Raw genomic sequence first — 71833 nt, forward strand, 5'->3', positions numbered from 1 at the left:
ATTGTGGTGTTGGATTGTTGAGATAGCGATCCATTAAAGCAAATCAATTCTTAGTAAAGTTCAAATCATTACTAAGTTAATTAGGAAAATGTTTCTTTTATTGAATAAGGGGGTAAAAGTGGAGGGAAGGAGTGAAGAGGAAAGGCATATAACTTGACGAGAGGTTTATCCTACAAAACTATAATAAGTGTATTTTAGAAATTGGTCTCAGATATTCACCCCAACTTGGAGGGGCATGACAAAATTAAGACATTAGAGAGGTATTAAATTACTTAAATACTGGCAATTACATAAAATTTTATTTTAATTACTAATAATTTTGTTGACTTAACTATCAATTTGCTTAATAATTGATATGTCCTCAAAATTGACATCAATTCTCACTTTACTTATGTGGAGGTGCACGAAGAATCATAGATATTTTTCATTCATATCTTGATGAAATGCTTCTATATTTCCGTACACACCTCCACATTAACAAAGTGAGAATCGATGTCACCATGAGGTCACTCCATCATTATTCTAATATTCATGTAGAAATTGGTGTCTCAAATATTCACCCTAACTTGGAGGAGCATGGCCAAATTAAGACACTAGAAGAGGGGGTTTTAAATTACTTGAATATTGGTTGCAAACTTTTTTATTTTAATTACTTGTAATTTTGTTGACTTAACCATCAATTTGCTTAGTGATTTTTTGTAATAATGGCATATTTATATATTTATATTATTTTTTGAATGATATTTAATGCATATAAACAAATTGAAATATTAATTTTCTTTGTCGCTTAAGTCTATCTAAACTCAGCCTAAAGCTTTAAACAACATTGTTATAAGGTGAGAAGGAAAAAGAATCAAACAACTAGTACATGGCGGAGTATCGAGGGACAAGCAATCTTTCATGCTAAATGACCTTGCGGATGGCTAAAGAAACTGCAAAGTACATGTGGGAAGGGTAAGGGTAAAAGCTCTTCAACCTCTAGACCTAATCACTTGATTTTGTTTTTTCCCCCAAAATCTTGGGAAATAAATTTTTTTTTTTTTTCCCCAATTCAAATTCGTCCTCAATCATTTTTCCAATTCGTCTTAACCTTTTGTAGGGAAAAAACCCCCCTCAATTTCATCATCTTCTACTTCTTAAAAAATTATGTCCTATTCTTGAGATTTAAAGGTTGAAACAGAGAGAATCATAAGGTTGAATATAACAAGCTTTGGGAAGAAATTTTAAATAATAAAAAAAAAAAAATTAGAGATTGAAGATGAGGGCATTTGGGTCATTTTACTTGGTCCTTAGAAACAAAAACCAAAAACCAAAAACAGAGCCAGGTCAAAACACAGGGTATTTCAAATTTTCATCAAAATTTGGAGGGGTACCTCAACATTTACCCACAAAAAACATACAATTATCAATGACAAAAAGAGATTACCCTGCACATCAACCCCAGTATTTGGTGGACTATTGATTCCACCACATATATTTTGAAAACATTACAGAAGCAGAACCAAGCTTTTGGTTCCTAATCTCTAGAAACTAGCAAAACCATCATCTCCAAAATGGTAACAATCCTTTGGCAACAAAATTGTGTTTAACATTTCTAGGTAAATGTGCACATGATTCAAAGTCTTGTGCCAACCAAGGATGTTTTGATCAACCAAGACTGGAAGACCAGAACAAAACATTTCAAGGTTTTTTATTGTCTCAGAATATTTTGGTATGTTTCAATTGAGACTTCCTACGATCATTTTGCTGATCAAAACGAGATTTCAAACCTTGCTTTCGCATGTATAAGAAAAGAGAATTAGTACAATCCCTTGTTCCTTCTTATATTTGCTTCTCTTTCCTTGAAAAGGAAATAAACTTTTTTTTATTTTTTTTTATAAAGAGGAAATAAACTTGAGCAAGGTCTACTAACTTGAGAGACAGCAAAAATTGTGTACTGAAGCAATATTGCAAATATTGTGGTAGCACAAGTCCAGTCATTACCGTCAGAAAAGATTACATATTAGAGAGATCCCAAATTTCATCGATCCCTTAGCACGACATAGCTGGATCCACCAGTCTTCTGTATCTTTGAAATTCTTCTCAGAATTTCTGCAAAAGCAGTTTTGTCCTGAAACAATGAATCTTAATGAGTTAAAAACAAGAATCACCTCCCATAAGACCAAGGCAAGAAAAAAATACTGTTAAAAACATTTTTATTTCATCTTTTACTGCAAAATATTAGGATTTTCTTGTCATTGTTCAATGACACTTTGGAACTATCAGAAAGTTTCAAAAAACAAAATTTTTTTGATGAAAATGTCATTAAACAATTACAACAATCCCTTGCCTTGTGCGCTTGAAAAAATATGAGTACTTTCTACGAGTATTGATGCAAGAAACATGCTAACATCCTCTCTGCTATAGTCCAGATTTGTTCCACTTGAGGAGAATCCAGAGATTTACAACTACAGCACCACAGTTTCTCTGAAAAGGGTAAACTTAAGCCCGACCATGAAACTGGGCAGACTCTAGCACCAGAGTTTTGGAGTACAATTTGGTTTAGTGATAGGAACACTTTAGTAGAATATCCTAAATCAAGCTGAATTGATGTAGATAAGCTTGTCGACACGTATCTCAATGCCTATGATCAATTTAACATGCGTCGAAGAAATCAACAAAATTGACTGAATCAAATCAACTCAGTTTGACCAACCGAGTCAACTCGGTCCAATATTTGACCGATCCGCAAGACTTGGTCCAACTTCTCTTGGGGACTCATTTTATTGAGTTTCTATTTTTTTTTCAAGTTGCTTAAGTAGTCCTACTAGTTTCTATTCCAATTTTAAAAAGTTTATTTTTCTTGTTAATTTTTATTTCAACTTTAGGAAGTTTCTAATTTGTTTTATGTTTCTATTATTTTCTAAATTCATTTTTAATCTTTGGGTTATGATTAGAATGATGATTTTCTAACCAAAAAGTCTTCACTCGGTCAATACTCAGCTGACGTAGCATGGACACGGAACCATAGATTATTTCCTCGAGATACACAACTGCACAGATTTTATGAGGATGTGCAGTTATGTTTCCTGAGGAAAAGAATCTATGGTCCCATGTCCGTGCCATGTCAGCCGAGTATTGACCGAGTGAATATTTTCTAGTAACTATTAGAAAATTTGGACTCTTATAATTAAAAATGCTTTTAGGTGTCCAAATTGAATTCTAATAGGATTAGAAGGTTAGTAATATGTTATAGTCTTATAGATAGATTAGAAAATTACTTTTTAGTATTTTAGAAGATTTCTAAATTGTCATGAGGGAGTTATCTATATAAAGCTCCAATAAACAAATTCAGCAGTTAGCTATTTTGAAAATTGATTTATAAAAGAAAAAGAAGAGACTTTTTCTCCCCTTTCTTTGTTTTTTTTGCGTAAGAACCCAATATTGGTTATTAATTTTAGTGTTTGTGATTGATTTCCATCAAAAGTTTCTCGTATGTTTTGCTTGACATAAAGATTCTTCATTACACTCGTAATTCTTGACATCCCACCCTAGAATTTGATTTTTAACATAAACTCTAGGTTTGTGTGTTCTACCATACATCATGAACCCACTAGGTAAAGATTGAGATAACTTAGCTTAATCTTCTGGCACACATATTAGTAATAGATCAATAGTCATAATCTAGTTTCATAAGGCTAGATAGTTGAATTCAAGGAGCATTGCAGTAATTTGCAGAAATCTGAAGCAAGATGTGTTGGCACATCACAATCTGAATATATATATATATATAACAGATAACCAGGAAGATGCAGACATGGGTTCAAATTGCAGGGCAAGATGGATGCAGTAGACAATGCAAAAGCACTTCAAAGAATGACAGTCACTAATGAATGATGTTTTACATTTAGGCTGCCTTTTGAGCCATGTATCATTTGAAATTAAAATAAATAAAAGGCTAATTTCAATAGGCCATTTTTGCACCGAAAAAATGTCCCCTAGCCAAAAATAAAATTTCAAGATGAAAATTATTTGGCTGACCATTTTCCTCAAAAAAAATTAATCCATTGGAAAACTTTTCTATGGCCAGAAGTCATGTTATATATATATCGGAGTTGTTTTCTAGTCAAAAAAGACTTTTTTTTTTTTCCATTTTGAAAGGAAAACTCTACACTTGTAATTCCCATCAATCATGTGGTGATGGGAGCCACCAAGGGACTAGAATATATTTTACATTAATAACAAATATCATTTCTTAAAAATACATCAAAACGTTTTTAGAAAAATGGAGTTCCAAATGGGACTTATTGTTATAATTACACAACAAATTCTAAGACTTTGATTAATATTTAATAAAAGATTGTTCTTTTAGTGTATTTCACGAAGTCCACACTCTTAGGAGAAATTTCAAGTGTTTCAGTTATAGTTGTACAAGATATAAATCCATTCAATCCCCATTGGAACATGATCATTATCGGAAACCATCCCTCACATATTTCTCAAATTCATCTTTTCATTTCTTTTGCTGTTTGCATTCTATTATTTCTATATTTGAGTTGTTGAAAGAATTTTTTGTTTTTTGATAGGTAAATGCTTGGTTAGTACAGGAATAATGTTTAATTGTTAATGGTTATAGTTAGCATAAGAAGTATGGGTTCAAGTGGTTTGAACCTAGGACCTGGGAACAACCTCCACAAGTCTTACCACTTAGCTAAGTGGTGCTTCTTGTTGAAAGAAGTACAAACTTCACCTTAATACCTCCAACTTATCCTATATGCCAACCTTAGCACCCTAATTTTTGCCAACATTGAAAATCCTCCCAAGTTATCAGAAAACCCCAAACAACAGTATGCAATCACAAAAAACGCCAAAATATACTCCAGAATGTTGACAAAAGTTTCCAAATCATCTCTTTCAATCTACTCTTTTTTTGGCTTTATTTCATTAGTTAAAGCAATAAACAGTATACAGCAATAATATTTCAATGCATAGCACTTCAGTCTCACTGCTGTCTGTTGTCATTCATTGCCCTGGTATGATACAGTAAATGTGGGTTGCTACAACAAGTGTTGGTATTACTATCAGAGCCTAGCATAACAATTTTATCTTTAGAAATGTCAGAACCTACTGATCTGCAACTAAAATCTAAGCAATTGCATGATTCAACTTTCAACTGGTTGAAGTGCAAGGAATTGAGCATATATTCTCTGTAGTGAATCAACTACTAGCACACAAAAACTAGAGCTTTTGCTGGAAGGACACTGTTAGTGACACTGACACAACCAAATCAATTTCACAGATGCGTTATTTGCAAATTGAAGCAAGAAACATTAATTGCTCTGGACTTGGCTAGACATTGAGATGAAACCCATAACCATACCTCTCGTGTCTTTAGCCTCGCCCTGAACTTAGCAACAAGATCCTGAGTTGTCACTGGAGCCATTTGCAACAAGACAGTCCTGATCTCATCCTCTCTGACCGGACCAGTAGATGGTGTTGACCCACTTTTTGTAGATGAAGATGATGGACCTTTTTGAGGCACACCACTACTCTTGGAAGTGGGTGCAGACCCATCTTTCGAAGAAGATTTTGATTCCTGGACCAAAAGAACAGAATCACATATAATCCAGTAAGAAAAAGACGATTGGCATTGACTGTGGTTATGCATGGCCCATGCATAACAAAATCAAAGGGTTGATTACAGTACCAAGGCAGTACTGGAGTACTGTCTAGAAAGCAATGGCTTACATTTTCAGTCTTCACCTTTTTCGCAGGTGCACCGTTAGTAACTTTTGTATCATCACCACCAGATTTCCTCTTTGCCTTGGATGACTTGGATGCAGATGGGGTTCCGCGCGCAGATCCTGTAGGCGTTGTTTTCAAGGGACTGTTGTCAGCAGGTTCTTCCTTTGGTGCATCCTTCTGTTTTGGAGCCAGCACTGGGGACATGCTGATGTCATCATCCATCTGAACATACCAAAATAGGGAAAATGAACAATAGAGAACAAACATGGAATTGTGCACAGCATAAAGGATGGTAATCCAGCACGTCTACAATTTATTCAAGTTCTAAATGCTCCCAGCATACAACCAAATGGAAACACAAGACACGTGAAAATGATCAACAAATGTTCTCATTTTGTGTCTTTCTAACTCGGCAGAATGCATGAATGTTGGATGAAAAAAGGACTTGGATTCATTTGAGTGGATTAGGGTGATTGGGTCAATTGGGTGGGACTCGGTGGATGATATCATGTTTAGGCTTGGAGGTGGGTTGATTTTGGTGATTTGGCAACGGGTTGGTGGTGACTTTGGGTGGCGAGGGAGACATTGTAACCTCTTTTTGGTCAATAAGATCTTGAATAGTATGACGAAGGTTTTTCATAGACTTCACCGATTTCAGAGATTTTTATTTCGTTGGACTTGAAATTTCATTTGGTGATGTCTACAATGCAAAAAAAACATTGTCAAAACTATTAGATGACGCCTTGGAAATAAAGGTCCCACAGGTCTAAAGACTAGTCTTTACAAAGCATAGATGTTCTTAATATATTAAGGCAAGCAATTGTGGATGGGCATCAGATGAGCTTACCTCGTCGTCATCATCATCATCTTCAGCATCTGAATCATTCAGCCCACCTGCTCGCCCAAGCAGCTTCTTTAACTCCTTTCCGGATTTGCTCAATCCTCCCTCCTCTTCATTAGTTTCATCTTCATCCTCTTCATCCTGCAAGTATGTGAAAAGCGAATAACCTTTTAAATAAATATCATTCTTACTGCACATTTTCACACCTATGAATGCTCTAATCTTTTCTGCAGCATACCATGGAAACTCAAATGTAGTTCCCATGAGCATCTATATCATATTGTGAAGTTGCTATTCTCTAAAAACATCTTATTTTATGCTCTTCAAAGCTTCTTTGACAATTCCCGGTATTCACATGTTATTGTTCCATGCCGTACTATACTTCTTACACTAGATCACCTTTATGGGCACAAATTATACATGATTTAACGCAGCAAGGATTTTTTCTTAAGCAATTTAAGGTCAATACATGAACACTGCACCTAAGCTAAAGGGAATACATTCTTATTCATTTAGAGAGCATCTAAGATGCCAAGGCTTCACTCCAACGGATCAAGTGTGATCAAAAGGAAACATAGCACCATAATCTATAGAACTCAAACCCTAAAACTAGCAAGTCAAAACTGTAATGGAAAATAACCTGCTTGATTTCTGGAGGAGCAGGAACTTCAGGAGCCAAATCTTCCCTTTCCTCGGGATCATTACCAACTGCTTCATCATCATCAGTGAAAATTTCTTCATGCTCCCAATCATCACCTTAAGAAGCATCAGCAGCTAAACAAATTAGAAATGCGATGCAACGTTCAAGATGAAATCTTTTCATACTATTGTCAAATTAATTAATAGATAACCTGCTCATAAAGTTTTAAATAACCACCAACATGATATTTTTATTGCACAGCATTGCAAGTTCAGGTATTCAAAATAATTAGGTAGGTCCAAAATTGAATGGATGATGCTTGTATACATCTTAGTTCAAATTTATTTAAAAGGCCTGCATTACAGGTTCAACAATATGGTAAATTCTTATAAGCCATAAAAGGTATGCACCTCAAAAAGAAAAACCAATAAGTAGGATGCCAAATACTACAGAAATTTAAGAGCGCGGAATTTAACAGGTAAGCCTAAAATAGAACAGTTCAGCATTCTATGCTGGTCCACGAAAACTTTATGAACATCCAAATACAGAACAACCTGAGTATGGGGGAAGAAAACTATGAACATGCATACATCAATTATGTGCAACTTCACTCTGGGTTTTGTTTGTTAGGAGCAATTACAAGAAGGAAATGATCATGAATAATATCTACCAAAGTAACTAAACTTAATCATCGAATTCAAACCCTTGTATTGGTGATTCTGGGAAACATGGTTCAAACTAATGAAGTGCAAGGCGATGGCTCTAAAAGAGAGTGAAGAAGACCAGAAGGAAGGTAGATTGAGGTAGTGAGAGCAGATAGGAACACACTGGAATTAACAGAATATGTGACTTCGGAGCTCGGACAGAATTGAGTGAAGGAATAGGATTCATTCAGAGAATTCCATTCTTTTAGGAACCCCTTTTTGCGGTGATAAGGGTTTGATGATGATGAGAACAACATTGGTTCAAACAAGTGAAGCCTGTTCTCAGTTTGATGTATCGGATGCCAAACACAAGGGACTTATCTTAAGAGTTAGAACTTAGGACTAGGAGCGGTGAAGTAACCATAAAGGTTGACAAGAACACAAGATCATCGCTGTAAACAATTTATGCTTTATGCGAAATATTGGAGTCAAACACATGAATTTATTTTCGTAAGAACACAATATCAATGCACAAATTTGCCAAATGCGAGGATAAGAGGTGCCTCGATAGGAAAAGAAAATACGGATACCGGCTCAAGTACATTTGAAAGACAAATGATATATCATGGTTACAAGCCAATAGTACAATCACTGGAAATGCATGTTGACAGAAGATTTAGAGCAATTTGATGCTCTTGCTCTCACGGGACTAAACAGGTAAATGCACTAACTTCCTCTTTTTTCCACTACTAATAAAGATAACGAGAATAATTGCAATGCAATGGAAGTATGGAAAGAAAATAAACGAAAAAAGTAACCCATGATTGAAATTAAATGTACTACAAAAAACAAGTATGACAACTGCTTACCTTTCTCTATATCGTCATCATCTAAATCATGATCACCTCCTCTTGGACCTTCTTCATCATCCTCACCACCTATTTTGTTCAGTCCAAGTCTATTTTTCCTTGCCGCTTCTTCTTCTTCATCTTCCTCTCCCCTATCTGAGACATTGCCTTCATCGTCATCAGCAGTTGTTTTTCTACGTCCCCTCCCACTGGCCCCGCCTGTATCCTTTTCATCTGGCTTCTCCACTTCACCAAAAGCAGCAGCTCCATTATTTGCAGCTTTCATCATCCATCTTTGATACCCATCTGCAGTCTTCCTCCTATTCTTCATCTTCTCTTCTGCTTCTTCCAAGGTAAGTTGCTTATATTGAGCAACTTTGTTAAAATTGTACCTAAAAAAGCAAATAAATTATAAGGCAACCATTACCACAGTAGTTAAAGATCATAATCTATGATTAATGGTAAATAATAAAATATAATGTGAATTTCAACTGGCTTAACCTACGCAGAACAATCTAAATGAAACAAGATCAAATATTGTGTGAAACAGTGTGCAAATGTTAAAGCTATTAATTAACAAACAAAAAGCCAGGGAAGTCTGTAAGACACATAAAGGAAAGGGGAAAAAACCATTATAAGATACTATCTTGCATAATTTGGTTATTCATACCAGGAACCAGCAGGAATGGCAACAAACTCCTTCCCTTGCATCATTAATAGATAATAAGTTGCAGATTGTGAACCCTCAAGCTGACCATTATACTGAGATTGGCCCGTCTCATCCTCCAAAAGCCAAGGCTTATTCTTGTATTTCTCCTATGGATGCATTTTCAGCATTGATGAAAATCAGTGCCTTGACAAATAAGAATATGGTACAATATCATATATATATATATATAAGAAATCAAGTTTTTCTTTTTTCTATTGTGCCAGTAAATGAAGCGGAAACAAGCAAAAAAAAGAAGAAGAAATAAACTAGAAGGATTTGTAATAATTCCCCTATTCCAAAGGGATCGTCTAGAAGCAAGTTGTTTTGGATGCATTCATACACAAAAGCAGACATAGATGTCATGGATCAAAAATAATTTATTAGTATCATTAAAAAAAAAAATTGATCGTTAGTATTATTAAAATTTTGAATTAAATATCCAAGTAAATCAAATCTGACAAACCATATAAAGCATTGGGTGTTATGTGTGTGTATTTTAGTCGAGTCCATAACTGATGCTTTATTTTATTTTTCCTTCATATCAACTTATCACTATTTCACATATCAAACAAAATAGAAATTGTCCTGCATTGCAGTTCTGCTCCATTCTTGGCTAACCTTAGAATTAAAAAAATGAGTATGCCTCATCCTAGTAAACAGGTTTGCAAATTCTACACGGATTTTTTTCATATATAAAGGGAACCGTAACACTATGCCCTTTTTGGAAAATGGTGTAGTTTACACGAATTGGACACATACACACTGTACATGGACTATTCAAGACCTGGGTTCAATGCTGCCATCACTGAGTTACTCATCTCATTAAAAACAGGCTTACCAATTTAAAACAAAATGAACAACTATAGAAATTTACAAAGTAAACAATGTTTATTACATTTAAATTTTATTTTTAATTCTTTTTTAACAATTTTTGAATGACTAACTCAAATTTAGACTCCAAAGTGTAGGAACCACAGAAGGAAATAAAATAAGTACCCTCAATGTATCAGTAACTTGGCGTCCTTGAAGTCCCTCTTTAAGGATAGACCATTTATTTTCAGCATTTTTCTTCCTCGAAAAATCTGGCAACCCTGTGACAAATCTACCGATGAAGTAAGACTTCTCGGTGCTAGAACTTGCTCGAACATTATACTCCTGCAAAAAAATAAAAAATCAAATCAAATCTAGGATCTGAATACGAAAGTGAAAACAGTTAAAACACAACGGGGATACACCAAGCATGAAGGACAGACGAAGTTTGAAATATATCAATTTGACCGTGACTGGAACAAATAAAAGCGGAACAAGGACTATAAACCCGAATCAGTATGGTGCGACACCGCAGAGATAGCAACCTGACTTGATTTTTGTTCAAACTTAAAACAACATAATATTGAATAAAAATCGGATCAAAAAAGAACCAAAACCCTAATTAAAAAATTTACTGGAATTTAGATCCGAAAAGAATACAAAATGCATTAAATTAAACAAAAAACAGGATCAAAGGAGAAATGAATAGTATCGAGCCCGAATCATTCGAGTAACACAGAGATATCAACCTGACTTGATTTTTGTTCAAACTTAAAAAGACATAAAACTGGATCAAAATAGAACAAAAACCCTAATTAAACAAAAAATTACTGGAATTTAGAACAGAAAAAATACGAAACGCATTAAATTGAACAAAAAAACAGGATCAATGGAGAGTAGCGAACCCGAATCAATCGCGTAACCGGAACGCCACACTCGAAGCACTTGCCACGATTCTCCGCCATCGTCTTCCCGCAAGTCAAGCAAAGGGTCAAGTGCTTGCAGTTGCTTCCGTAAAGATCCGTCGTCGATCCACAACCACTGCATGATGGCTTTAAATGCAGATCAATAGACATTTCTGATACCTGTTTCAATCCAAAACCCTAGAAATCAAGAAACAGGTGTGATTGAAAGAAGAGAATCAAGAGATTGATCGATCGTTTTATTTCTTACTTTGAGCCTTTGAGGATTTGGAGATAACACGAGGGTGGAGAGACTCGGGGTAAGGCGATTCAACAATTTATACACGTGGGGTCCACCAGAGTGCTAATAAAGGTCTAAGTTGGTTTGTCGAGTCATTGTGCAGGGAGAGTTGGTAAGCGATTCAGAGTTGAATCACTTTTTGAGGAACGAGTTGGGTTTGACTTGATCGTCAATTCGTAAATAAATTCATGACTTTCGATCGCCCAACTCGATTGAGTCAATTCCTGAGTTTTTTGGCAAACTTCACTCAACGGGCTTTCCAACTAAGTCAAGTTATCAAATTTGTTACTTTATAAATGTAATAGTGTTTACCAAATGTAATTTCCAACTTTTTTACGAAACAAACGCTTTCTTTTTAAAATATACTTTTCAAACTTACTCCTACTTTATATCCAAACGGGCACTCATGTGCTCCTGTATTCACATGGGCCCTAAGATTTTCTAATAGATTGTCTTCTAATTTATGCCAGTCCTTCAAATGTTAGATGGATTGAATTATTGCAATAAAATGTTTTTTAGGCCTCTTTTTAATTTTATTTTGCTTAGTAGACTTCTTCTTTTTAAGCCTTTCCCCCAATCAAAGTAACTATATAAAGATGATGATGGATTGGTTACCCCTTAAAATTAGTCACTATTTCAGAAACAATTAGAGAACCAATGAAAAGTTCATCCTTATCTAAAACATCCTGGTTCCTTTTTAAAATAAAAATAAGTTATAAAATAAAGATGAACTATTGGGAACGCCTAACCATGTGGAACCCCGAACATGTGAAGTAAATTTTTTTTTTTTTTTTTCACTTTCTTGACGAGTATTAATCCTCTATGTTAAACAATGATTGTAATAAAATATTGATTAGTCTAACAATTGAAAGACAATTATAATGTGGTAGTGAGAAATTAAATTATTCTTCAAATTAAAAAATTCATCTAAAACCATCAACGCATAATAATAATAATAATAACAGTGATCAACCATTATTTTGTGTGGCTGGTTAGAAGTTATAAGTTAAATAGCAACATTAGTGATACTAGTCAAGTTGGGACAAGACCCGGAAGAAATGCAACCAAACTACAAGCATGGAAGGAGTAAAAATAGAACTTGGCTAACACTTATGCTAAGTTGACGCTGGATTTACTGCAATTCTCACATTTCAGACGTTGAGGTGTGCACAAGCCATAGATGATTTTATATGTATCTTGAGGAAACACATCTATGATTAAGTGCGCGCCACACATAAGAAATGTGAAAATCACAGTAAATACCAATGTCACCTTAGCACGACTCTTTAGTTAAATAAAAAAATATATTATTTTTTTAAGTTGACAAATTCATATCGTAGAACATAATTATTTTTTTCATAAGGGATGATAACTGGTGATTTAGTAGGTAAAGTGAAAAGTTAGCAAAAACTAAGTTTGATTTTGCTGTTAATGAAAATGTATGTTAAGCTAATGAATCAATGGCATGATGACACTAGTATAAAGAAAAGGGTTGAAAGTAAAATCTTAGGAAAAATAACTTAAAGAACCCTCACAAGGGGGGACTTGTTTCAAAATAATCCCTAAGTTTTTTGCGGTCTCTTAATAGTGAATTTACTAAATTTTTATTTTCTTAACAGTCCCTAGACCACATCTCTCACATTTCTCACGATTGAATGCTCTAATCTTTCGAACTCATCCTTTTCATTAAAAAAAATGGATTTTGACATCTTAATGTATTAGAAATTCTATTCCGTTATAAAGAATTTAAGAAGGAAGAATAAATCATTTTCATGGATTTTTTTTCAAACATTTTGATGATATATGTAAAAACAAGGATTTATTCTCTTTTTTCTTCTTAGTTTTTGAATGTAAATCGTTAAAAAATGGTTCTTTTGGATTGAAATAATCTAAACAAGTAGTTATCTCAAGTTTTTAGTCGATATTTCATATATTTTAGTTGAAAAAACTCGAAAATTGAAAATAGGTGGGTTTCACTAGTGTCAAGTTCGACAAAAAATAAAAGGTGGTGAACTTGATACTAATTAAAAAGCTTTGAGTTCGACAGTAATAAAAAGTGGTGAGTTCGTCAATAATGAGAGACCATCTAGAAATACAAAATTTACTCATTGTGTTTGGATTAGGGGAAATGAAACAAACAAGAAACTAATTAAAAGAAAAGAAATTCCATTTCTCTCCACCTTGTTTGGTTTAACAATAGAAAAAAAATTTAAATTTGAAGAGAAAAAAAATGATAAAGCTGTAATATTTAGTGCTCTTTTTAGTGAGAAGAATCTCATTTCCCTCCATTTTTATTTGATTTGAAAAGAAAAAGAGAGGAAAAACTGACTTGTTTTTCTCTCCTCACTTGACAATCCAAATATGAGAAATGGAGAGAAAAGTGTAAATGTCCTATCTTAGTATTGCACAAAACTTAGGGACTACTTAGAAATGAATTTAGATCATATGCACCTAGGGCGGAGGATTGAAACCCTCCTCCCACACTCCAACACCTGCCACAATTAAGAAAAAAAAAAAAAAAAGATATTTTAAGCATTAAGTGAAAAGTCGTGATGAATGCATGCCGTCTTGATACGTGGCTAACATAACAAGGGCACAAAATCATAGATCTTTTCATCGAGATACGCAAGAAGAAGATGTAATATTATCTTCCCATGCCTCATTCACGTGCATTCATCATTATCCTTCACTGAATTATGTTTTACGTGGCATGTGGGATCCTCCACAATGGGTGCATACGATTCCTCTCTTTAGAAATATAATTGTCTCAGAGGAACAACATGGGAATTGACATCTTTTGGGACATTGGTGTGTGCACATAACCATAGATGCTTCTCACTCACATCTCGATGAAAAGCACCTATGAGTGATAGACACATCCACACCAGCAATGTCCAAACGATGCCAATTTCAGTTGTTACTTCAGCATTTTCCTTAGAAGTAAATCCCTCCACTAGCTCCTTTTAAGTAATTTTCCCAAAATCTTCTCCGCACTCAAGGTTTTGTTTTGTACACCGAGTTGTTTCGGAGAATTCGACTCGTTTAGGCTTAGACGAGCTTCGTTTCGACTCATCGAATTTTATAAACTTTGTTTTGGAGTGATGATCTTCGACACCATAATCGAACTCCATCAATCCACCGGACATAGAACTAGGGTTTCAAAACTTGTATGGTCGCACATTCTTCGAACTGGGGTTTCGAAGCCATGCTGAGGAGTTCCTGGTCTCGAGTTCTCCGCTCGCGTTTCCAAACAAATCGATGCATCTCGTCTAAATCTCAGCCATTTGATCCACCTCCCTTCATTCCTCAACGAAGAGTAGTCGTTACTGGTAATTTTCTATTTTTGTTTGGTTGATCGATTTTTAGTTTTTTTTTTTTCATTTAAAGGACGTGAACTCGATCGAGTTTGCAGGTTTGGGAATGGTCACTCCTCTAGGTTGCGGAGTAGAAACTACATGGAAGAGACTTATTGAGGGACGATCTGGAATTAGGGCACTGTCTCTCGAAGATTTGAAGATGAATGGATTTGATAGGGAAACTCTGTTGCATACATTCGAGCAATTGACATCGAAAGTTGCCGCTACCGTGCCATGCGGGACCAATACGGGAGAATTTGACGAGGAATTATGGCTGAATTCTAAGGTTTTTTCTTTTTCCTGAATTTCCAATTTTAGTCTTAATTTGTCGCAGATAAATGATAATCTGTAATACTGTATTTTTATCCAAAACCAGTTTAGAATACCTTCGTTCAGCTCTAATCGGTAGAAGTTAAACCGTGCTAATGAAATCAAATTCTCCATGTATGGAGTTCTAGGAATTCTAACAAATATTTGTTGATTTGAGTGATTAAAATTTAAAGCTGTAAGTATTATTTTTCACAAAACAGAGGATTGTAATAACACACTAGTTGGTGCTTTGGGGACGCTGGTAGAGAAAGTATAGTTGTATAAGAAGCGCCATTTTTCTCTCAAACAAGTGTTGTTTTAATTTTTGATTCCTTTTTTTGTTTTGTTGTGTTTTTGTATTTTATTTTAAATTTCCAAGTTGCCTCATATGTCATTGCTAGTATAAAGCTTTAGTTCCTTTAGACTTATGTAAAATGGACGTGAACATTGTCGGTGTCGACCCACTGATCACCCTTCCCCAACCTGGGTGACAAAAGTCATGATTTTTTGAAAAATTCACGAATAAATCACAATTTTATTAAAATCGTTGATTTATTCACGATATTATTTTTTTTGATCAGTTTATTCACGATATTATCAAACTCAGAAGATCACCAGTTTTTGCTAAAATTGCGATCTTATGTGATTTCTTTTTTGAAAAAAACTGCTAATTATGCTATTTTATATTTTCTAGCTTTTTTCAATGTTTATATAATGTACTGATTTTTTTCCCCAAGGTTTTCCCTTCATTTGCTGATTTTTTTCTTCTTTTTTCTGAAGCTTTCCCTTGGAATTATTCCTGGACCCTGAATTTTTCACTATGCCCTCAACCCAAAACTAGATTAGTCAACGTGCTTACAGTTGGGGGTGCAATGTGGATTAGCCCAACCCTATCATGATGGAATCAACCTGACCTTGGGCAAGGTTGGGGCCAATATTTATAGGCATTGATTGTGAAAATATGGGTCACTAAACCTAACTCGATCCCAACTTAGAAAACTAATAAAATATTATATTCTCTCTTTCGCTCTTCATATATTTGCATACAAAAAAGTACAACTTTTTTCTTGTATTATTGTTCTTTTGGTATGATTATGATTTTAAAACTTGGTATTTTTTCTCGTCTTGCCACCCACAGCTTATCTCCAACGAGATAAAACCTCTAACCTGATTGACAAATATTTTTTAATACATATTTATATGTAAATAATTATAATTTTCTTTTATAAAATAAGGTGGATTAAAAAATTATTAGTCACAAGATCATATTTTTATTTATAAAATAACATTTGTTTTAATAAAAAAAATACAAAAAACCCAGTTGATTTGGTTGAGATTTTCAAAATATCGCTTGAGTCCTCTCAGTTGTCAAATAAGATGTTGTGTGAGATGATTCACATGGAATATCTTACTTGTTCGTGGATGATACTAAGATGACTCGAGCGAGTCGTCGCAGTCTCGGATGGCATTAGAAACCATGGGTATGATTCACTCTTTTAATATGTTTTTTCTTACTTTTCCCCCTCTTTTTTTTTGGAAACTCACTTTTTATATTTCCTGATATTTGTTTGTCGTCATTGTCATTTATGCCTTATCCCAATAAATAGGGTCGACATCATAAATCTTATTCCGCCATTTATAGTATCAGGAACAAAATCTTTAGTCAAGTTTTGCTTTTCTCTTTTAGATCCCCTCGACTTGCATCCAAGTGCTCATTTTCAGTGATATTGTTATGACATTCTTTCACATACACAGACCATATCAAACAATTTCCCCTTTTTCTATCTCATATTGGAGTTATTTATAAATTTCTTCAAATGCACTCATATTTCTTATCATGTCTTTCTTAGTCTTACCGGTCATCCATCTCAACATCTTCATTCTACTCTAATTCATTATATAAATATGTTATTTATTGTTAGACCAACATTTGAATTCATAAAGCATAAGTAGTTATCTTGTATAAATTTTTTTCTTAAGGTTATTTTTATATGTAGATCACATAATGTAACTGTTAACCCCCCAACCACACACACAAAAGAAAAAGATAAAGAAATACACAAACACCCCATTTTTCAGTTTTAAGGTATTTTCATCATAATTTCTGCTGTCCTCAAGATTATTTCAATATCTATAGTTCACAGTGTGACAGTAGAGAATAGTACTTTCCATTGGGATATGAAGAACAGTGGATTGCTGGATTATTTTCTTCTGGTGGTGTGCATCTAATATAATTATTTTTTGACGTTTTATGATGCTAATGTTTACATGTTTCCATTCTGAGATATCTTTCTTGTTCAGGAGCATAGGTCCATGGCAAGGTTTATAGCCTATGCATTATGTTCCACTGATGAAGCTCTAAGAGATGCAAACTGGTTTCCAATTGAACAGGAAAAGAAGGAAAAGACGGTAATAATTCATTCTTCAGATGAGCTGCGAAAAATGTTTCCAGAGATCTTTGGTATTTATCTTATGTAACTTGAAATGCACCAGGGTGTTTCCATTGGCGGGGGAACTGGAAGCATCAGTGACATTTTGGATGCAGCACAATTGATTTGTGAGAAGGTTTGTTCTTTTGCAACCAGGCAATACATATAAGAACATTTTATGCATCAAACTCACTGTTTCTTGAAATGATGCATCTTTATCTCATGGTCTTAATTACAGGCATGTATTTGACCTACATGGCTCTGGCAACAATGTAATGTGGTTACTCTCTGCTTTTTGAACACAGCGTTTACGTCGGCTTAGTCCATTTTTCATCCCCCGGATATTGATCAACATGGCAGCAGGTCATGTGAGCATGAAATATGGATTCAAGGTGCTTGGATTACTTCTATAGCTACTATATATTTTACTAAGGAAATGCATGTTAAGCTCATTGAAGATGCTGAACCCTGCACCCATTTTTGTACAAAAACTCATGTCTTAAATGGTGAATATCCTCCAAATTAGACTACCCTGGTCGGTCCTAACTGTATAATCAGGAGCTAAATCGGTGGCTTGAAGGATCAGATCAAGCGTTGGGGAAAAAATTCCATACAAGCTATAATAGATGTATCTGAACGTTCATAGTTCGAGTTACACTGGTGCAAGGGGTGTTCCACCAATTCAATCGTTAGATTGATGAGTTGGTAACACTTATATACCACATTGGCTGCAGGATCATCATCCTCATGCCTATTATCCTTGATATGCCTATGGTTTATCAAATGTGTTATTTATTCTCAAATTTTTCTTAAAAGGTGTTACTTTGTATGTTCTTAAGGATAACATGTGCTTATTAATTTAACATTTTTGAGCCAAGGAATTGTTGCAAAGTCTTACACTTGAATCTAGGGCCCAAATCATGCTGCAGTAACAGCTTGTGCTACCGGGGCACATTCTATTGGGGATGCTGCAAGGATGATTCAGTTTGGAGATTCAGATGTTATGGTTGCTGGAGGAACAGAGTCTAGCATAGATGCTTTATCAATAGCAGGATTTTGTAGGTAATGATCCTCCCTTATTAATGAATATTAAAAGTTTTCAGTGTAAAAACTAACTTTCTGACTATCTTGCATCATCTAAACTATTTATAGCGCCTATGTTAGTTCTCTTGTTCTTGTGATTTCTTTTGCCAGCATTATGCTTTCTATGACCTCTTCTTCGATCTTTAACACCCCCCCCTCACACACACACACGAAAAAAAAAAAAAAACAAGAAAGAAAAGAAAAAAGGTATCATGTAGTTCTTTTGCATCAAGCATGAAAGTACTTTTTGTTAATAGGGTAATTTCTTCTTTTGATTATTAACATGGAATCACCCAATAAGAAAGCAAGATTAATAATGGGTATAAAACTAGAAGGGAGAATCAACACTTGGAAGGGGAATCTGATTCCCAACAACGATGAACATCACAATACATCTCAAAGGAGTCATTTCATGTTCTTCCTTATTCCATTATGATTTCATGTGCTTCTGTGCACCATCATCATCATTGTCATCTACAACTTATCCCAATTATTGGGGTCGGAAATTTAGATTCTACTTTTAACTCTAGCATGAATTCAAATGTATAAGGTGTAGAAGACTATGAAAGCCAAATTTTATCATCAACCATTTTTTAAATCAAGGCATGTTCCTTCATATCTTTCAGTGCCACCTCTATCCATGTCATTTTCGGCTTTCTTTGTTCCTGAGCCCTTGACATGTACCGAAGCTGTTCTTTTCAATGGTGCTGTTATCTTTGGGCTATCCTACCTTCTGCCATTTGTGGAAAGAGAGGAACATGAGGATTTTTCAAGAAAAAGAGCAGTCGATTAGAGAAGTACGTTTGGAAATTCTTGGTTTATTCTTTTTGTGCAAACTAAGTGAAGATTTTAAAGAGGTTTTCTTTGAGGATTTTAGTTTTAGATGGGTTGAGCTTTGCTCTTTGTAATCCGGCGAGGCGTGTTGTTTTTTGGCTTTCTTTCTCTTTGTTTTGGTTTGTATTCCGGTGGATTTCTCATCCTCCGGTTTGGTTGCTTTTTGGTTTGTTCAATAAATTTATACTTATTAAAAAAACAAAAAATCCTCAAATATACTCGTTTCTGATTTTTTTTCTTTCCTAGTCTTATCATTCACCCATATCAACATCCTCATAACTACTACGCTTATTCTATGAATGTGCTGTTTCTTCTAAATACGCAGGTCAAGGGCTTTGGCTACAAAGTATAACTCTGTCCCAAAAGAAGCTTCTCGACCCTTTGATTGTGGCCGGGATGGATTTGTGTATGCACATATTTCTGTTTTTAATATGTTCTCTTGTATTTTTCCTATCTATCTTTTTCCTACCCTTTAACATATTTTTAATTTACAGGATAGGTGAAGGTTCTGGTGTTATGGTTTTGGAGGTGAGTCTAGACATGTCTTTCTCCAGTTAGTTCAATGGAACCAGTCTTTCTTTTGTTTTAACATAATTTTGATCAATGTGTGTGCATTTTGTTCAATAGTGTCCAGGCCAAACATAGTGGCGATTTGTTTATAGCTTAAGAATATTTGTTTCACTCTTGGCTTGCATTATCTGAAGTTAAAGATACTAAATTTTCCTTCGAACAATCATATTATAGTCCTATTTCATGGGTTCTGTTTTTTTTCCCTCTTCCCTTTAATTAGTTTGTCTTTCTACTTGAATAATGCTTGTTCATAACTAGGTGTGATTCATGTCTTATTTAGCATCTCCATATTGTAGGTAGGTCGCCGCTTTGTGATAAGTTCACATGATAGTATCTTTCTTTTTTGATACATAGGAGCTTGAGCATGCACAAGAACGAGGAGCAAAAATTTATGCCGAGGTTCGAGGCTATGGGATGTCAGGTTTTCTTTTTTAGATTTGGATATGGTTATAATTATGCTATTATTTTTTGGATTGGTTTCTTACAAGACATCGTCATCTTTTTAGGTGATGCGCATCACATAACTCAGCCGCACTCTGATGGTAGAGGTGCTATTTTGGCCATGTCACGTGCAATAAAACAGGTTGGTTGACACGTGTCTTTGAAGTTTGAACTAGTTGCTTCTTATACCATGATTACTGTATTTAACACTATTTTGAATTCATTGTGCACACATTTACAAATAGTGTGCAAGGGAGGCTGCCTAATGTGTTTTGAGTTTTTAGTTTAGAGGGAAAATCTGAGGTACCTGTCCTGCAGACCCCAAGGATCATATATCATTGCGTACAGTTCCCTGTGGCTCATACGTAGGACATCTTCTATGCAAAATATTAATATGTTGATTATCTTGATCATCTGAGCTGCTGCATTCTTGTTAGAGAAAAGACAGGAAAAATAAAATATTAGGTTGACAGATTCTCACTAACTTACAATCACGGTGCAAAGTTTATTCCGTTTTCAAATTTTTTTCGGAGAAGCATTCCAGTTTTGGCCAAGACCAAAAGGAAATAGTGACCCTGAACATTCAATGTTTCGGACTGACCTAAACATTTCCTTGAAATGAGACTTTGAACCTTGTTCACAATTATTTCAATCGCATTTTCTTTTGCTCTAGTACTCATTCTAGGTTGGACTGGTTAAATGATATTATCCAACCCTGCATGTGTGCCAGGTATACTCCATATGCTATTGTTGGTTGATATATCATACTAAAAGGTTCCTTAGATTTCCTCTTCACCATTCACGCATGCCTTGTGAACTATTGATGATTTCATCCCAACCCACAGCCCCACCTTCTATTATTACTTATAACCTTATTAGTCTGCACCAATTAATTATATTTCTCTTACAAATAAATGTTCACTCTTCAGAAACATGGAAACATTCACACGAGGCTTTCATTTTTGGTTTATTAAAGCAATTTACCTTCATGTCTTGCAGTCTGGATTCACCCTAATCAAGTGGATTATCTCTTTACCCTGTTAGTCTGCACCAATTAATTTCATTTTTCCCATTCATATGTGTACTTTTTTTTTCTCATAAATATGGCAACATTTATACAAGTATTTCTTTTGGTTTGTTATAGCAGTTCACATTTTTCTGTCTTGTAGTCTGGCCTTCATCCTAATCAAGTGGATTATGTAAATGCCCATGCAACTTCAACCCCTCTGGGTAATTTTTTAGACACTTAAAAAATTATTATGATATGTTTCTATGGGCTAGTGTGTTACGAATTCTGGTGGATTTGCTTAAACTGTTCTGGTAGCCACCTGTTATTTCTGAAGAAGTCGAATTATGTAGGTGATGTAGTTGAAGCCAATGCTATCAAAGCCATATTTTCTGATCATGCAACATCAGGTGCTCTAGCCCTGTCATCAACAAAGGTAGATTTTGCAGTCTTTGATGATTAGGAGAGTTTTCTAAGAAACATATTAGGAAAGAGAATTACTACAAAATCTCCAGTGAATGGGATCACGGTAATTGGGATATGGTGTAGATAATGATGAATTTCTCATATACAAAATATGTTATTTACACCTTGGTTTGTTGAAGAGCAGTCAATAAACTTATTGGCACTTTGCAACCTATGCATAAAGGAGATCTCTATCTGTAATCTATACTAAAAAAATGTATCCGTCTTTGGCAAGCCTCCTTAGCATGCTTCTGTCTAAGATATCACACAAGAGGGGTTTTCTATTCGAAGGTCACTTCCATCACTAGGATTAATATATCTTTCAGAACTAGTTCTCCATCCAATAGCAAAGTCCAGGACGTTAATCCCACTCAAGCTATCTTGAACAGAAGCCGACTTGTTGAGCTTGTATTTTATGCTGTTGAGGAGAAATGGCTTGACGAATTTAGCTCATCTTGGGAAATATTACACTTCCCCACTCACCCTAGCAAACAGTAAAATGGATAAGCTTTTGCATGGTTTTCCCTCTTTGCTTCAAAAGCATACATTGCCCTACCCTGCACTTACATTTTTCATTTCGTTCGTTAGAGTACATTCCTTAACTGAAAAGGTAAAGAAAAAAAAAAAAAAACAGTCATGGAGTCTTCCAGACAGCCTGTACCAAAATTGCAATTCATGGAGGTCTGTGAGGCTCTCAGATCCATTGTTGGTTTTATCGATTTTTGGCGTAAAGTTTTTGAGGAGTTTAAGCAAATCTTATTTGAAGATTTTTTATTCAGATGGGAGTTGGTTTATCGTGTGTGGTGTGTCTGAGTGAGCGGTTTCATGTCCTTTTTTGCCTTTTTCTGTTTTATTTTGCTTTGTGTTTTGGTAGGTCACCTCATCCTCCGTCCTCTGTATCTTCCTCTCATTTTATAGGATCTCTTTTATCTATAAACCAATGAACTAGTGGTTAACTTGATCCTCCACTTCCTCAAGCTATAAGTTCTAAGATTACAAGGGGATTGTTCGAAAACATGACCCTTGATAGAGTGGAATGGAGGAACAGGATTCATGCAGCTAATCCCATATAAGGCTTTCCTTTGTTTGATTGAAAATTTGCTGATAGGCCTTCCCTTGATAGCTCACTTGTTGTAGCATTTATTTTTTTGAGGGCCATTCTTGAAAGGATGGCATGTGTGGTCTTTCAGTTTGCATTTAGAGGTTAATCTTATTTCAGGGTGCTACTGGCCATCTCCTTGGAGCAGCTGGAGCCGTGGAAGCAATCTTTGCAGTTTTAGCCATATACCATGTAAGGATATTTTCATTGGTGCTCATGTAACTGAATATAAATTTCTTATTTATTGTACTTCCCAAAAATCCCCTTTGCTTCATTATAAACAGTTATCTATCTAGTTTACATGTTTGAAATCACACTCGAATCCAATTCCTTATGTTGTAGTGTCTGGTATTTGGCACCAAGGCTGAAAAAGAAAATTGCCTGATAAAAAATTATGCTTTATTATGGTGTGGATATATGAGTATGAATCCTCAATTCTAGCTGTAGAGAAAATTTTTGTGGTTGCCTCCATGCTTCCATGTGGTGTTTATTCTAAAAGTCACATTCTGAGAAGTCTATAATCCAGGGATCTGGATGTACTAGAATATCATATAAAATGCATTTATTATTTCTAGTAGAATGCTCATATGTTTTTGTTCCCTTCTTTTTGGGAATCATGTTGTAGGGAATTGCGCCATTGACACTGAATCTCAATCAACCGGATCCTGTTTTTCATAATGGTTTCATGCCTTTGACTACCTCAAAGGAGATGTCAATTCGAGCGTCCATCTCGAATTCTTTTGGCTTTGGAGGAACGAATGCATCCCTGCTGTTTACTTCTGCCCCTTAATCAAAACAGGTTGGTTATTTTGTCTCTGAAATGAATTTTAAAGAGGCAAAGAAACGTGGGGGACTACCTTCACTGTGGAAGCAACTGAATTCTTCTGAGCTTTAGGAGATCAATTAAGGAGCGTTGTTGAACCAACGAAATGATCCCAAAAGCTGGACCTTGAACCCAATACCTCTGGCATTGCAATGTCTACCCAGCTATGGGTACAAGCCCAACCTTGACCTAATATTATTTATGGGGGCTTTAGCATTGGTCTCTATTAGCATGAATTGGCTTCATGATTAAAGGGGAGATGAGATGGGAAACTTGCTGTAAAAGAGTTCGAGTTAGTTTTTTCTTTTTCATTTTTGTTTTGAAGGAAGCTTCTCTCAACTATTGTTTTAAAATGAAAAACTACTTTCCTTACTAAGGAAAGTGTCCTGACCGCATCACCTTGTAGCATTGAAAAACATGATTTGATGACAATTATTTTAACATTGATATGTATTATTTTTATTTTCACAGTTGAATTTTAATTTTAAATTTGAGGGTTTTGTAACCAACCATTTTCAACACCTTGGATCAAGTTTAAAATGTGTTTTTTTAATCTGAATCTGAATTTTTTCATGAAATCTGGTGTTGGATTTTCAATATTATAGCGAGTGGTCATTCACTTAGACATAACAAATAATTAGTGAATAGAGCCATTTGTTATCTAAGAGAATGTCACTTTCTTTGTGTTGCTCTTCAAATTCTTTCGATCTTTGCGTTATTGTTCCCCCAATTTGGTCTTGTTTATTGCTTGTACAACCTTCTTTGACCAAAATTGTCCATCTCAGACTCCAAATGTAATGCGCCGTACAACAACCGTATTAACATAAGGCTATTATTTCAACAAGAAGATGGCAAAACTCTCTTATAATAATTTAGCTTAAAGTCTTGTTTTATAATAATCTTTCAATATTGATTTTGTTAATTTCTAAAATTGATTTTACTAAAAAATCATTACTACAGAAGTGTTTCTTCGAAATAATGTTATTAAATAAGTGAAAATAGTGTAGGACTTTACCTAAAAAAATATAATTAAGTCTAATTTTTATTATTAAAATAATAGTAAGTTTTCAACAGTTAGCAAATTAAAACAATTTAAAACATTAGACCGTCCAGCTTTTTTATGAAATCACTGGACTATCTAGGTTCATAACTTCCCATCTTTATCACAATTTACTTAAAGTTAAGACACTCAAGCGAATTATGTTGGATTATTTTAGAGAGCTGTTATTGCCACGCCAACTTTTACTAACGCCACACCAACTGTTATGTAAATCACCAAAGAATTACACAGTTGGTGGGGCATTAGGAAATGTTGGTGTGGCAATAGTAACTCGCTTATTTTAGATATGCAAAGAAAGAAAGGTGGAAGCTAAAACAACAAACTGTCGAGGTATTTTAGAAAGAGTCGTGCCGGAGTTACCTCAAGATTTACGTCATATAGCACATCACTTGTAAAAATCATAAATGCTTTTCATTTAATCTTTCAAGTCAGGATGTGCGATATGAGGTATAATCTTGAGGTCACTCAGCATTAAAAACATTGGACAATGACTCCTATCTCGATGAAAAGCCATTTTCCCAGTGCAGTGAGGATGTGTGTGATATGAGGTACAATCTTGAGGTCCTTTTAAAATTGCAAAATGATGGAACCGTTGTTGAAAGGGTAAGGGGCATGTTGAAAAACAAAGATCTCCAAAATACCTATTGGGTTGAACGCTGTAGAGCCAGCGGTCTATTTGCATAAAATTACAATATTTCCCGTTAAATAATGAATAACAAAAGCAACATTGTTTTGATAATTTTTGGAATTATGTTTTCCTTTTTGATTTCTTTCTTTGTCCCTCCCCAACCTTACTTGGTCCATTTCTTGCTGACAAAAATAGAGGTGGAATGCGAATTTGGCACAGAAAAGTGGGGTGAGATCATTGAATAAGCATTTAGTGACAGTTTCAATGATGATATTTGAATACGGATCTTAATATTAAGATTTGATAATAATATAAAAAAAAACACCCGATCTGATTTGATCCATATTGGATCGATACCAAGTAAACCTCCATCCAATCTGGACTAGATCCATTGATAGCCCTAACTAGATGTTGAATATGAGAGTATTTTGGTGGTTAAGATTGGTAATTTTCTTGATCACGTAAGATTGCTATAAAATTTGGGAGGCATCTCAAATATTTGAAAATTACCCCTTCTTTCTGAAAGGTAAAAAACAGTAGACAAGGATCAGTTTTGGTTAATATCTGAGATACCTATGCTCTTTTATGAAGATTAATAGAAAATGTCTAAAAATACTCTCATTTTCAACCTCCTACAAAAAAAAAAATGGTTGATTTTGGTGAGATGGCTAAGACCATGCCTTGGGAAGAAAATGTATTTAAATTACTTGGTGCATGTTGGGGGAGGGAATTGCACGTGTCCCAAGGATTGGCTGGATGCACTAAAAGATCTGGATACCTTGGCTAAAAAGAAAATTTTTGTGAAAGGGTAAAAATATTTATTTGAAATCTTAAAAAAATTTCTCCCCAAAACTCTGGACTTTCTCCTAAAGATCATTCCACATTTTCCCTCGATTTATTTGACAAAGTAATCTAAGATACAATTTTTTTTCTTCTTCTCATTGATTTCAGTAATAAAGAAAGATTTACTGAGCAGACCTATCTTTTGATTTCTACTACAAAAACTCCCTTACTTCATCAAGTTTGTTACTCAAGAAACCTCTCTTTCTAAAAAAAAAAAAAATATAGACTAGCTTTACTTACATAGTAAGATTTGAAATCTTACTAATTGTCATTGGGCTCACATGGATTATGAAATTGGCAATCCAACAATACAAAATTCTAGATCTCATGGAAAAATTCATATTCAAAAGAAAATAAAATCAAAGAATTGTTTTTTTGAGGTTGATTCATGGTGTTGAGCATGGATGACCACTGAATTCTCAAATTTAAAGTTGAAATCCAATGGTGAAAATTAATTAATTTTTTTTCAAAGTTCTTAAATTTTGTCCTTTATAACTTTATGGGATCAAATCATGTTTCTTGATGCCAAACAATTGATGCTGAAACTTACTTTGCCCCACATGGGTAAAATCCTTGCTCCGCCCCTGCCAATGCTGTTTGGATAAATAGCTCCAAAATTGAAGTAATTCACTTAGGAATCATTTGTGTTTTTTTTTTTTTCTTTTGAAGTACCATCAACACTACTTGTGTGTGGAACCACAAAACACTGTCAAGATGATTGAATTGAGATAAATTACCCAACATCTAACCTGAACTCAACCTAATTTTAGAAGATATAGCTCAGGTTGAGCTCGTGTTAGTGAGCTTAGGCCCGATGGTCGGATTGAGATGAACTTGAGTTGATGGTTCTACTATTTAGGTTTACCCTCCAACCTGCTTAGGTTGCAGCCCTAAAACAAATTAATCTGAGATTATGGGATCTAGAAGGTACTAGGCACTGTTCCCGTCCAATAATGTTGGTTTCTATTACAATTCATTTGGTTATTTATTTGGGTCAAAATGTGAAATCAAGGTCTGAGAACGATTTTGGATTGATTTGAATGTTCCAAAAATCAATGCCGTCTGCATTTCCAACAGGTTCTGGTTTGTTACTAATAGCACAAATAATTAGCATCAGATTTGGTGTGCTATTAGTAATACAGGCCAGAAATCAACAAGTTTCTAGTATGCCATTAGAAATATTGGAACATGGTTCCCACCTCCATGTTAGGATTTAATGCATGCATGCATTATGATGATGATGATGATGATACATGATGATGCAAAAGCATGGCAAAATATGATGGATGATACATTATATTAATTCATGGATTTAAATTAGTGGGATCCATTTTATTTCCTGTACACTTCATCCTCTATAAATTTTCTATATTTTCTCTTTAAGTCTTTCAACTCATTTTATTATTTTTCATTTTTTTACCTTTTTAATCTTATAAAATTTTAATAATATTCCTCTAATTTTAATTTTTACGTTTTTACTTTTTTAACCCGAAAGAGGATGTCCGTGTTACACGCACAATCAAACTTTAATTATTTTAATAAGTCAAGTTGAATCACTTTTGAGATCAACATTGCTTTTATTTTAACAAACCTCGAGCTCTTGTTTTACACGTTTTTTTTTTGATAACGAAGGGTATCCGGGCCAGCTTGCGCGCACCAGACTAGTCCCTACGCCCCGCACTCAGGCTATACCCCACTACGTGGAGCGGTGTGTGGCCACCAAGGTTTCTCACCATCTTTGTACGGAAAGGGTTTCTCTTTATTTTATATATAGATAGATTATACATCTCTATAAGACTTGCTTTTGCTTTATTTAGTTGTGTCTCTTCTAACACGATACATTCTATCTAAACTCTACCCCAGACTTTCGTCCACTGTGAAATTCAAGTTTGATAAGTGATTCCTAACCATACGATTCTAGCTGCTTTTTTTTGTCATCAAGGACTTGGGCTTTCCGCTTTAAATTTATGGGCCCCTTTCAACGATTAGGCTAGTGCTAGGTTTAGCTATGTTCAAAACAAAGATAATTTTTGAGATATAATTTATTAGTATTTTGGCACATATAAATTTTCAGTAAGGTGATCCCTAATTATAATAATACTTATTAGATAACATTAGAGAAACTTCGTAATTTACTATATGTAGACATGAAATGTTCGCCATGAACCTCAATGCTACTTTGTTTGGAGTCGCCACCATTCATTTTTGGAATTGGGTGTGAATGGGCACCCAAATTGATTTTTTGAAAACCATTTTTTCATGGCATTGTAGTGACTCTCATATGTTGGAAAAGGGCAAGGTCTACCTTAGATCTAGGTAAGGAGGTCCGATTAGAGAATGGGGAAGGTGTTAGGCACCCCATCCTCTCCATCAAAGGTGGTTATCTTGTTTGGCCATTTTATTTTGTAAAAACTTGAGAAAACAAATATTAGAGATGCATGAGAATGTATGACAATGGTGGTGTGTGCATTAAAGTGAAATGTCCCCTTTTCCAAAAGGGTTTTGATTTCAAAATGACATTAAGGGCATTCTATGGAAGAGAATGACCCATATAATCACATTAAATTTATGAAATGAATGTTGGTTTGAACTCTTAGAGAGATTCCATAATGGAGTTTCCTTGAAGTTACAACCTTGATGCATGTATGCATGGCTAGAAACTTTGTGTTTCACCCCATCAAGAGGGTAACACATTTCTTCATCATTGCCATGCATAGGTGAGTGTGTGCATTGTGTACAAGATGATGCATGAGATTGGGATGAAAAGGGCTTCAACTCCCATCCTTTCGATCGAACCTTAGTCCAATCTACCGGGGATGGGAGAGGGTATGCATTACATCCTAAGGCTTTCTAAAAATAAAATAAAGTAGAAGGTTAGAAGAAGAAGATGCAAGCTTTGAAATAGATAGACTACATGTTAAACCCTACCTTGTCCCTTGGTGGTTTTGAATGAACTTGATCTTGAGAAGTGAGCTTAAGAGTTGAGTGAGGTGATTGAAGGTTTAGTGAGTTGAAGTTTAGAATATAAGAGAGTGAGTAGAAATTTGGGTAGAGTTTTAGGTTGAGAGATGGGGGCTTGAGAGCATGAGTTGTTCATGGAAATTGAGGGTATTTATAGAGTTTTTGAAAGACTTTTGGGGATAAAGTGGTCCAACCCTAAAAATGAAGAAAATGGACATGAGATTTATGTTATTTCTTTTTGAATTTTTCATTTGTATGGGGGTAAAGATGACATTTGTGAAGAAATTCTAAAAGCATGCTTTGATCCTTGGTTTTTTGATAAATAGAGGTGAGAGAACAAAAGTACTTTTGGGAGGGTGAATGGGGGAGTGACATGTGTAAAGGTGGAGTGGTAGGTAAAAAGTAGATCTTGGTTTATTTGTAAATAACAAATAAAGTAAGGGTAAAAGTATAATTTTGAAATGGACCAATGGGAGAACTCCATGTATGTACTTGAAGATTCCCACCTTTTGAGGGTATAATGGGAAGTTCCCTCACCTTTATGGATTATTATCAAAGACCAAACAACCTTTTTGGTTTGACTAAACCTTTTGAGAAGGGCATTCTTGAGTTTTCACAAAGGAAAAGTTGACCCTCCAATTAGATGATGCATTGGGTATTGGGGGCTTATGAGGTATCAACATGTGTCATCATATAAGGGGTGAGAGAATGGACTTGGGTTTGGGTTTGGGATATGGAGTTGGATTTGGGCTTAGGATGGACTTGGTTTTGGGTTAGGGATGTGGACTTGGGTTTGGGCTTAGGATGGACTTGGTTTTGGGTTAGGACATGGACTTGGGTTTGGGCTTAGGACATGGACTTGGTTTTGGGTTAGGACATGGACTTGGATTTGGATTTGGATTTGGGATATGGATTTGGATTTGGGTTTGGGTGATGGGCATAGGTTTAAGTGGATTAGGGACAAGGCATGGGCATGCAATGATATGAGATGATGCATGTATGCATGAAAATGATGCAAAATAACAATGTGGGTCCGTCGAAGAACTTGAGTTCTAAATCGAAATTAATTCGAGAAAATTTGGATTTTCCTATGGGTTCGTGCAAATTGGGGTGTCTACACTATAGCTCCTTAATTTTGAGAATCGTCCAATTATTACTATTAGATGGGTAAGCCTATTTTTAATGAGTTCAGTAACTCGGTGTCGGCCGAGTCATCCAAGGGTCTTGTTAACCTGTGCCCTGAGGGCACACATTAGAGTGCTATATACTTTGGAAATTGAATTTTGTATCGAAAATGCCATTGAAAATTACTTCTTTTTTATTTATTTATCAAAATACCCTCAGATTAACAAAACCCATCGTCCAATTATTGTGTACAATTGGGTACAATTGCAATAAATATACTTTGGCAATTGGATTTTGTACCAAAAATGCCCTTAATTTTTTTTTAATTTTTTTACAAAAATACCTTCACTGCACTGTATTATGTTCGTGGAGTCCAACTTTGAAGCAAGCAGCCCGCTTCAAAATTTGAAGGAACCCTCATAATTATCAGACACGTGCATTAAATTTATTTCACACCCCTACATTTTTACCAAAATTTGAAATACATCATTGCAAATGCCACACACCACCTAACGAAGAGGGATAGACACAGAACTCTATGGCCGTAGTAGGCTTTGATTGACGTAGCCCCGTTGCTTGCTCAACCAGAGGATGTGAAACAGAGCTAGCTCGACCAACCCTTTCTCCTCACCCAAGGGAAGCGAAGGCGATCAGTCAGAGTACACTTACTAAACAAATAGGGGAGGCTGTGTAACAGAGAGAGGAGTTTGTTCCGATAGGCACCAAGGATATGCAATAGAAGAGAGGAGATGAAAATGTGTAAAAGAATGGAGTGGGTTTCTTCAAAATTTTGAAGTGAGCTGCCCGCTTCAAAGTTTTCTCCATGTACATGGGTATGCTTAAAATTAAAAATGCACGTTAAAAGAAACATAAACAATGTTGATCCAATATTCAGTTCAAGGAATGTTGAACATATTTTCTTTAAGATTATATTTGCATTCGTTGTGCAATAATTTACTCTTACTCTCTACACTTGTAGAGGAAAAAACTTTGAAGATGGCAGCCCACTTCAAAATTTTGAAGGAATCGTCTTTATTAGATTACTCATGACATTTCCATGGAAGTATTTCAAATTTTGGTGGAAATATATGTGTGAAATAAGTTCGAAATGCAATGTATCTTGTAACAGTAGGGTTCCATCAAATTTTAGAAGATGCACAAAACAGATAAATAGGAATGCACAAACTTCGAAATACGAAAAATTGGATTTAAAGCACAGTGGTGCACATTCCAAATACTTAAGAGTTGGAAATTATGTTTTATGGAGCTAAATGTTGTTCATGATAAATAGAAATGAATGTATTCATGATAAATTAAGGGAACGTCGCGATTTAAAACATCCACGGCAACTCATATTAGAATGAACATATATGGAAACACACAATAAGTCAAATCAACTTTATTAAAGCAATTCTTACTACCAATTGGGGATACTTTATGTTTTTCAATGGGTCTACTACACATGAGCTTCATTCAAAAGAGGACAAATTGCTTTTTTTTGTTTTTTTTTTGAAAAAGAGAAGTTCGGTTTAGTTGGATTTCAAAAGGTAGCAATTTCCTTTCCATCGAGATACACGACTGAAAAGTAATTATTGTGCCCACCTCCACACTAGCAAAGTGTGTAATGAGGTCATTGCAACAAGTCTCTACTTCATTTAGTCAAGTAGTTGTGCATCTTGAGAAATACATATCTACTGGTTTAGCACGTCACGTCAGGGGGAATCGATTGAGTATGCCAAGTGGGAGAGTCATTATCCCGATTCTACGGCAATATCCATATTCTAAAACACGGGCGAGTTTCCTCCTCAAAAACACTATAAAAAGGGAAGTTGGGTTTAGTTAGATTTCAAGTTAAAATTTAGTGTCTGTCTATCATCATGGAGTGGAGGAGGAGGTCTTCTCTCATGTTGTGTTGTTTGTGGGTTTTGGGGGCATTGGTTAAGTTTGAGGGTTTAGGGTGTTTGGGATGCTTAGAAAAAGAGAGGATCGCTTTACTGATGAATATCAAAGCCGCATTCAATAACCCAAATGGTTCTTATTTTACTTCATGGGAGAAAGAGAGTGATTGTTGTGTGTGGGAGAGAGTTAAATGTAACAACAACAGCATGAGGAGAGTCATCAGTCTTTCTCTTTGGGATATTAGGGGCTATCAGTCACCACGCTGGTATCTGAATGCCTCCTTGTTTCTTCCCTTTGAAGAACTCATTATACTCAACTTATCAAACAATTCGCTACTTGGTTGGATTGAAAACGAAGGCACACTCTCTCTCTCTCCTTCTCTCATTTTTCTAGTATTTTAAAAATAACCGCGTTATTGGGTTGTTTTACAATTCAAAAAGACTATTTTTTTTATTTAATGTCATTCTAACACTAATTTTCTCATTTAAAAAAAAATGTTTTTACCATTATCTAATTTAAAATTCATGAACATGGTTTAATATTATCTACAGTAAGGTTAACATCATGATTTCCACACATTGATGTAGTTATAGATTATAAACCTGACGGTTTTGCAATTCATGTATAATGATATTTTTATGGATTTTGATAATATGACACCCTTTTTCGTGCACGCTCCTTTCTCTTTCCTGCCCATAGTGAAAAAAAAAGAAAACTTTATGATCTGATCACCTTGTGACGTTTGAAAACATAATTTAATGCAATGAAGTTAGAAGACAAAATTATATGAACTTTAAAATAAATAAATAAAAACAGTTATTTACACCGTTGAATTTTATTTTTAAATTTGGGTGCTCGGTGGCCATCCATTTTCAATTCCTTGGATCAAGTTAGAAAAATATTTTTTTTAAATATATTTTTTTTATGAATATGTTCATGAAATCTAAAAGGCATGGTTGTTAGATTGTCAATCTGGGCCCAACGACCTATTTTAAGATTTGAAATCTAAAAAAATAAATATGTGGGCAAAGGATGTGTGAGTAAGAGACAAAAGAATTATCTCTATTGTTGATGTTATTTGTTCCACATGTCAAACGTTTGTTGGGTTGTGAGCAAACACGTCAGGGGCGTGTGTCAAAAAAGGCGTTACATTATCAGCGCTGTATTTTTTTAAAGAATTTTAGATAGATTATCAAGATTTGATGAGATTTTGAAGAAGGGAGATTATATTTCCATACCAACTTTTACTAACGCCAACCCCCTCCCCCCTTCCCAAGATGTATACTAAATCTTTCATGATTAATTTACTTATGAATTGGGGTGGCATTAGCAAAAGTAGGTGTGAAAATAAAATATCCTTTTTTTTTTTTTTTTAATATTAAGAATATCATTAGAAAATGACAAATAACACCCCTTACTACTATTATAATTAAAAAGATAATATTTTTTAGAGGTATTTTCGGGAAGATATGATTTATAAGTTTGCAAAAATTATATAACCAAGGGAATATGGATTAAAGTCTATGATATATATACATTGGAATAGTACATTAACATTGACAAAAACATGTATATGATCCTTGCGCATTCTCTCTTGTTTGTATACTAAGGTTTCGGTAGATTATCGAGAGTCAACCAATTACAAGTCCTTAGTCTGGATGGTAACTTCTTTACAAGTCTAACATCTTTGGGTGAACTTTCATCTCTTAAGGCTCTGTCTCTCAAGGATAATGAATTACAAGGAGCAATTCCAATTCAAGGTATGTTTAGGTCTTGATGCCCTAATAACATTTGTTTGTAGTTTTATCTCTCAATTTGGATTAGATAGTACCATTTTTTTTTTTCTTTTGTAGAATTCAATTCATTAAGGAAATTGGAGATTTTGAATCTGAGACATAATAATTTCAATGGTTTCCTACCAATTCAAGGTAATGAAGGTTTCCTAAGATGACATGGGCTTTTATTTATGTATTTTTTTCAAAACAATTAATTCATCTATTTTTCCTTCTTTTTTGTAGAGTTCACTACTTTGAGCAAATTGCGAATGTTGAACCTAGGTCATAATAATTTCAGTGGGAGTATTCCTTCGTTTATTGGGAATCTGACTTCTCTTCAGATGTTAGGTTTGTCAAGAAACAAACTCAACGGCTCCCTACCAACCCAAGGTCTCTCTCTCTCTCTCTCTCTCTCTCTCTCTCTCTATATATATATATATATATATATATATATGTGGTCAGGTTCAAGGGACATATGAGAAAACATATGTAAAAACAATGTAACATTAATAAAATTTCAAAGTATGGGTTAGAAATTTCGGATTGAGCTGATTTTTTGTGAGGATGATCTCTATGATGGGAAGATCATTCGAAAAAAAAAATCAGTCCAATCTGAAACTTCTAACCCTATTAAAAGTGATTTAGAATGTGGACTGTCGATTTTTTTGTCAACTTTTTTCAATAATTTGTAAATCACTTTTGATGGATTTAGAAATTTCAGATTGAGCTGATTTTTTGTGAGGATGATCTTCTCATCATAGTGACCATCCTGACAAAAAATCAGCTCAATCCAAAACCTCTAACCCGTATTTGGAAAAACCATTGTTTTTTCATATGTTTTTACATATGGCCCTTGAACCGCCCCTATATATATATATATATATGGGTCCCGTTCGCCACCCTTAGTTTTACCACACACTTTAACAAACGCGTTTTGTCTTACATGGGTTAGAAGTTTCGGAATGAGCTGATTTTTGGTGAGGATGATCTCTATGGTGAGGAGATCATCCTCACCAAAAATCAGCTCATTCCAAAACTTCTAACCCCATCAAAATTGATTTACAAAAAATGGACGGTCCACAATTTTTCAACGTGTAAACATGGGGCTAAACATTTCGGAATGGGCTGATTTTTGGGGAGGATGATCTTCTAATCATAGAGATCATCCTCACCAAAAATCAACTCATTCCAAAACTTCTAACCCATGTAGGACAAAAAACGTTTGTTAAAGTGTGTGGTAAAACTTAGGGTGCTGAACATTTCCCATATATATGGGAACGGATCAAGGGACATATGAAAAAACATATGAAAAAACATATGTAAAAACAATGTAACATTAATAAATTTTCAACATATGGGTTGGAAGTTTGGGATTGAGCTGATTTTTTGTGAGGATGATCTCTATGATTGGAAGATCATCCGAAAAAAAAATCAGTCCAATCTGAAACTTCTAACCCCATTAAAAGTGATTTAGAATGTAGATCATCGATTTTTTACTAATTTTTGCTAATAATTTGTAAATCACTTTTGATGAATTTAAAAGTTTCAGATTGAGCTGATTTTTTGTGAGGATGATCTTCTCATCATAGTGACCATCCTCACAAAAAATCAGCTCAATTCAAAACCTCTAACCAATATTTTGAAAAACCATTGTTTTTATATATGGCCCATGAACCGCCCCTATATATATATGGGTCAGGTTCAAGGGCCATATGAGAAAACATATGTAAAAACTTTTGTTTTTAATAAAATTTTAAAATATGGGTTAGAAATTTTGGATTGAGCTGATTTTTTGTGAGGATGATCTCTATGATGGGAAGATCATCCAAAAAAAAAAAAATCAGCCCAATCTGAATCTTCTAACCCCATTAAAAGTGATTTAGAATGTGGACCGTTGATTTTTTACCAATTTTTATCACTAATTTGTAAATCACTTTTGATGGATTTAGAAGTTTCTGATTGAACTAATTTTTTGTGAGGATGATCTTTTCATCATAGTGACCATCCTTGCAAAAAATCAGCTCAATCCAAAACCTCTAACTCTTATTTTGAAAAACGAAAGTTTTTTCATATGTTTTCTCATATGGCCCTTGAACCGCCCCATATATATATATATAGGGGTAACGTTCGGAGGCCCTAAAGGGAGTCGTTTGGATGATCTTTATGATGAGAAGATCACCCTCACAAAAAATCAACACATTCCGAAACTTCTAACCCCATCAAAAGTGATTTACAAAAATCGGACGGTCCACGATTCTTCAACTTGTAAACTAACATTAAAAGTTTTGGAATAAGCCGATTTTTTGCGAGACTGATCTCTTCACTATAGAGATCATCCTCACCAAAAATCAGCTCATTCCAAAACTTCTAACCCCTGTGTTGAAAAATGTTTGACTCTTTTTAGGGCATCCGAACGCTTCCCAAATATATATATATATATATATATATATATGGGAAATGTTCAGCAACAAACATTTTGACAAACATTTTGGCAAAACATTTTTGAAAATATGGGTTACAGGTTTTGGAATGGGCTGATTTTTGGTGAGGATGATCTCTACAGGGAATAGATCATCATCACCAAAAATCAGCCCATTCCAAAACTTCTAACCCATCAAAAATGGTTTACAAAAAATGGACGGTTCACAATTTTTCAACCTGTTAACATGGGGCTAGAAGTTTTGGAATGGGCTGATTTTTGATGAGGATGATCTCCTCACCATAGAGATCATCCTCACCAAAAATCAGCCCATTCCAAAACCTCTAACCCATGTTTTGAAAAATGTTTTGCCAAAATGTTTGTTGCTGAAAGGGACCCTATATATATATATATATATATATATATATATATATATATATAAGGGTGGAGTATGGAGGTCCTAAAGAATGTCAAACATTGTGCAAAACATTTTTTCAATGTATGGGTGTTAGAAGTTTCAGAATTGACTGATTTTTTGTGAGGATGATCTCTATGATAAGGAGATCATCCTCACCAAAAATCAACTTATTCCAAAACTTCTAAGCCCATCAAAAGTTGTTAACAAAATTGGACAATCCACGATTCTTCAAACTTCAACTAGGGTTAGAAGTTCCAGAATGCTGATTTTTGGTGAGGATGATCTCTTCATCATAGATATGATCCTCACAAAAAAGTCAGCCCATTCCGAAACTTTAACCCTATTTTGAAAAATGTCTGGTTTTATTTAGGGGCCTCCGAACACTTCCCATATATATATATATGAGTTATGATGAATGCACGTGGTCTTTGTATGCGGCTAATGTGGCAAGGGCGCATAACCATAGATTGTTTTCATCATGATACATAGGAAAAAAATGTGTGGTTTTGTGCATCAGCCGCGTACCAAGACCGCATGCATTTATCATTATTAAACAAACAAAAGACAAAATTTGTCCTATATGACTTAAATGTATTGGTTGGCTGACTTTTGTGAGGATGATCGGTGAGGAGAACATCTCACAAAATAATCAGTCCAATCTGAAACTTCTAACCCCATCAAAAGTGATTTACAGATTAATAGTAAAAATCGACAGTCCACAATTCTAATCCACGTTTGATAGGATTAGAAGTTTTAGATTCTGTTGATCTTTTGTGAGGATGATTTCTTCACCACATAAATCGTCCTCACAAAAAATTAGCCCATTCTAAAACTTCTAACCCATATAGGACAAATATGCTGGCTCTATGTTTTCTTTTGAATGGGACCTTATATTATATATATAGAATAATGTTACGTTAGTGATCTATAGACTATTTTTTTATATTATAAGTATATCTAAAAGTATATTTCTATTTTATCTTTTAGTATAAAACATGGGCTTTATTGTCATTCTGCAATAATATTTTTCTAATGAATAATGCCGAAGTGACCACAGGTTGGAACCTCACCTCGCACTTCTTGACTTGTAAGTGTATGAGAACTGTAGATACTTTTCATCGAGATACAAGTTAAAAAGCATCGATGGTTCCTATAAACTTTCACGTCAAGAAGTGCGATATGTGGTCAATCTAGCACGACACTTTTCTAATATCACTGAAACTCAAAAAAAAAAAAAATATTTACAAAAAATGGATTAAACTATGATATTACACTAGAATAGTGAAACATGTGGGCCTTATATGACTTGCGAACTTAATTTCTTACAAGTTACACCCAATGGTGGGATTCACATGAAGATCATGCTAGCTGTATAATCAAATCACAAATTGAAGAATGTTGAATTAAACTTATAATTCATTTGGATGATTCTAATATTTCAAATTCAAGTCAACTTATAATAGTTTAACAATGTCAAAATGTACTAAATTTTTGTATAACAGCTTTCACAAACGTTATTATGAGGTTGGAATTGTTGTTAAACCATTTTTACAATAGAAAATCAATAGGACCTTGTAACATGCTACTTCGAAAATGGGTTGAACCCATTGAGTCATTTTTCATGATTTACCTGATCTTGAATGAATTACGTATATAATGGGATCAAGTTTATGGACCATTAGGAAGATCAAAAAATGGTAGATCAAGGACAAGGAGGTCCTAGTTTAACCTAAGTCCACCAATGACCACAAAATCGAGAAGGAGATTTATTATGTGTCGTGCTATCCATGATATTAGATATGAGATCAGGGTTTCTCAATTACTTTAACTGCATCTTTATCATACAGTGTGTGCATCACACTAGCCCCCTTCACTAGTGTTTACTGTTTATATATATATATATATTCAACTAACACTTTCTTCATTTATTGCTCTAGGTTTGTGCAAATTGAAAAGCCTTCCAAGTGTTAAAACTCGGTCACAATGGACTCGAGGGAAATCTTCCAACTTGTCTCAGCAACTTGACATCCCTTCGTTACATGGATGTCTCTCATAACCAATTGGAAGGAGAGATTCCTTCATCTCTGATCCCTAGTCTCACATCGCTTCAGTATCTTGATCTTTCTCAAAATCGATTTGAGGGTCTACTATCATTTAGTTTATTTGCCAACAACTCTAAGCTCGAGTTCTTCAGTCTTGGTAATAGAAATAACCAACTTGAGGTGGAAACTGACAATCCACCTTGGATCCCTCAATTTCAACTTAAACTTCTTGTGTTATCAAATTGTAACCTAAGAAATCCAATTGGTTCCAGTCGCAGCTTTTTGTACAACCAATACGATTTGAGACAAGTTACTCTATCCTGGAATAACTTGAAAGGAAAGTTCCCATCATGGATATTGGAGAACAATACAAGGTTGGAAGCTTTAGATCTCAGCTATAACTCCTTCATAGGTCCTCTTGATTTGCCATCCAATTCCAACAACACTAACTTGCGTGTACTCGACATTTCCTCCAACCAAATTCACACAAAACTTCCTTTGAACATTGGTGAAATCCTTCCAAATTTGCATTTCTTAAACCTGGCTGAAAATTCTTTGCAAGGTAGTCTACCTCAGTCACTTGGTGACATGAGATGCTTGTCAATATTGGATCTATCGAAAAATAAATTGTCGGGTAAAGTTCCAAATTGGATTGGAAATTTGTTGAACTTGAGGTCACTTGACATGTCTAAAAATTATTTTGAAGGTCATATTCCAGTTGGTTTTTGCAAACTGAACAAACTTCACTTCCTAGACCTTTCTCAAAATAATCTTGATGGGACCATACCTTCTTTCACCAATTTGTCATCTTTGAAATACTTACATTTGCAAAAGAACGGTTTTATTGGACCACTATCAAATGTTTGGACCCTAAATTCCTCCATGTTGTCAATAGATATGAGAGAGAACAATTTGTTTGGTAGCATTCCGAATTGGATCAATACTCATTCAAATTTGAGAATTCTTCTCTTGAAAGGAAATCTTCTTCAAGGTCCCATTCCAGTTGAATTATGTCAACTAGTCAAGTTAAGTATTATGGACCTTTCTCAAAACAAACTTTCTGGATCAATACCTTCTTGCTTGAGCAACGTATCATTTGGTAAAGCAGGGCGTATAGATGATGTTTTTAGTCCGGATAACCATACAGAAACATCATATTCATCAAAACAGATGTTTCAAATTCGTGGCACTACTACACAACTCACTAATGAAGTTTCATATTCTGGCGTACAAGAAGATGTGGAGTTTATAACAAAAAGTAGGCCTGAATCTTACCATGGTAACATTCTTTACTTCATGTCAGGCATGGACCTATCATGGAATAGACTAACAGGTCATATTCCATCAGAAATTGGAAATTTAAGTGAGATTCATTCGTTGAATCTATCCCACAATTATTTAACAGGGTCAATTCCAGAATCATTTTCCAACCTGAAGCAAGTAGAGAGCCTAGATCTTTCTCACAACAGATTGAGTGGGACAATCCCTCCACAGTTGACAGATCTAACTTTTTTGTCAGTCTTCACAGTGGCTCACAACAATTTATCTGGTATGACACCAGGGACAAAGAATCAGTTTGGGACATTTAACGAAACTAGCTACGAAGGAAACTCTCTTCTTTGTGGACCTCCACTACAAAAAAGTTGCAACACTACTGGAACACAATCATTGGTGCCAACACCTTCAAAAGCAGGAGAAAATGACACAAGCAGCAATTTCTATATGAGTCTTGCAATATCGTATATTGTTGGGTTGCTGGGATACTTTGCACTTCTCTACTTCAATCCCCATTGGCGAGAAATGTGGTTTGGTTACATAGATGCATGTATTGCTTCCTTTCATCATCGTATTACATGATGTCGTTTGTACTTCGTAAACTACATGGCCATGTACTAAAATAACTTCAATGTTACTGCTACAATGTATTTTATTCTATATATTTTTGTTCCCTTCTTTGAATCAAAATCGAGGCAAGTATCCTCATCATATTTACATGAAATTTTGTCTTGCCTTCTAAAACACCAGTGGCCCACTAAAATTATTGGGAAGTTAGGGGCACAGGTTGATGACTTTAAGTAAATTATGTTGAGATCATATTTAATGAAAACATAGTTCTAGCCCATATAACTAATTTGTTGTGTGGAGAATGCTTCGATTGTTGTGATGCATGAAGTAATTTATAAATCAAATATTGATACAATATTAAAACATAGGCAAATGATAAAAATGAATTAAACTTATTATTGAAAATAATTGCATCACATCCCTTTATAGAGAGAATATAGAATCAGAAACATATTTTATGATAAGTTGTCAATGTGCATGTAGCCGAATTGCTTTTTCTAATTGAAAAGGGTCTCTCTCTCTCTCTCCCTCTCTCCCCATATATGGACTAGAACTTTCGGAATGGACTCTTTTTTTGTGAGGATGGTCACTATGTTGAGGAGATCACCCTCACAAAAAATCCAACCCATTCTGAAACTAATTACCACATCAAAAGTGATTTACAAATAATTGACAGTCCACAATTCTTAAATTTGTAAAATGTGGTTAGAAGTTTCAAAATGGGCTGATTTTTTGTGATAGACCATCCTCACAATAATCAGCCTTACCATATTGAGCCAATGACTATTCATGATTCCATATTGAATCAATGTCATACCGGTTCCAAACTAGAGGAATGTTATGGTAAAACTTCATTTAAAACGATGTGGTAGAAAGCAACGTGCGGCTTGAAGGACACGATCAGTCGTAGATTATTACATCTGCCATTTGATTATATATAATATAGGATATAGGATATAGGAATGAAGGTGCTCTTGGCTCGACATAATTTGTTCTGTTCTACTAGAATGTCCATTTTGTTGGGTTATAATGGAAATAGTACATGATGAAGCCTGAGCAAAAAGTATTATATATACACACACACACACAAATAGCTATATATATTATTGATTTTCCACCACTCAACATTTGTATTTGATAATAATGAAAAGACAATAGCATTTTTAACATTTCTTGTAAAAGTTAAATACAATTTATACATCCTCCCATAAAATTTAAAAAACAATGTCGAAATATTACCTTTTGAACTTTGTTAATAAACTCACTCAAGTTCATATTCCATTGCTTCCATTGATGTTCTTTAGTGTATGATTCTAACTCTTTTAAGACCTTCAAGTTGAATATTTCTTCTAACTGAGATTGTCATTAAATATTGCCAAACCATCTTAGTCAAACTACTTGTATATTTTTTTTCAAATGTGCTCATTTCAAATTTAATTTGTCCTATTATTTCCACTCATCTATTTTAAGGGGCAGTTGGTTCGGTTCTAGAATCTACTTCTTGCTCATAATCTGATGTTACATTTGGTTTGGATTATAAAAATGATTTTCCCCCATAATCAGGAATCAACTAAAATAGGAACAATATTGAGTTTGTTTATTGTGATTTTGGAATTTGTTTCTTGCTTGTGTTAAAGTAACATATATATATATATATATATATTTTTTTTTCGTTTGCATATCTAATATTTAATGTCACAATTGTAGAAACATGACCAATAGAATGAGGTTTGGAATCTAGATTCTGAAATCAATTTCAACAATTAGACTTTAAAATCAAAATCTAGCAAACTGAATCAATTTATTGAATTCCAATAGCTTAAACCATTATCATTTAACAAAATGGAAACTAATATGGGTTTTGGGAAACCAGTGAATCCCTATCTCTATCACGAGGAATAGTGAATTTTATGGCCATTATTTGTACACTCACATCTGCTGCCAAACGTTGTCATGATCGACAGTAAGTCAAAAATCGCGAAAAACGACTGCCCAAGTATGTTTTCATACACTTATGATTTCTAGTCTTCCCGCTCCTTACATTTTATCAAATTACAATCTTAGTTTGAGAGGTCAATAACCTTTGAAATCTAAACCCAATTTTATTCCCTCTTCCCTCTCAAGTCTCACACTTTTCGTAGTTATTCCCTCCCAATTGAGAAATGGAATTTTCCTCCTCCCATCTTCTTCCCTTCTCTTCTTCTCTTAAGATAAGAAAATAAAGTTTCTCAACACCAACATGAACAAGTTCTTGCAAATGGGGTTTTACTAAATACCCACCTATACCTCTCCTAAATCTAAACCCTAATGTTGTAATGTTTAACAAACAAATCAAAATATACATATATCTTCAGGTTCTTATCTCCACATCAATGGAAAAAAAATAAAAAAATAAACCCAAAGATAAGGAAAACTATCTTTAGAACTCCATTATTTCTAATGGATAAATTGATTGGGGGAGGGGGGGTTTTCTTTAAAATGTAAGAGTCAGAAAATAATGGATAACATAGATCAAAGCAACCCCCAACATGATCTGAAATTCTTCATTGCACCCTAAATGCACATCCCCAAGCACTGGATGCAACAATAGCCTTTAAAACTTGCAGAAGAGACTCAAAATTGGTGCTCCTCTGTTTGTTTTAAATCACTAGTTTCTCCTAATTTTCACTAAAATTTCCATTGTTTTTCTTTCATCCTTAAATCCAGCTCAAGAACACAAGAACATAATTAAAACAAGACAAACTTAGAAGCAATTTAAGAGCTTGAGACGCAAACCTGGTGAGGTTTCGTATGCTCTAAATATAGGGTTTTTTTTTTTATATTCCCAAATTCGATCGATTTCAATGTCCTTGAAGCTGTAGAGACACAGAATCGTTGCGGCCTTGAGATTGAAGACTCAACCACGGAAATCCAAGTTCAATGTGTTTAGTGGCACTATTACGAATGCACCAAATTCATCGATAAACTATGGATGAAAATATCCATTGGGAAAAAACGATAACCCAAAAATCGTCTCTTCACATGATAAAAAATAATAAACTTGTTACTGGCAACCCAACTCTACTTGTTACACCCCAATTTAAATAAAAATCCCCCAATGAAATACAGTGGAATAGAAAAATATAAATATATACATTTAAATTCATTTCATTTATTTCAACAAAAAAAAAGTGAATATTCATTATCAAACTTATTTTTTATTACAATTTTTGTCGAATTTGGTCGAACAATGGATTGAATCTGAGCTTTGCTCTTTGTAATCCGGCGAGGCGTGTTGTTTTTATCATTCATCCATATCAACATCCTCATATCTGCTACGCTCATTCTATGAATGTGTTGTTTCTTCTAAATACACTTGAAAACCTTCCGTACGGTATCTTCAAGCCTCTACAAGGCGGAGCAGAACCTCGTCCCTGCGTCGCGATAGGTGACTTTGTCTTGGATCTATCTGCGATGGCTTCTGCCGGTCTCTTCAATGGCACAATTCTCAAGAACTCTGATTGCTTTCACCAGGTTCTCCCAATTTATTTCTGTTCGTTTGGTTTGATTTCGATTTCGATCACGTTTTGTTGATTTTTTCTGAATTTTGTGTGAATTTGATTAAGTTTAGTAGAATGTAAACTGTTTTGTTGATGATCGGTTACTGCGTTTCGTGTTCTTGCAAGTTTTGTTAGAGAAAATGATTTTCCAACTGGCTTCAAACAGAGAGGTGTTTGAGCAAATCCTACCCAAGGCTTCAAATTGGCTTCTTCTTCATTTTGAAGACTCTGAAGTCCGAACCACTTTTGAACTCCAACTAGATTCATCTTTAAAACACTATTCATTCTCTCTAAACACTATTTACTCACCCACAAAAATAAAAGGGGAAAATAACATGTTGGGGAAAAAATGGTATTTAAAACGTGGTCCATTAGAAAAAGGGTTAAAATTGACATTTCTGAAAAAAAAATGGAGATATACTAGATATTTAAAAAAAAGGCAAAGAGTGATAGAGATTTGGCTTCAAAAATTCTCTATCGGCTCTATATATATTTGAAGACGTGAATAGTGATATAGGGTTGAAATCTTCATTTTGAAGACCAATTGGAGTTTGGTTTGGATTTCGGAATGCTCCATTTCTAAATATAGAGATTTGAAGACCAGTTGGAGTTGCTCTTAATTGTCTTGCTGGTGGCTGAGGCAATCCACTCTGTGGTGGCGTTTGGGTAAAAATTACTCTGAAAGGATCATACTGATACGAACCTAACCAATGCACCAAAAGCATCTAGATGTTAATGATGTGTAAGGTTAAGTCTTTATCTCTTAGGGTTCATAACATACCACAATACCCTGCAACCGATGGCCATGTTATCTCACTTGTTGCTGCTCTCAATCTGATACCCTTCATCCGGAGATCCCCAACCCCCAGTCCTTTCCCAAGGACTTTGAAGCTGCAGGCACTTGGTAGTCCTTTCTCCATGTTATTCCTTTCGAGTTTCAAACCTGAGACATGGTTTTGGCTCTTATAGTTACACAATTTGAAAAGAATCTAACCAATACAACTAAAGCACTTGAACGTTAACATATTTCTTTTGTATGAGTTTATGTATTTGTTAGCACATTTAGGGTTTGTTTGAATTGTCTTTTTGTGTCCATACTTTGCCCTCCACATAGACGTTTTTAGTTTTTATTTTTTGAATGATATGGTGAACTAATTCCTTTGATTTTGTTGCTAGATTAATCTTAACAAGTTTCTGGGAATGGGACAACCTGCTTGGAAGGAAGCTCGGGCAACAATTCAAAAGCTATTGTCGTGTACACTTATATTCACTTTTTGATCATTAACTAGATTCATCTGTTTCTGTTTTTGTTCTTTTTCATTAGTGAGGTTGATACTTGTTATAGGCAATTTTTTTTTGGAGAATTTGAGAAGCATTCTCACTTCTTGCAATATATTCTTTTACATAGTGAAGGAATAATTGCTCTTATGAAAGGCTCCTTGTGTGATTCTAATATAAACGAGTCACCAGAGTTATTTTTCAATGCAGCTGATGAGCCATTATTATGTGACAATGCAAATTTGAGGGAGAAATCACTTTTGCCAATGGTAAGGCATATTCATGATCTGGTTGAAACCTGCCTTCACCTACTGATAACCGACCACTAACCCATTTGCCCAGTAAAAAAGAAAACACTACTACTACCGTAGTTGTGTCTGTATTTGTTTGTAATAGGGATTTTTTTTGCCAAACAGAATAAGGTCGAAATGCTTCTCCCTACTTTAATAGGGGATTACACGGACTTCTATTCCTCTATGCATCATGCAAAGAATTGTGGAACCATATTTCAAGGTCCAGAGAATCCAATTCCATTAAACTGGTATGCTGATTTTGAAGTTTTTATATTAAAATATACCTAACAAGTTGACTAAAATGTTGGGGTTGTGTTGGATTACTATACTGTATTACCTACAAAATGACATTCATGAGTGCCATTTTGTATTTCTGCTAAATGCTAATGTCCTCAATCCATTGTTTTCATCATCCAGATAAGAATTTGATTCACTTTTCAGGTTTCACCTCCCTATTGCATATCATGGACAAGCATCATCAATTGTTATATCTGGGACTGAGATTATACGGCCAAGGTGAGCGAAATCCCTTCAACCTTTTTATATTTTTGTTTCTTAGATTACCTTGCACTCAAAGGTTTCAATGGGCACAAAGACCATTTTTTGACAATGTAACTAAGGAATTACTACGATCTTCAATGTTCCTCTAGTTGTCTGGACAAAGAGAAGACCATTACTGGTACTCGGATTCATAGTAGGATCCAGAGGATAATCATTAAATTCTCAGCCTCACAGTTTGCATTCTTGTGATAAGTTGATGCGTAGGGTTTTTACCCTTTTCAGTAAGTCAGCCTCCCAGTGATGAGTAAGCATAAATACTAAGTCCAAGGAAGAAAACTATGTTATTCAACTTCATTGTAGGCATTTGGGATGCCTTCACTTTTCAGTTTATTAATAACCTTTTTCTTACTTATCATTATTGTTTGGATTTTTTGTCTCCTATTATCCTTTCTACTGTTGGAAATAAATGTGGTTCACATCACTGCTGACTAGTTATTTATCTCATATTCTCCTAAGTTAAACTAAGCTGTTTTATTTTTATTTTTGCCAGAGGGCAAGGTCGTCCAGTTGGCAATTCTCCCCCATATTTCGGACCTTCGCAAAAGCTAGATTTTGAGCTAGAAATGGTTAGCCTTCAGTTGATTAGTTCTTTTTATATCTGCATATGTGATCATGCATTCCTTGAAAAATTAATGAACAACTAGAGTTATTTTCCATGCATTTTCTTACGTGGGTTTCCTATTATTGCTTCTAGGCTGCTGTAGTAGGTCCAGGAAATGAACTAGGAAAGCCAGTGGATGTGAATGAAGCAGCAGATTGTATCTTTGGACTTGTACTTATGAATGATTGGAGTGGTACACATGATTCTTGTTATATAAGTTGCAAATTTCTCTTCAGTTTTTCTTATGGATTTGCATTAATTAGTGGTTGGTTTTAACAGCTAGGGATACCCAATCATGGGAATGTGTGCCTCTTGGACCTTTTCTCGGGAAAAATTTCGGTGAGCATTCTATCTTTCACCGCTTGATGACATTGATCATGTTTGACAAAAAACAAGTGTTTAGGAAAATGTTATCGCATTACATCTGGTGGTGCTATTGTATTTTAAGTCTTACTTCTAGTTTTGGATGCTTTCAGGTACAACACTATCCCCTTGGATTGTGACACTACATGCTTTGGAACCTTTTGCTTGTGATGCTCCCAAACAGGTATCTCAACATTTAACTATTTCAGAACCTAAAGTCCTTATAGTTTATAATCTTCTTTTTTTCTTTGCATGAAACATATTTTATTATATGGTAAGACTCTATAAATTGCAGGAGCCTCAGCTATTGCCATATCTGACTGAAAAGAAATATGACATTTCTCTAGAGGTAGTGTATGGATGCTTTGGTTTTTTTTCTTAATGCATTATCATTTACATCAATTGTTTCTCCCTATATTTTTTTCCTCTTCATTTACAGCCTAATTATTACTTCTTAGTAATGCTTATTGTGTTCAGCATGACCTAGAGCATAGAATGATTAAATTTTAATTTATTCTTATGGTAATGCTAATAAATTGTCACTTACCCAAAAATATATATAAAATTATAATGATTGCGTATACTTCTGTTTGTGTATGCATATACTTATGTTTTTAATATGTTCTCTTGTATTTTCCCTGTCTATCTTTTTCCTACCCTTTAACATATTTTTTTTTAACAGGATAGGTGAAGGTTCTGGTGTCATGGTTTTGGAGGTGAGTCTAGACATGTCTTTCTCCAGTTAGTTTAGGAACCAACCCTTTTTTTGTTTTAACATAGTTTTGATCAATGTGTGTGCATTCTATCCAATAGTGTCCAGCCCAAACACAGTGGCAATTTGTTTATAGCTTAAGAATATTTGTTTCACTCTTGGCTTGCATCATCTGAAGTTAAAGATACTAAATTTTCCTTCGAACAATCATATTATACTCCTATTTCATGGGTTCTGTTTTTTTCCCCCTTCCCTTCAATTAGTTTGTCTTTCTACTTGAATAATACTTGTTTATAACTAGGTGTGATTCAGGTCTTATTTAGCATCTCCATATTATAGATTGCCGCTTTGTGATAAGTTCACCTGATAGTATCTTTCTTTTTGATACATAGGAGCTTGAGCATGCACAAGAACGAGGAGCAAAAATTTATGCTGAGGTTCGAGGCTATGGGATGTCAGGTTTTCTTTTTGGATTTGTTTATGGTTATAATTATGCTATTATTTTCTAGATTGGTTTCTTACAAGACATTGACATCTTTTTATGTGATGCGCATCACATAACTCAGCCACACTCTGATGCTAGAGGTGCTATTTTAGCCATGTCACGTGCAATAAAACAGGTTGGTTGACACGTGTCTTCGAAGTTTGAACTAGTTGCTTCTTATAACATGATTACTGTATTTAACACTATTTTGAATTCATTGTACGCACATTTACAAATAGTGTGCAAGGGAGGTTGCCTAATGTGTTTTGAGTTTTTAGTCTGGAGGGAAAATCTGAGGTACCTGTCCTGCAGACCCCAAGGATCATATATCATTGCGTAATATTAATATGTTGATTATCTTGATCATCTGAGCTTCTGTTTTTTTTTTCGGATTGTCTGAGAAAAGAAAGGAAAAATAAAATAATAGACTGACCAGGGGCGGAGCCAGGATTTTCTTGTAGTGGGGGCAAACTATGGTTAGTTGTATAGTTGAAAAACTTGAAAATGAATGGTTTTAGGGAGAAATTTAGAGGTTTTTGGTTAGAAGTTGAAGAAAATGATATTTAGATCATTTCCAATTAGTATATGAGAAGGCCCGGTCAAGAGGCAATGTCATCAACAAAAAATTGAGAGGAGAGGAGAGGGGGGCGCAAAAATTGGAGGGAGGTGAGGGTGTGGTGCAAATGGGGAGAGAGGTGAGGGAGTGGAGACAAATAGGCATGTAATTAGTTGAAAATATAGGGGTGTCTCAAAGTTCGTGGGGGCAATTGCCCCCACCAGCTCCTTACTAGCTCCGCCCCTGAGGCTGACAGATTCTCACAAACTTACAATCACGGTGCAAAGTTTGTTCCATTTTCAAAATTTTTCGGAGAAGCATTCCAGTTTTGGCCGAGACCAAAAGGAAATATTGACCCTGAACATTCAATGTTTCGGGCTGACCTAAACATTTCCTCGAAACAAGACTTTGAACCTTGCTCACAATTATTTCAATCGCATTTTCTTTTGGTCTGGTACCCATTCTAGGTTGGATTGGTTAAATGATATGATCCAACCTTACATGTGTGCCAGGTGTACTCCATATGCTATTATTAGTTGGTATACCGTACTAAAAGGTTCCTTGGATTTCCTCTTCACCATTCATGCATGCATGCCTTGTGAACTATTGATGATTTCATCCCAGCCCACAGCCCCACCTTTCTATTATTACTTATAACCTTGTTAGTCTGCACCAATTAATTGTATTTCTCTTACAGATAAATGTTCACTTTTGAGAAACATGAAAACATTCGCACGAGGCTTTCTTTTTTGGTTTATTAAAGCAGTTTACCTTCATGTCTTGCAGTTTGGATTCACCCTAATCAAGTGGATTATCTCTTTACCCTGTTAGTCTGCACCAATTAATTTCATTTTTCCCATCCATACGTGTACTTTTTTTCTCATAAATATGGCAACATTTATACAAGTCTTTCTTTTGGTTTGTTATAGCAGTTCACATTTTTCTGTCTTACAGTCTGGCCTTCATCCTAATCAAGTGGATTATGTGAATGCCAATGCAACTTCAACCCCTCTGGGTAATTTTTCAGACACTTAAAAAATTATTATGACATATTTCTATGGGCTAGTGCGTTACAAATTCTATGTTAGCCACCTGTTATTTCTAAGGAAGTCGAATTATGCAGGTGATGTAGTTTAAGCCAATGCTATCAAATCCATATTTTCTGATCATGCAACATTAGGTGCTCTGGCCCTATCATCAACAAAGGTAGATTTTGCAGTCTTTGATGATTAAGATAGTTTTCTAAGAAACATATTAGGAAAGAGAATTACTACAAAATCTCCAGTGAATGGGATCACAGTAATTGGGATATGGTGTAGATAATGATGAATTTCTTATATACAAAATATGTTATTTACACCTTGGTTTGTCGAAGAGCAGTCAACAAACTTATTGGCACTTCGTAACCTATGCCTAAAGGAGATCTCTATCTGTAATCTATACTAAAAAATGTCTCTCTCTTTGGCAAGCCTCCTTAGCATGCTTCTGTCTAAGATATCACACAAGAGGGGTTTTCTATTCGAAGGTTGCTTCCATCACTAGGTCTAATATATCTTACAGAACTAGTTCTCCATCCAATAGCTAAGTCCAAGACTCTAATCCCACTCAAGTTATCTTGAACAGAAGCCGACTTGTTGAGCTTGTATTTGATGCTGTTGAGGAGAAATGGCTTGACTAATTTAGCTCATCTTGGGAAATATTGCACTTCCCCACTCACCCTAGCAAACAGTAAAATGGGTAAGCTTTCTCATGGTTTTCTCTCTCTGCCTCAAAAGCATACATTGCCCTACCCCGCACTTACATTTGTCATTTCGTTCGTTAGAGTACATCCCTTAACGGAAAAGGTTAAAAAAGAAAAAAAAAAAAAACTGTCATGGAGTCTTCCAGACAGCATGTACCAAAATTGCAATTCATGGAGGTCTATGAGGCTATCAGATCCATTGTAGGTTTTATCTATTTTTGGTGTAAAGTTTTTGAGGAGTTTAAGCAAATCTTATTTGAAGATTTTTTATTCAGATGGGAGTTGGTTTATCATGTGTGGTGTGTCTGAGTGAGCGGCTTCATGTCCTTTTTTGCCTTTTTCTATTTTATTTTGCTTTGTGTTTTGGTAGGTCACCTCAACCTCCATCCTCTGTATCTTCCTCTCATTTTATAGGATCTCTTTTATCTATAAACAAAATGCAACCAATGAACTAGTGGTGAACTTGATCCTCCACTTCCTCAAGCTATAAGTTCTAAGATTACAAGGGGATTGTTCGAAAACATGACCCTTGATAGAGTGGAATGGAGGAACAGGATTCATGCAGCTAATCCCATATAAGGCTTTCCTTTGTTTGATTGAAAATTTGCTGATAGGCCTTCCCTTGATAGCTCACTTGTTGTAGCATTTATTTTTTTGAGGGCCATTCTTGAAAGGATGGCATGTGTGGTCTTTCAGTTTGCATTTAGAGGTTAATCTTATTTCAGGGTGCTACTGGCCATCTCATGTAACTGAATATAAATTTCTTATTTATTGTACATCCCAAAAATCCCCTTTGCTTCATTATAAACAGTTGTCTATCTAGTTTACATGTTTGAAATCACACTCGAATCCAATTCCTTATGGTGCAGTGTTTGGTATTTGGCACCAAGGCTGAAAAGGAAAATTGCCTGACAAAACATTATGCTTTATTATGGTGTGGATATATGAGTATGAATCCTCAACTCTAGCTGTAGAGAAAATTTTCGTGGTTGCCTCCATGCTTCCATGTGGTGTTTATTCTAAAAGTCACATTCCGAGAAGTCTGTTAATCCAGGGATCTGGATGTACTAGAATATCATATAAAATGCATTTATTATCTCTAGTAGAATGCTCATATGTTTTTTTTCCTTTTTGGGAATCATGTTGTAGGGAATTGCGCCATTGACACTGAATCTTAATCAACCAGATCCTGTTTTTCATAATGGTTACATGCCTTTGACTACCTCAAAGGCGATGTCAATTTGAGCGTCCATCTCGAATTCTTTTGGCTTTGGAGGAACGAATGCATCCCTGCTGTTTACTTCTGCCCCTTAATCAAGACAGGTTGGTTATTTTATCTCAGAAATGAATTTTAAAGAGGCAAAGAAATGTGGGGGACTACCCTCACTGCAGAACCAACTGAATTCTTCTGAGTTATAGGAGATCAATTAAGGAGCGTTGTTGAACCAACAAAATGATCCCAAAGGCAGGACCTTGAACCCAATACCTCTGGCATTGTAATGTCAACCGAGCTATGGGTACAAGCCCAACCTTGACCTAATATTATTTATGGGGGTTTTAGTATTGGTCTCCATTAGCATGAATTGGCTTCATGATTAAAGGAGAGATGAGATGGGAAACTTGCTGTAAAAGTGTGTTTGTTTTTTCTTTTTCATTTTTATTTTGGAGGAAGCTTCTCTCAACTATGGTTTTATAATGAAAAACACTTTCCTTACGAAGGAAAGTGTCCTGACCGCATCACCTTGTAGCATCTAAAAACATGATTTGATGACAATTATTTTAACCTTGATATATATATTATTTTTATTTTCACAGTTGAATTTGAATTTTAAATTTGAGAGTTTTGTAGCCAACCATTTTGAACACCTTGAATCAAGTTCAAAATGTGTTTTTTTAATCTGAATCTGAATTTTTTCATGGAATCTAGAAGGTCATGCTGTTGGATTTTCAATATTATAGTGAGTGGTCATTCACTTAGACATAACAAATGATCTTTACTTAGTGAATGGCGCCATTTGTTATCTAAGCGAATGTCACTTTCTTTGTGTTGCTCTTCAAATTCTTTCTTCAAATTCTTTCGATCTTTGTGTTATTGTTCCCCCAATTTTGTCTTGCTTATTGCTTGTACAACCTTCTTTGACCAAAATTGTGTCCATCTAAGATAACAATTTTTTTTTCTTCTTCTGATTGATTTAGAACATTAAAAAAATATATAATTCAGTAATAAAGAAAGATTTACTGAGCAGATCTATCTTTTGATTTCTACTACAAAAACTCTCTTACTTCATCAAGTTTGTTACTCAAGAAACCTCTCTTTCTAAAATATATATATATATATATATATATATATAGGTCCCGTTCGCCACCCTTAGTTTTACCACACACTTTAACAAACGCGTTTTGTCATACATGGGTTAGAAGTTTCAGAATGAGCTGATTTTTGGTGAGGATGATCTCTATGGTGAGGAGATCATCCTCACCAAAAATCAGCTCATTCTAAAACTTCTAACCCCATCAAAATTGATTTACAAAAAATGGACGGTCCACGATTTTTCAACGTGTAAACATGGGGCTAAACATTTCGGAATGGGCTGATTTTTGGGGAGGATGATCTTCTAATCATAGAGATCATCCTCACCAAAAATCAGCTCATTCCAAAACTTCTAACCCATGTAGGACAAAAAACGTTTGTTAAAGTGTGTGGTAAAACTTAGGGTGCTGAACATTTCCCTATATATATATATATATATGGGGGGCGTTCAAGGGCCAACTTTTTAGCAAACTTTTTGGCATAACATTTTTCAAAACATGGGTTAGAGGTTTTGGAATGAGCTGATTTTTGGTGAGGATGATCTCTACGGTGAGTAGATCATCATCACCAAAAATCAGCCCATTCCAAAACTTCTAACCCCATCAAAAACAGTTTACAAAAAATGGATGGTCCACGATTTTTCAGCTTGTAAACATGGGTTAGAAGTTTTGGAATGGGCTGATTTTTGGTGAGGATGATCTCCTCACCGTAGAGATCATCCTCACCAAAAATCAGCCCATTCCAAGACCTCTAACTCATGTTTTGAAAAATGTTTTGCCAAAAAGTTTGCCATTGAACGCTACCCTATATATATATATATATATAGGGTCCCGTTCGGCACCCTAAGTTTTACCACACACTTTAACAAACGCGTTTTGTCTTACATGGGTTAGAAGTTTCGGAATGAGCTGATTTTTGGTGAGGATGATCTCTATGGTGAGGAGATCATCCTCACCAAAAATCAGCTCATTCCAAAACTTCTAACCCCATCAAAATTGATTTACAAAAAATGGACGGTCCACGATTTTTCAACGTGTAAACATGGGGCTAAACATTTCAGAATGGGCTGATTTTTGGGGAGGATGATCTTCTAATCATAGAGATCATCCTCACCAAAAATCAGCTCATTCCAAAACTTCTAACCCATGTAGGACAAAAAACGTTTGTTAAAGTGTGTGGTAAAACTTAGGGTGCTGAACATTTCCCATATAGGGTCCCGTTCGGCACCCTAAGTTTTACCACACACTTTAGCAAACGCGTTTTGTCTTACATGGGTTAGAAGTTTCGGAATGAGCTGATTTTTGGTGAGGATGATCTCTATGGTGAGGAGATCATCCTCACCAAAAATCAGCTCATTCCAAAACTTCTAACCCCATCAAAATTGATTTACAAAAATGGACGGTCCACGATTTTTCAACGTGTAAACATGGGGCTAAACATTTCAGAATGGGCTGATTTTTGGGGAGGATGATCTTCTAATCATAGAGATCATCCTCACCAAAAATCAGCTCATTCCAAAACTTCTAACCCATGTAGGACAAAAAACGTTTGTTAAAGTGTGTGGTAAAACTTAGGGTGCTGAACATTTCCCATATAGGGTCCCGTTCGGCACCCTAAGTTTTACCACACACTTTAACAAACGCGTTTTGTCTTACATGGGTTAGAAGTTTCGGAATGAGCTGATTTTTGGTGAGGATGATCTCTATGGTGAGGAGATCATCCTCACCAAAAATCAGCTCATTCCAAAACTTCTAACCCCATCAAAATTGATTTACAAAAAATGGACGGTCCACGATTTTTCAACGTGTAAACATGGGGCTAAACATTTCAGAATGGGCTGATTTTTGGGAGGATGATCTTCTAATCATAGAGATCATCCTCACCAAAAATCAGCTCATTCCAAAACTTCTAACCCATGTAGGACAAAAAACGTTTGTTAAACTGTGTGGTAAAACTTAGGGTGCTGAACATTTCCCATATAGGGTCCCGTTCGGCACCCTAAGTTTTACCACACACTTTAACAAACGCGTTTTGTCTTACATGGGTTAGAAGTTTCGGAATGAGCTGATTTTTGGTGAGGATGATCTCTATGGTGAGGAGATCATCCTCACCAAAAATCAGCTCATTCCAAAACTTCTAACCCCATCAAAATTGATTTACAAAAAATGGACGGTCCACGATTTTTCAACGTGTAAACATGGGGCTAAACATTTCAGAATGGGCTGATTTTTGGGGAGGATGATCTTCTAATCATAGAGATCATCCTCACCAAAAATCAGCTCATTCCAAAACTTCTAACCCATGTAGGACAAAAAACGTTTGTTAAACTGTGTGGTAAAACTTAGGGTGCTGAACATTTCCCATATAGGGTCCCGTTCGGCACCCTAAGTTTTACCACACACTTTAACAAACGCGTTTTGTCTTACATGGGTTAGAAGTTTCGGAATGAGCTGATTTTTGGTGAGGATGATCTCTATGGTGAGGAGATCATCCTCACCAAAAATCAGCTCATTCCAAAACTTCTAACCCCATCAAAATTGATTTACAAAAAATGGACGGTCCACGATTTTTCAACGTGTAAACATGGGGCTAAACATTTCAGAATGGGCTGATTTTTGGGGAGGATGATCTTCTAATCATAGAGATCATCCTCACCAAAAATCAGCTCATTCCAAAACTTCTAACCCATGTAGGACAAAAAACGTTTGTTAAAGTGTGTGGTAAAACTTAGGGTGCTGAACATTTCCCATATAGGGTCCCGTTCGGCACCCTAAGTTTTACCACACACTTTAACAAACGCGTTTTGTCTTACATGGGTTAGAAGTTTCGGAATGAGCTGATTTTTGGTGAGGATGATCTCTATGGTGAGGAGATCATCCTCACCAAAAATCAGCTCATTCTGAAATGTTTAGCCCCATGTTTACACGTTGAAAATCGTGGACCGTCCATTTTTTGTAAATCAATTTTGATGGGGTTAGAAGTTTTGGAATGAGCTGATTTTTGGTGAGGATGATCTCCTCACCATAGAGATCATCCTCACCAAAAATCAGCTCATTCCGAAACTTCTAACCCATGTAAGACAAAACGCGTTTGTTAAAGTGTGTGGTAAAACTTAGGGTGCCGAACGGGACCCATATATATATATATATATATATGGGGGGGGCGTTCAATGGCAAACTTTTTAGCAAACTTTTTGGCAAACATTTTTCAAAACATGGGTTAGAGGTTTTGGTGAGGATGATCTCTATGATGAGGAGATCATCATCACCAAAAATCAGCCCATTCCAAAACTTCTAACCCCATCAAAAACAGTTTACAAAAAATGGACGGTCCACGAGTTTTCAGCTTGTAAACATGGGTTAGAAGTTTTGGAATGGGCTGATTTTTGGTGAGAATGATCTCCTCACCGTAGAGATCATCCTCACCAAAAATCAGCCCATTCCAAAACCTCTAACCCATATTTTGAAAAATGTTTTGCCAAAAAGTTTGCTAAAAAGTTTGCCATTGAACGCCACCCTATATATATATATAGGGTCCCGTTCGCCACCCTTAGTTTTACCACACACTTTAACAAATGCGTTTTGTCTTACATGGGTTAGAAGTTTTGGAATGAGCTGATTTTTGGTGAGGATGATCTCTATGGTGAGGACATCATCCTCACCAAAAATCAGCTCATTCCAAAACTTCTAACCCCATCAAAATTGATTTACAAAAAATGGACGGTCCACGATTTTTCAACGTGTAAACATGGGGCTAAACATTTCGGAATGGGCTGATTTTTGGGGAGGATGATCTTCTAATCATAGAGATCATCCTCACCAAAAATCAACTCATTCCAAAACTTCTAACCCATGTAGGACAAAAAACGTTTGTTAAAGTGTGTGGTAAAACTTAGGGTGCTGAACATTTCCCATATATATATATATATATAGGGGGGCGTTCAAGGGCCAACTTTTTAGCAAACTTTTTGGGAAAACATTTTTCAAAACATGAGTTAGAGGTATTGGAATTGGCTGATTTTTGGTGAGGATGATCTCTACGGTGAGGAGATCATCATCACCAAAAATCAGCCCATTCAAAAACTTCTAACCCCATCAAAAACAGTTTATAAAAAATGGACGGTCCACGATTTTTCAACTTGTAAACATGGGTTAGAAGTTTTGGAATTGGCTGATTTTTGGTGAGGATGATCTCCTCACCGTAGAGATCATCCTCACCAAAAATCAGCCCATTCCAAAACCTCTAACCCATGTTTTAAAAAATGTTTTGCCAAAAAGTTGGCTAAAAAGTTGGCCTTGAACACCATATATATATATATATATATATATATAGACTAGCCTTACTTACATAGTAAGATTTGAAATCTTACTAATTGTCATTAGGCCCACATGGATTATGAAATTGGCAATCCAACAATACAAAATTCTAGATCTCATGGAAAAATTCATATTCAAAAGAAAATAAAATCAAAGAATTGTTTTTTTGAGGTTGATTCATGGTGTTGAACATGGATGACCACTGAATTCTCAAATTTAAAGTTGAAATCCAATGGTGAAAATGAAAAAAAAAAAATTTAATGAATTTTTTAAAGTTCTTAGAATTTTGTCCTTCAAAACATTATGGGATCAAATCATGTTTCTTTGATACCAGCAATTGATGCGGAAACTTTTCTTAATAAGTTGGTAAAGAAAGTGTTATTCTTTCTTTACCATACTTGGTATTATCAATCAAATTTAAAAAAATAAAGCTTAAATACATATAATACCTTTGGTATAAAGGATGTGTGAATCAAATCCAAATCACATTTGGCAGTATCATGAATCAAAACTATTTGAGACAAAATATCTCAAATCATAATTTTCAATTTTTTTATATTTTATATTTTTTGTTCCCCCATGATCATCTTCTTGGTAATCTTGGACTAGATGAGCTATTTCCCATTTCTCTCAAAAATAAAGAACAAGAACTCAAGCGAGTAATCTCCTTCTCATGTATGTCTATCGAGTCGAGTCAATTTTATTGTTCAAAAAAATGAATTAGGTGATTTAAGGTCTGTTTGGATTGACTTTTATAAGTGCTTCTGACTCCTATAGTGAGTCATAAGCACTTCCAACGGTCAGGCCGGATTTAGAGTGGGGGCACTTGCCCTCATAAGTATTTTCAAACCTACTAGGAAGTAATAGGCTATTGCGACAGAAAATAGCAACGAATAAAGAAATCTGCCGCTATTGCCCCACATAAAAAAATATGTAAACTCTTAGTTGACCTCACAAAAACTTTTCCACTCTTATGTTGCCTCACAAAAAAAAAAAAAAAAAAAAAAAAATTTACAATCTTAGTTGCTCTCAGAATTTTTTTGTTCACTCTCACGTTGCCCCCACATGGATAAATCCTTGCTCCGCCCCTGCCAATGGTGTTTGGATATATAGCTCCAAAATTGAAGTACTTCATGATACTACACGGTGAGCCTTCATTCTAAAGAAATTTCAAAAGATGACAATTTGCTTTTTTTTTTTTTTTTTTAATGTCATATATTTTAGTCCTCAAAAACACTATAAAAGAGAAGTTCGGTTTAGCTGGATTTCAAAAGGTAGCAATTTCCTTTTCATCGAGGTACACGACTGAAAAGCATTTGTTATGCTCACCTCCACATTAGCAAAGTGTGTAATGAGGTCATTGCGGCAAGTCTCTACTTTATTTAGTCAAGTCACACAACTTGTTATTTTGTTATTTAGTTAGTTGTGTCTCACAACTTTTCTTTTGAAAGGCATCTTGACTCACAGGTGACGACAACTCGAGAGTTTCTGATACGGTAATGTCCTTTTCATCGAGATACACGACTGAAAAGCATTTATGATTATGTGCGCACCTCCAAGTCGGCAAAGTGTGTATTGTGGTCATTCCATCAAGTCTTTACTTTGTTTGGTCAAGTCACAGAATTTGTTATTTAGTTGGTCGTATCTCACGACTTTTCTTTTGAAAGGTATCATGACTCACTGGTGACGATGACTTGAGAGTTTTTGATTCGGCAATTTCCTTTTCATCGAGATATAAGATTGAAAAGCATCTATGGTTTTGTGGGCACATCCATATCAACAAAGTGGGTATTGAGGTCACTCCAACAAGATTTTATTTTGTTTAGTCAAGTTGCAAAACTTGTTATTTAATTGAGTATCGATAACCTGACACCCCCACGTGGTATACTCAAAATACTCTCCTGACATGGCATGTGCTAGAACCATAGATTTTCTTTCATCGGGATACACAACTACACATATATGTGGGGATTTGTAGTTGTGTATATTCCAAGGCATAAAGTCTATGGTTCTGGCACATGCCACGTCAAGAGAATATTTTGAGTATGCCACATGGGGGAGTCAGATTATCATGACTCTATTTAGTTAGTCGTGTCTCACAACTTTTCTTTGATTCATGATAATTTGACTCCCCCACATTACACACTCAAAACACTCTCCTGATGTGGCATGTGCTTGAACCATAAATTTTAGAGTCGTTTTTTACTCACAGACTCCTCGGTGCTTGCCACGTCAAGCATGCAAGGGTAGTTTTGTAACTAACAAGGGTACTTCGGAAAATTATGAATGCCATTCAAATACACGTGGGTACATGTTATTGGTGGATCCCAGATTTGTGTGACTTCTGTGAGCAAATATTTTTCTAGATTTAATTTTATGCTTAGGGATACACATCTGCATAGATTTTATGGGGATGTGCTGATGTGTATCCTGAGGCTTCAAATCTATGGTTCTAGAACATGCCACATTAGGAGAGTTTTTTTTAGTATGCCACGTGGGGGAGTCAAAAAATCATTACCCCTTTTGAGTAATGATAAAATGACTCCCCACGTGGCATACTCAATCGACTCTCCTTATGTGACGTAGATATGTGCTCCTAGGGATACAAAACTGCACAGTCCCATAAAAAGTGTAGTTGTGTATCTTGAGGAGTACATATATACTATTCTAACACGTCACATCAGGGGGAATCAATTGGGTATACCAGGTGGGAGAGTCATTTTATCACGATTCCAAGGCAATATCTATCTTTCTAAACACAGGCAAGTTTCCTCCTCAAAAACACTATAAAAAGGGAAGTTGGGTTTAGTTAGATTTCAAGTTAAAATTTAGTGTCTGTCTATCATCATGGAGTGGAGGAGGAGGTCTTCTCTCATGTTGTGTTGTTTGTGGGTTTTGGGGGCATTGGTTCAGTTTCAGGGTTTAAGGTGTTTGGGATGCTTAGAAAAAGAGAGGATCGCTTTACTGAATATCAAAGCTGCATTCAATAACCCAAATGATTCTTATTTTACTTCATGGGAGAAAGAGAGTGATTGTTGTGTGTGGGAGAGAGTTAAGTGTAACAACAACAGCATGAGGAGAGTCACCAGTCTTTATCTTGATGATATTAGGGGCTATCAGTTACCAGGCTGGTATTTGAATGCCTCCTTGTTTCTGCCCTTTGAAGAACTCATTCTTCTCGACTTATCAAACAATTCGCTACTTGGTTGGATTGAAAACAAAGGCACTCTCTCTCTCTCTCTCTCATATTTTTCTAGTATTTTAAAAATAACTGTATTATTGGGTTGTTTTACAATTCAAAAAGACTATTATTATTATTTTTTAAATGTCATTCTAACACTAATTTTCTCATTTAAAAAAAAATGTTTTTACCATTATCTAATTTAAAATTCATGAACATGGTTTAATATTATCTACGATAAGGTTAACATCATGATTCCCACACATTGATGTAGTTATAGATTATAAACCTCAAGGTTTTGCAATTCGTGTGTGAAGAGATTTTTATGGATTTTGATAATATGACACCCTTTTTCGTGCACTCCCCTTTCTCTCTCTTGCCCATAGTGAAAAAAGAAAAAACTTTCTGAGCTGATCGCTTTGTGACATTCAAAGACATTATTCGATGCAACAGAGTTGGAGAACAAAATTATATGAACTTTAAAATAAATAAATAAAAACAGTTATTTACACCGTTGAATTTTATTTTTAAATTTGGGTACTTGGTGGCCATCCATTTTCAATTCCTTGGATCAAGTTTGAAAAATATTTTTTTTATGAATATGAATATGAATATTTTCATGAAATCTAAAATGCATTGTTGTGGGATTGTCAATGTGGGCCCAACGATTTGTTTTAAGATTTGAAATCTAAAAAAAGAAATATGTGGGCAGAGGACGTGCAAGCAAGAGAGATAAGAATTCTCCCTATTGCTGATGTTATTTGTTCCATATGTCAAACGTTTGTTGGGCTGTGAGCAAACACGTCAAGGGGTGTGTGTCAAAAAAGGCGTTACATTATCAGCACTGTATTTTTTTAAAGAATTTTAGATAGATTATCAAGATTTGATGATATTTTGAAGAAGGGAGATTATATTTCCATACCAACTTTTACTAACGCCACCCCCCAAGATGTGTACTAAATCTTTCATGATTAATTTACTTATGAATTGGGATGGCATTAGCAAAATTTGGAGAGGAAATAGAATCTCTCTCTCTCTTTTCTTTTTTAAAGAATATCATTCGAAAATAACAAATAACACCCCTTACTACTCTTATAATTAAAAGATAATATTTTTTAGAGGTATTTTCGGAAAGATATGATTTTTAAGTTTGCAAAAATTATATAACCAAGGGAATATGGATTACAGTCTATGATATATACATTGGAATAGTACATTAACATTGACAAAAACATGTATCTAATCATTGCGCATTCTCTCTTGTTTGTATACTAAGGTTTCGGTAAATTATCGAGAGTCAACAAATTACAAGTCCTTAGGTTGGATGGTAACTTCTTTACAAGTCTAACATCTTTGGGTGAACTTTCATCTCTTAAGTATCTGTATCTAGGGGATAATGAATTACAAGGAGCAATTCCAATTCAAGGTATGTTTTGATCTTGATGCGCTAATAACATTTGTTTGTAGTTTTATCTCTCATTTGGATTAGATAGAACCATTTTTATTTTCTTTTGTAGAGTTCAATTCATTGAGGAAATTGGAGATTTTGAATCTGAGATATAATAATTTCAATGGCTCCCTACCAATTCAAGGTAAAGAAGGTTTCCTATGATGACGTAGGCTTTTATTTATATTTTTTTTCAAAACAATTAATTCATCTATTTTTCCTTCCTTTTTGTAGAGTTCACTACTCTGAGCAAATTGCGATTGTTGAACCTAGGTCATAATAATTTCAGTGGGAGTATTCCTTCATTTATTGGGAATCTGACTTCTCTTCAGATATTAGCTTTGTCGGGAAACAAACTCAATGGCTCCTTACCAACCCAAGGTCTCTCTCTCTCACACACGTTCTTTTGACAAAATCCTAGACAATATTCTAGACAAAAATTTCTCTTATATAATTAAAAAGTTTCGGAATGGACTGATTTTTTGTGAGGATGATTTCTAAAAATTGTTTTGTCTAACCCCATGAATTACAAACTAACGATAAAAATTAACGGTTCACGATTCTTTATCTTATAAACTAGGGTTAGAAATTTCATAATTGGCTGATTTTTTGTGAGAAGGATTTTCTCACTATAGATATCATCCTCACAAAAAATCAGCTCATTCTGAAAATTTTAGTTCATATAAGACAAAATGCTTTTTCTAGAATGTTGTCTAAAGTACGCCACCCATACATATATATAAGGTAACGTTCAGATGATCTTTATGATGAGAAGATCATCCTCACCAAAAATCAACCCATTCCGAAACTTCTAACCCCATCAAAAGTGGTTTACAAAAGTTAGACGATCCATAATTCTTCAACTTGTAAACTAGAGTCATAAGTTTTGGAATAAACTGATTTTTGGCGAGGATGATCTCTTCACTATAGAGATCATCCTCACCAAAAATCAGCTCATTCCAAAACTTCTAACCCCTATTTTGAAAAATGTTTAACTTTCTTTAGCGCATCCGAATGCTTCCCAAATATATAAGGGTGGCGTTAAGTCCTAAAAAGAGCCAAACATTTTTTCAATGTACGAGTGTTAGAAGTTTTATAATTGGCTGATTTTTTGTGAGGATGATCACTTCATCCTCACAAAAAAGTCAACCCATTCTGAAACGTCTAACCCTTTTTTGAAAAATGTTTGACTTTCTTTAGGACCTCTGAATGCTTCCCATATATATATATGAGTCATGATGAATGCACGCGGTCTTTGTATGCGGCTTACGTGGCAAGGGCACATAACCATAGATTGTTTTCATCACGATACACAGGAAAAAAATGTGTGGTTTTGTGCTGTTACCACATCAGCCGCATACTAAGACTGCGTGCATTTATCATTATTCAACAAACAAGAGACAAAATTTGTCTTATATGACTTAAAAGTATTGGTTGGGCTGATTTTTGTGAGGATGATCTCTATAGTGAGGAGAACATCTCACAAAACAATTAGCCCAATCTGAAACTTCTAACCCCATCAAAAATGGTTTACAAATTAACAGTGAAAATAGATGGTTCACAATTCTAATCCACGTTTGATGGGATTAGAAGTTTCAGATTCTGTTGATTGTTTTTTTGAGGATGATCTCTTCACCACAAAAATCGTCCTCACAAAAAATCAGTCCATTCCGAAACTTCTAACCCATATAAGACAATCATGCTGGCTCTATGTTTTCTTTCGAATGGGACCTTATATATATATATATACACTATAATGTTACGTTAGTGATCTCTAGACTATTTTTTTATATTATAAATATATCTAAAAGTATATTTCTATTTTATCTTTTAGTATAAAACACAGACTTTATTGTCATTCTGCAATAATATTTTTCTAATGAATAATGCTGAAGTGACCTCAGGCTGGAACCTCACATCGTACTTCTTGACTTGTAAGTGTATGAGAACCGTAAATACTTTTCATCGAGATACGAGTGAAAAATCATCGATGGTTCCTAATACACTTTCACGTCAAGAAGTGCGATATGTGATCAATCTAGCACAACTCTTTTCTAATATCATGAAAACTCAAAAAAATAAAAAATTATTTACAAAAAATGAATTAAACTATGATATTACACTATAATACTGAAACATGTGGGCCTTATATGAGTAGCGAACTTAATTTCTTACAAGTTACACGCAATGGTGGGATTCACATGAAGATCATGCTAGCTGTATAATCAAATCACAAATTGAAGAATGTTGAATTAAACTTATAATTCATTTGGATGATTCTAATATTTCAAATTCAAGTCCACTTATAATAGTTTAAGAATGTCAAAATGTACTAAATTTTGTATAACAGCCTTCACAAACCTTATTATGAGGTTGGAATTGTTGTTAAACCATTTTTACAATAGAAAATCAATAGGACCTTGGGACATGCTACAATAAACGCCTTTAGAGAAATTAAATTGTCCGTGCAACTTTCAAAATGAGTTGAACCCATCTTCACCTCCATTACCACTAATCCCTTCCTTGCTTAGCAAAAAACAAAAAACACATGAACAAAAATAATCCTGACCGTGAAAACAAAAAATACATTGAGTCATTTTTCATGATTTACCTGATCTTGAATAAATTACATATATAATGGGATGTGGCATATCTGAATCAGATCAAGTTTATGGACCATTAGGAAGAACAAAAAATGGTAGATCAAGGACAAGGAGGTCCTAGTTTCACCTAAGTCCACCAATGACCACAAAATCGAGAAGGAGATTTATTATGTGTCATGCTATCCGTGATCTTAGATATGAGATCAGGTTTTCTTAATTGTGTTTAGGGTCTAATAATGCATTCTCAATTACTTTAAGTGCATCTTTATCATACAGTGTGTGCATCACACTAGCCCCCTTCACTACTGTTTATATATATATATATTCAACTAACACTTTCTTCATTTATTGCTCTAGGTTTGTGCAAATTGAAAATCCTTCAAGTGTTAAAACTCAGTTGGAATGGACTCGAGGGAAATCTTCCAATATGTTTCAGCAACTTGACATCCCTTCGTTACATGGGTCTCTCTCATAACCAATTGGAAGGAGAGATTCCTTCATCTCTGATCCTTGGTCTCACATCGCTACGGTTTCTTTATCTGTCTGAAAATCGATTTGAGGGTCTACTATCATTTAGTTTATTTGCCAACAACTCTAAGCTCGAGTTCTTCGGTCTTACTAATGGAAATAACCGACTTGAGGTGGAAACTGAGAATCCACCATGGATCCCTCAATTTCAACTTAAATTTCTTGAGTTATCAAATTGTAACCTAAGAAACCCAATTGGTTCTATTCCTGGCTTTTTGTACAACCAATACAATTTGAGACAAGTTTTTCTATCCCGGAATAACTTGAAAGGAAAGTTCCCATCATGGATATTGGGGAACAATACAAGGTTGGAAATTTTAGATCTTAGCCATAACTCCTTCATAGGTCCTCTTGATTTGCCATCCAATTCCATCAACACTAACATGCGTGTACTCAACATTTCCTCCAACCAAATTCACACAAAACTTCCTTCGAACATTGGTGAAATCCTTCCAAATTTGCATGTCTTAAACCTGGCTGAAAATTCTTTGCAAGGTAGTCTACCTCAGTCGCTTGGTGACATGAGAAGCTTGTTAGCATTGGATCTATCGAAAAATAAATTCTCGGGTAAAGTTCCATATTGGATTGGAAATTTGTCGGACTTGAGGTCACTTGTCATGCCTAAAAATTATTTTGAAGGTCATATTCCAATTGGTTTTTGCAAACTGAACAAACTTCACTTCCTTGACCTTTCTCAAAATAATCTTGATGGGACTATACCTTCTTTCACCAATTTATCATCTTTGAAATACTTACATTTGCAAAAGAACGGTTTTACTGGACCACTATCAAATGTTTGGACCCTAAATTCCTCCATGTTGTCAATAGATATGAGAGAGAACAATTTGTTTGGTAGCATTCCGAATTGGATCAATACTCTTTCAAATTTGAGAATTCTTCTCTTGAGAGGAAATCTTCTTCAAGGTCCCATTCCAGTTGAATTATGTCAACTAGTCAAGTTAAGTATTATGGACCTTTCTCAAAACAAACTTTCTGGATCGATACCTTCTTGCTTGAGCAACGTATCATTTGGTAAAGCAGGGCGTATAGATGATGTTTTTAGTCCGGATAACTATACAGAAACATTATATTCAGCACAACAGATGTTTCAAATTCTTGGCACTATTATACGAATCTCTTTTGTATATTCAACGTCTGACGTGCAAGAAGAAGTGGAGTTTATAACAAAAAGTAGGTCTGAATCTTACCATGGTAACATTCTTTACTTCATGTCAGGCATGGACCTATCATGGAATAGACTAACAGGTCATATTCCAGCAGAAATTGGAGGTTTAAGTGAGATTCATTCGTTGAATCTATCCCACAATTATTTAACAGGGTCAATTCCAGAATCATTTTCCAACCTGAAGCAAGTAGAGAGCCTAGATCTTTCTCACAACAGATTGAGTGGGACAATCCCTCCACAGTTGACAGATCTAACTTTTTTGTCAGTCTTCACGGTGGCTCACAACAATTTATCTGGTATGACACCAGGGACAAAGAATCAGTTTGGGACATTTAATGAAACTAGCTACGAAGGAAACTCTTTTCTTTGTGGACCTCCATTACAAAAAAGTTGCAACACTACTGGAACACAATCATTGGTGCCAACACCTTCAAAAGCAGGAGAAAATGACACAAGCAGCAATTTCTATATGAGTTTTGCAATATCGTATATCGTCGGGTTGCTGGGATACTTTGCACTTCTCTACTTCAATCTCCGTTGGCGAGAAATGTGGTTTGGTTACATAGATGCATGTATTGCTTCCTTTCATCATTGTATTAGATGATGTCGTTTGTCCTTCGTAAACTACATGGCCATGTACTAAAATAACTTCAATGTTACTGCTACAATGTATTTTATTCTATATATTTTTGTTTCCTTCTATGAATCAAAAACAAGGCAAGTATGCTCATCATATTTACAAGAAATTTTGTCTTGTCTTCTAAAACACCTGGCCCGCTAAAATTATTGGGAAGTTAGTGGCACAGGTTGATGACTTTAAGTAGTTTATGTTGAGATCATATTTAATGAAAACATAGTTCTAGCCCATGTAACAAATTTATTGTGCGGAGAATGCTTCAATTGTTGTGATGCATAAAGTAATTTATAAATTAAATATTGATACAAAATTTGTGGGATATTAAAACATAGGCAAATGATAAAAATGAATTAAACTTATTATTGAAAATAATAGCATCACATCCTTTTATAGAGAGAATATAGAATCAACACATATTTTATGATGTTGTCAATGTGCATGTAGCCGAATTGCTTATTCTAATTGAAAAGGGTCTCTCTCTCTCTCTCTCTCTCCATGTATGGACTAGAAGTTTCGGAATGGGCTGCCTTTTTGTGAGGATGGTCACTATGGTGAGGAGATCATCCTCACAAAAAATCCAACCCATTCTGAAACTTATAACCACATCAAAAGTGATTTACAAATAATTGACAATCACACAATTCTTAAATTTGTAAAATGTGGTTAGAAGTTTCAGAATGGGCTGATTTTTGGTGAGGATGATCTCCTCATCATAGAGATCATCCTCAGAAAAATCAGCCTAACCCATATACTGAAAAATGTTTGGCTCTTTTTATGTATATATATATTGAGCCACTGACTATTCATGATTCCATATTGAATCAATTTCTTACCAGTTCCAAACTAGAGAATGTTATGGTAAAACTTCGTTTAAAACGATGTGGTAGAAAGTAACGTGCAGCTTGAAGGACATGATCAGCCGTGGATTATTACATCTGCCATTTGATTATATATAATATAGGATATAGGATATAGGAATGAAGGTGGTCTTGGCTCAACATAGTTTGTTTTGTTCTACTTGAACATCCATTTTGTTGGGTTATAATGAAAATAGTAGGTGATGAAGCTCGAGCAGAAAGTATTATACACACACAAATGGCTATATATATTATTGATTTTCCACCACTCAACATTTGTATTTGATAATAATGAAAAGACAATAGCACTTTTAACATTTCTTGTCAAAGTTAAATACAATTTATACATCCTCCTGAAATTTTTTTTAAAAACAAATGTCGAAATATTACCTTTTGAACTTTGTTAATAAACTCACTTGATAATAGTATTTATTGTTTAGTGATTCAAAATGAGTTCATATTCCATCGCTTCCATAAATGTTCTTTAGTGTATGATTCTAACTCTTTTAAGACCTTCAAGTTGAATATTTCTTCTAACTGAGATTGTAACCGACCTTCATTAAATATTGCCAAACCATCTTAGTCAAATTACTAGTATATTTTTTTCAAATGTGCTCATTTCAAATTTAATTTGTCCTATTACTTCCACTCATCTATTTTAAGGGGCATTTGGTTCAGTTCTAGAATCTACTTCTTGCTTAGAATCTGATGTTACATTTGGTTTGGATTATGAAAATGATTTCCCCCATAATCAGGAGTCAACTAAAATAGGAACAATATTGACTTTGTTTATTGTGATTTTGGAATTTGTTTCTTGTTTGTGTTAAAGTAACATATATATATATATAGGGAAATGTTCAGCAACAAACATTTTTCAAAACATGGGTTAGAGGTTTTGGAATGGGCTGATTTTTGGTGATGATGATCTCTATGGTGAGGAGATCATCCTCACCAAAAATCAGCCCTTTTCAAAACTTCTAACCCCATCAAAAATGATTTACAAAAAATTGATGGTCCACGATTTTTGAACTTGTAAACTTGGGTTAGAAGATTTGGAATGGGCTGATTTTTGGTGATGATGATCTACTCACCGTAGAGATCATCCTCACCAAAAATCAGCCCAGCCGAAAACCTCTAACCCATGTTTTGAAAAATGTTTTGCCAAACATTTTGGCAAAACATTTTTCAAAACATGGGTTAGAGGTTTTCGGCTGGGCTGATTTTTGGTGAGGCCCATCAAAAATGGTTTACAAAAAATGGACGGTCCACGATTTTTCAACTTGTAAACTGGGGCTAGAAGTTTTGGAATGGGCTGATGTTTGGTGAGGATGATCTCCTCACCGTAGAGATCATCCTCTCCAAAAATCAGCCCATTCCAAAACCTCTAACCCATGTTTTGAAAAATGTTTTGCCAAAATGTTTGTTGCTGAACGGGACCCATATATATATATATATATATATATATATGTATGTATTATATATTCGTTTGCATATCTAATATTTAATGTCACAATTGTAGAAACATGACCAATAGAATGAGGTTTTGAATCTAGATGCTGAAATCAATTTCAACAATTCGACTTTAAAATCAAAATCTAGCAAACTGAATCAATTTATTGAACTCCAATAGCTTAAACCATTATCATTGAACAAAATGGAAATTAATATGGGTCTTGAGAAACCAGCGAATCCCTATTATACCACAACTTTTAACATCTCTAACACGAGGAATAGTGAATTTTATGGCCATTATTTTTACACTCATATCTGCTGGCAAACGTTGTCATGATCAACACTAGGTCAAAAATTGTGAAAAACGACTGCCCAAGGATGTTTTCATACACTCTAGATTTCTAGTCTTCCCACTCCTTACATTTTATCAAATTACAATGTTAGTTTGAGAGGTCAATCACCTTTGAAATCTAAACCCAACTTTGTTCCCTCTTCCCTCTCAATTCTCACACTTTTCTTAGTTATTCCCTCCCAATTGAGAAATGGAATTTTCCTCCTCCCATCTTCTTCCCTTCTCCTCATCTCTAAACCCACCTATACCTCTCCTAAATCTAAATCCTAATGTTGTAATGTAAACAAACAAATCAAAATATACATATATCTTCATGTTCTTATCTCCACATCAAGGGAAAACAAATAAAAATAAACCCAAAGATAAGGAAAACTATCTTTAGAACTCCATTATTTCTAATGGATTAAATGATTGGGGGAAGGGGGGGTGTTCTTTAAAATCTAAAAGTCAGAAAATAATGGATAACATAGATCAAAGCAACCCCCAACATGATCTGAAATTCTTCATTGCACCCTAAATGCACATCCCCAAGCACTGGATGCAACAATAGCCCTTAAAACTTACATAAGAGACTCAAAATTGGTGTTCATCTGTTTGTTATTTCATTAAAATTTCCATTATTTTTCTTTCATCCCTAAATCCAGTTCAAGAACACAAGAACATAATTAAAACAAGACAAACATAGAAGCAATTTAAGAGCTTGAGACGCAAACCTGGTGAGGTTTCGGATTCTCTAAATATAGGGTTTTTTTTTTTCCCCCCAAATTCGATCTATTGTAATGTCCTTGAAGCTGTAGAGACACAGAATCGTTGCGGCCTAGAGGTTGAAGACTCAACCACGGAGATCCAAGTTCAATCGATTCCAGAGAGAAAGAGAGAGAGAGTCCAATGTGTTTAGTAGCACTATTACGAATGCACCAAATCCATTGATAAACTATGGATGTAAATATCCATTGGGAAAAAACGATACCCAAAAATCGTCACTTCACATAATAAAAAATAGAGTAATGCTGAAGGTGATACAGGCTTTACACGGTGATTCTCACAATTCTGACCTAACTTAATATCCACGTCACCCACTTAATGAGTCAGCTGCCACATCATTTTTTTATTATTAAAAAAAATCAAAACTAATGTCTTCTCCTCTTGTCTCTCTGTTTCTTGTAAGATATGCAAGGGTTCTCTCCGCTGTGACTCGGATCTTAGCGAGATGAACCCCCACAAATTCAAGTGGGAATCGTCCGAGTTCGGTTGTGTTTGTTTTTTCTTTTTCATTTTTGTTTTGAATGAAGGATGCTTCTCTCAACTATGGTTTTATTATGAAAAACACTTTCCTTATTAAGGAAAGTGTCCTGTCCGCTTCACCTTGAAGCATCCAAAAACATGTTTTGATGACAATTATTTTAACATTGATATATATATATATAGGATACCGTTCAACAACAAACATTTTGGTAAAACATTTTTCAAAACATGGGTTAGAGGTTTTGGAATGGGCTGATTTTTGGTGAGGATGATCTCTACGGTGAGGAGATCATCATCACCAAAAATCAGCCCATTCCAAAACTTCTAGCCTATGTTTACAAGTTGAAAAATCGTGGACCGTCCATTTTTTATAAATCATTATTGATGGGGTTAGAAGTTTTGAAATGGGCTGATTATTGATGATGATGATCTCCTCACCGTAGAGATCATCCTCACCAAAAATCAGCCCATTCCGGAATTTTTAGCCCCATGTTTACAAGTTGAAAAATCGTGGACCGTCCATTTTTTGTAAATCATTTTTTATGGGTTTAGAAGTTTTGGAATGGGCTGATTTTTGGTGAGGATGATCTCCTCGCCATAGAGATCATCCTCACCAAAAATCAGCTTATTCCAAAACTTCTAACCCATGTAGGACAAAACACGTTTGTTAAAGGGTAGGGTAAAGCTTAGGTGGCGAACAGGACCCTATATATATATATATATATATATATATATAATATA

At 34.9% G+C, this 71833-nt stretch overlaps 4 protein-coding genes across 14 annotated transcripts; 3 read left to right on the forward strand and 1 right to left on the reverse strand.

The window, feature by feature from the left end:
* Window positions 1-1929: 1929 nt before the first annotated feature.
* RAP74 (transcription initiation factor IIF subunit alpha RAP74) lies at window positions 1930-11535 on the reverse strand. Of its 2 annotated transcripts, XM_086436583.1 has the most exons (10): window positions 11390-11535; window positions 11122-11301; window positions 10403-10561; window positions 9368-9513; window positions 8719-9089; window positions 7206-7321; window positions 6572-6706; window positions 5728-5946; window positions 5360-5575; window positions 1930-2110 (listed from the first exon to the last, which is right to left on the reverse strand). In XM_086436583.1, the coding sequence occupies exons 2-10, from the start codon at window positions 11290-11292 to the stop codon at window positions 2021-2023; spliced, it is 1623 nt and encodes a 540-aa protein (XP_086292709.1). In that variant the 5' UTR covers window positions 11293-11301; window positions 11390-11535; the 3' UTR covers window positions 1930-2020. The 2 variants fall into 2 exon arrangements, with proteins under 2 accessions (XP_086292709.1, XP_086292710.1); XM_086436584.1 differs by lacking the exon at window positions 11390-11535 and having other exon boundaries at window positions 5743-5946; window positions 11122-11383.
* A 2855-nt stretch (window positions 11536-14390) lies between these two features.
* On the forward strand, window positions 14391-52799 carry LOC147407832 (Beta-ketoacyl synthase). Of its 6 annotated transcripts, none has more exons than XM_086436586.1 (14): window positions 14394-14748; window positions 14832-15061; window positions 17386-17493; window positions 17578-17649; window positions 17819-17905; window positions 18424-18575; window positions 19756-19836; window positions 19925-19958; window positions 20355-20421; window positions 20507-20583; window positions 21611-21671; window positions 21801-21883; window positions 23132-23203; window positions 52127-52785. In XM_086436586.1, the coding sequence occupies exons 1-14, from the start codon at window positions 14589-14591 to the stop codon at window positions 52220-52222; spliced, it is 1380 nt and encodes a 459-aa protein (XP_086292712.1). In that variant the 5' UTR covers window positions 14394-14588; the 3' UTR covers window positions 52223-52785. The 6 variants fall into 6 exon arrangements, with proteins under 6 accessions (XP_086292716.1, XP_086292717.1, XP_086292712.1 ...); XM_086436585.1 differs by lacking the exon at window positions 52127-52785 and adding an exon at window positions 23637-24302 and having other exon boundaries at window positions 14399-14748; XM_086436591.1 differs by lacking the exon at window positions 21801-21883 and having other exon boundaries at window positions 14393-14748; window positions 52127-52797.
* On the forward strand, window positions 43953-48811 carry LOC147407833 (fumarylacetoacetase-like). 5 transcript variants are annotated; one of them, XR_015176913.1, is made up of 13 exons: window positions 43953-44362; window positions 45565-45643; window positions 45877-45935; window positions 46083-46207; window positions 46401-46475; window positions 47011-47086; window positions 47215-47314; window positions 47401-47460; window positions 47598-47668; window positions 47780-47833; window positions 48167-48200; window positions 48589-48633; window positions 48763-48804. XR_015176913.1 is itself a non-coding variant. In XM_086436592.1 (12 exons), the coding sequence occupies exons 1-11, from the start codon at window positions 44177-44179 to the stop codon at window positions 48173-48175; spliced, it is 894 nt and encodes a 297-aa protein (XP_086292718.1). In that variant the 5' UTR covers window positions 43954-44176; the 3' UTR covers window positions 48176-48200; window positions 48589-48703. The 5 variants fall into 5 exon arrangements, 1 of the variants encoding a protein (XP_086292718.1); XR_015176912.1 differs by having other exon boundaries at window positions 43954-44362; window positions 48589-48655; window positions 48763-48811; XR_015176914.1 differs by having other exon boundaries at window positions 44177-44362; window positions 45565-45632; window positions 48589-48655; window positions 48763-48811.
* A 7652-nt stretch (window positions 52800-60451) lies between the features above and the next one.
* LOC147407834 (uncharacterized) lies at window positions 60452-67153 on the forward strand. Its single transcript, XM_086432639.1, has 5 exons — window positions 60452-60809; window positions 62062-62211; window positions 62303-62377; window positions 62467-62613; window positions 65193-67153. The coding sequence occupies exons 1-5, from the start codon at window positions 60452-60454 to the stop codon at window positions 67151-67153; spliced, it is 2691 nt and encodes an 896-aa protein (XP_086288765.1).
* Window positions 67154-71833: the final 4680 nt, after the last annotated feature.

The sequence above is a fragment of the Akebia trifoliata genome, chromosome 3 (assembly GCF_017979445.1).
Source record: "Akebia trifoliata isolate Shusen 1 chromosome 3, ASM1797944v1, whole genome shotgun sequence".
Classification (NCBI taxonomy): domain Eukaryota; kingdom Viridiplantae; phylum Streptophyta; class Magnoliopsida; order Ranunculales; family Lardizabalaceae; genus Akebia; species Akebia trifoliata.

What these genes read in the sequence shown, in the direction of transcription:
- RAP74 (XM_086436583.1), bottom strand. Translation starts at nt 11,292, where the DNA reads ATGTCTATTGATCTGCATTTAAAGCCATCATGCAGTGGTTGTGGATCG. An exon ending in AAGTTACTGATACATTGAGG is followed by an intron (nt 9,514 to 10,402) that starts GTACTTATTTTA and finishes ATGCATCCATAG; the next exon opens with GAGAAATACAAGAATAAGCC. An exon ending in AAAAGGTGAAGACTGAAAAT is followed by an intron (nt 5,576 to 5,727) that starts GTAAGCCATTGC and finishes CTTTTGGTCCAG; the next exon opens with GAATCAAAATCTTCTTCGAA.
- LOC147407832 (XM_086436585.1), top strand. Translation starts at nt 14,589, where the DNA reads ATGGTCGCACATTCTTCGAACTGGGGTTTCGAAGCCATGCTGAGGAGT. An exon ending in CTGGTGTTATGGTTTTGGAG is followed by an intron (nt 19,959 to 20,354) that starts GTGAGTCTAGAC and finishes TTTGATACATAG; the next exon opens with GAGCTTGAGCATGCACAAGA. An exon ending in TGTCACGTGCAATAAAACAG is followed by an intron (nt 20,584 to 21,610) that starts GTTGGTTGACAC and finishes TCTGTCTTGTAG; the next exon opens with TCTGGCCTTCATCCTAATCA.
- LOC147407833 (XM_086436592.1), top strand. Translation starts at nt 44,177, where the DNA reads ATGAATGTGTTGTTTCTTCTAAATACACTTGAAAACCTTCCGTACGGT. An exon ending in AGAAATCACTTTTGCCAATG is followed by an intron (nt 45,936 to 46,082) that starts GTAAGGCATATT and finishes TTTGCCAAACAG; the next exon opens with AATAAGGTCGAAATGCTTCT. An exon ending in ACTTATGAATGATTGGAGTG is followed by an intron (nt 47,315 to 47,400) that starts GTACACATGATT and finishes TGGTTTTAACAG; the next exon opens with CTAGGGATACCCAATCATGG.
- LOC147407834 (XM_086432639.1), top strand. Translation starts at nt 60,452, where the DNA reads ATGGAGTGGAGGAGGAGGTCTTCTCTCATGTTGTGTTGTTTGTGGGTT. An exon ending in AGGAGCAATTCCAATTCAAG is followed by an intron (nt 62,212 to 62,302) that starts GTATGTTTTGAT and finishes TTTCTTTTGTAG; the next exon opens with AGTTCAATTCATTGAGGAAA. An exon ending in TGGCTCCTTACCAACCCAAG is followed by an intron (nt 62,614 to 65,192) that starts GTCTCTCTCTCT and finishes TTATTGCTCTAG; the next exon opens with GTTTGTGCAAATTGAAAATC.